A 72,089-nucleotide genomic window follows, 5' to 3' on the forward strand; every position below is an offset into this window, starting at 1 on the left:
CATTTTGGGCCCATTGCTAAATTTCCAGCTCGCCTATATTTTGGGTCTGCTGGGGCCAAGCAATAATTAATATAAATTAGGTATATGTTCCTTAGTGGCCTACACATATCTTTGTGGGTCCCACCAGATGGGAGGACTGGATTGCACACACAAAACAGGTGGACCATGCTGTTGGACTGGAAGTTCAGCAATAGTCTAATGGGATGTAACCGAAACAGCAGGCTGAGGAGGGGGAACCGGTGGGGAAACTGGGGCAACTGGATGTACGGGCGCTACAGGCTCAACAGGTGCTATAGGAGGAACATGCTGAATCGGGACCTCGGAAATCGGATCCTCTACGATGGGCTCGAGTAGAACGGGTATCTCGGTGCCTCGTCCATGGGCACCACGACCACGAGCGCCACGACCACGGGTTCCACGAAGATGTATCATGATATGAGGAGGTAGTACTTTTAGCAGGGAATGAAACGCCAGATTGCTAGTTTTGTGGCTAAGTTTGACATATGCCAGCATGTCAAGGCTGATCACCAGAGACCCCCTAGTCCCTTGCAGCCATTGAGCATTCTAGAGTGGAAGTGGGAGCACGTATCGATAGACTTCATCGCATCTTTGCCGAGGACTTAGCGTGGTCACGATACCATCTGGGTTCTCGTCGATTGTCTGACGAAGTCGGCTCATTTCATCCTGGTGCGTGCTTCTTGGTCTAAGGAACGGTTTGCAAAGGTGTTCGTTGAGGAGATAGTAAGACTGCACGGCATCCCAGTTTCGATCGTTTTAGACCGAGACTACAGATTTACGTCTCAGTTTTGGAGGAGTTTTCAGTAGGCGATGGGGGTCACTTTGCGTCTCAGCACTGTTTATCACCCACAGATGGATGGGCAGACTGAAAGGGTCAACCAGATCCTTAAGGATATGCTTAAAGCTTATGTGATTAACTTTGTGGGTAGTTAGGATGAGCATTTGTGCCCCGCCGAGTTCGCATACAACAATAACTATCAGGCGACTATCGGCATGACTCCTTTTGAGGCACTTTATGGTAGACCGTGCAGATCTCCTAGTTGTTGGACCGAGGTTGGAGAGCATCATCTCTTAGGTCTCGAGCTTGTGCAGCAGACGTTGGAGGCTATTGATGTTATCAAGTAGAAGATGCACACAGCTCAGAGCCGGTAGAAGAGTTTTGCTGATCGTCGGCATCAACCCCTTGAGTTCACAATCGGAGACATGGTATATCTCAAGGTCTCACCTATGAAGGGCGTGGTTCACTTTGGTGTGAAGGGCAAGCTTGCTCCGAGATTCATTAGACCTTTTGAGATTACCAAGCGCGTGGGCGCTGTAGCCTATAGGCTTGCCTTACCTCCTGAGATGTTCACGATCCACGAAGTGTTCCATGTTTCTATGTTATGGAAATGTGAGTCGAAAACTATTCCTATGATTGATTGGCAGCCACTTGAGGTCCATGAGGATGCTTCCTACATTGAGCAGCCGATTCATATGCTTGATCATGTAATATGTGCATCCTATGGCAATGAAATCTCCTTATATGTGTGTAATGAAGGGAAGTGTCTCAATGAGGTAGAGACCTTTCTATTGTGGCCGATTACTTCTTCCTTTCTTACTGAGAGTGTTGATCATGAGTGTGTGGCCCACCTTGTGGACCAACAAGATCCCAACCATCCATAGAGAGGAGACGTTTTCACAGTCCCTCCCATTGAACGTGTGGCCCCTAAATGCATAAAAAGGGGTGCATGCAAGCTTGTTTTTGGTGATGAGATGGTTTGGATATTTGTGGGGCCCACTTGGGTGGACCATACCATGATTTCCAGGGGTTAAATCCCCATTTAATGTATGTTTACAATTTATTTTTGTGAAGCATATGTTGTTGTCTAGTCTGTCTAGACAGATTTTGGACCATTTTGGGGCTTGATTTTTGATCTTTTAGTAGAAAATTTGATGTCATATAATACATGATTCTTGAAGACCTCTGTCCCACTTATAAACCTACCAAATTTCAACCCCACCTGACCCTGATTGAGGTCCCAAAGGTGTGGCCCAAGTGAGGTAGTTAGTCTGAAATTTCTGCGCTATTCCAACAACATATTAGTATGGAATTACTTAAATATAAAATAATTTTTCCATTGGTGGGCCACATACATGGACCCTAGTTTGTAGTACACATATAAGGGGACACAAAAACTATTTTCTCCTGATTTTTAGAGGCCTCTAATCCACCCCATTGGAAGTTCAGATCAGGGCTGAAATCTGCACTAAACAGATTTTGGGGACAGTCTGTTTTCTTTAAATTAATTAAAATACTTCTGCTATTCTAAAAAATTTAAAATTTTACAGAGAAGTGTTCCACCCATGGTAGGACCTATTTGAAAATTTTTTGGGCCAACGGATTCCTGTGCACATCGTGGAAAGGGCTGAACCGTCCCACCAAGCTGGGATGCCCAGGTTAAATAGATTTTCTGGATAGTCTATTTTCTTTAAATTAATTAAAATACTCTTCTATTCTAAAAATTCTGAAATTTTACAGAGAGGTGTCCCACCCATAGTAGGACTTACTTACTAAGTTTCGGGGCTAATGGACCCCTATGCATTTAGTGGCCAGGGCTGGACTGGCCCACCAGGCTGAGATGTCCAGCCATGGCTGGGCCGTCCATCCCCCCCCCCCCCCCCCCCCCTCTTGTGGGCCCATATTGATGTATTTATTACCCCGCCATCCATCCATCCGTGGTCCACATGGGACGTGGCCCACCTCCCTAAGAATTTTCCATTTTTGGGACCTAATTTAATGTGTTTTTAGGCTCATTGCCCAGGCCTATAGGACCCTTCACCTTGGGACGTCCAGGCCCATTAGACTGTTGCTGGACTTCCAGTCTAACAGTATGGTCCACCTATTTTATGTGTGTAATCTAGTCCTCCCATCAGGTGGGACCCACAAAGATATGTGTAGGCCACCAGGGAACATATACCTAATTTATATTAATTATTGCTGGGCCCCAGCAGGCCCAAAATATAGGCGGGCTGGAAATTCAGCCATGGGCCTAAAATGGCTGCCCCTAGTAGTCTATTATGGGGTAGCATGACCCACCAGATTAAGGGTGGATTATACACACAAGATTGCCATTTTCTGAGGTGTTTTTGGGCTTCATTTATGTATGCTTGGAGGCCGACTTCCATTGGATTTTATTTTGGATCTATGTTCATAGTTTTGATTGGTCTTAGTAGGCCCATTTATCTTGGAATCTTCTAGTTAGGTCCCTTGACCTTTGGGCCTGTATCTCACCACTTATTGTGATGGGTTTGTGGGTCGTAATGTGCAAGTAGTTGGGCCCTTGGCTGCTCACCAAAATAACCTTGTACCTAGGCTAAGTTGTGAGGCCCAACTCACTTGGATAAAGCATAGAAATTGCCCACATGGTTGGATTACTGGGCTGCCCACTAGGCCCACCACAATATCTGGATTTGTGACCTTCATAGTTGGGCCCAAACCTTGCTTAAGGGCCCACCATATTGCCTATATGTTGGGCTTTGAGTATAGCCCACTTGGCCATGAATTTCCTTAGGCCTTGGGCCTTGTTTCATGCGTAGTAGAAGGCTGCCTTTTTGGGACCCAGTTGAGGTTAGATGTCCTCCTTGGTGGCCCTAAGATAGGCCCATAGGGTTGTTATAGGTGGTTGAAGGCCCACCTTGGACCCTTGCTAGGACTGCTTAATCCTCTTAAGACTTATGTCTAGTTTTCCTTAACTTGTGGGCTACCCCAAAGTATCGGGCCTCCACTAGAGGATTGCTCCTTATAGTACCTGTCTATATTTCTAGACCTAGTCTCTCCTTGTGAGGGAGTGTATTCCATGTCATCATCACCGTGTAGTGCACCCTTTTCTCCCTGATGACCCATATGCATCATTTCCATGATTAGTAGAGGGATGGAGTTTCCGCTCTGGTGCATATTGTGCGCTTGGAGCTAGTACATGATTGTTATGCGTGACTCATGCATCTGGCATCACATCTCATGGATATTGTTGCCCTCGCTTCATCAGGGCCCTACCTCTACAGGGGTATTCGTGGATGGTCATATGTGGACACCGAAAATGTTACTTAAGCATATGGGTGCATAGGTTGCCCATGGGTAAAATTCTCAAAACTTCTATGGTACCAAGGATCTGCCCTAACGCTATGACCGGGTGGAACCATGATCGCACGAGGGCCTTACACTTTTAGACTGTGGCTCCCACTGTCGTGTAGTCGGTTGGGATGGGGTGTGGCCTTACCCGCCTGTGAGGGAGGGCATTGCTAGGCTGAGTTTGACCAACTCATGAATAGGTCCGCTACCGTCGAGCCTTGCTGGAATTAGCTGTCCGCAGGAAGGTAGTGAGGTCTCCTACGCTTGTTTGACTGTGCGGATCTGTAGAGCGACAGTCATCCTGCAGTGTACTAGACCCCGGTAAATTCCTTATGAGGGAACTGTACTGATATGTGGATTGGATATGAGGAGTGGCATCACTTCACATTGCATTCGCATCGGCTGAATAAGCCTTGCATTATATAGCCTTGGTATGACTTCTTGCATTTATGGCAGCCTTGGTTAGGCTTGTGGCATTAACACTGATCATATTTTCCTTTTGTATCTCCTATTATTCTTCTGTGCACCATTGTCACAAACTTTCACCACCATCTAAGCTTTTTATAAGCTTATGCACAATTGATGCGTGTAGGAGATCCAAGGTTGGTGTCGTAGCAGCAGAGCTTGAATAAGAGTTGAGCCAAGGACCCCAGTGTTGCAGATCTTTTTCCTTCTTCTTTTGTCATTAGATGTATTTCCTTTCAGCCTTGTATCTAAAGTTCAAATTTATAATGGATTTTGTAATGTGCCCCTTTGTTATTTCTGAGATTTACTTGTTGTAATCTTGGGTATGCTCATATTGGAATGAATATGCGGTTATGGAAATCCTCCATGTAGGATCCCAGGATCAGAACTTACATTAGGAGCCGAGAATGGGGTACTATGGAGGCTGTTGCGGCCAAAACCGGCTATTAGGTTCCTTGTGAGTCCGGTTACCATGTCTAGGGTGTGATAGCATATTGCATTGCATCCTCAGCATATGACATTTAGTTTATTATGTCCTTGTACTTGAATGATTACATGTCAGCATTATCATTGCCTTTCCATCGTATGTCATATAGTAAAAAATGAAATTTGATTATCTTGTTCATGATAATTGACTATTTAAATGATTCATGGTTGCTTGTTGAGTCACATGCCTATTATTGATGTCATGTTCATGATAACCTATATAGTTATATGATATGCTTGATTGATAACCTACTCACCTATGATAACATGCCTATGGTTGTTTTGGATGTCTTTACGGGAACGCCCTGATAAGACGTGTTTTACTCCTATCACGCAGTAGACTCATGAGTTCTGGTTTGCTCTTTCGTATGACTTACACCTTTTAGGATGCATACAAAAGCTGTTGGAGTTTGCTATTGTTTCCTTCATTACTGTTGAGCTGGTGCACTATATCATGTGTGACATGTCGAATAAGTTCGTCTCTTCGATATGCGTTGATAACATGTACAAAATGTGTAACCGCCTAAATAGATTAATCGTTAAAAAAATCACATTGAAAAATCCTCATTGTAGGATCCCAGGATCAGAATCTGGCATATGGGTGTCGGGAGTTGAGAATGGGATACTACGGAGGCTGTTAGCGCCAGATTCAACAATCGAAAATTTTATAAGCCCGATTTTCGAGTTTGAGGCGTGACAGGAGTTGGTATCAGAGCAATAATCCTAGGGCAACCTGTGTGGACTCTGATGTTTGAAAACTCAGGAACACTTAGTTATCCCAGTACGTAAAACATATGAGTATAAATGTAGAACTCTCGTCCCTTGATTATCATTCTTACTTGTTTGATGTTCGATTGAGGTATTCTTGGTTATTGTGCCCTATCTAGATGCTATGAATTAATTGTGATTATACAATGTCTTTGGGATTCAGTTGTTCATTTGTTTAGCATGATTGAATGTGAACTTAGTTAGAAATTTCGAGGATGAAATTTTTTGTAAGGTGGGTAGGATGTGGGATCCCGATCTTTTATAACATCGCTCGTTTGCACACAGTGTAGGCAGGATCTTGTCCCACATTCGTGAATTCCTTAGGATTTGTATATTGCATTGCATCCTCAGTATATGACACTTGGTTTATTATATCTTTGTACTCGAACGATTACACGTTAGCCTTGCCATTGCCTTTCCATCGTATGTCATATAGTAGAAAATGAAATTTGATTATCTTGTTCATGATGATTGGCTATTTTAATGATTCATGGTCGCTTGTTGAGTGACATGCCTATTATTGATGTCATGTTCATGATAACCTGTATAGTTATACGACATGCTTGATTGATAACTTACTCACCTATGATAACATGATTAGTTGATAACATGCCAATGATTGTTTTGGATGTCTTTACGGGTGCACCTTGATAAGACGTGTTTTACTCTCGGCATGCAGTAGACTCACGAGCTGTGGTTTGCTCATATGTATCACTTACACTTTTCAGGATGCATACAAGAGCTGTTGGAGTTTGCTACTGTTTCCTTCATTATTGTTGAGCTCCCCATTTGTTTATAAACTGAATAAGGTACTAAGTTGACACTTGCATCCAAATCTAGCAAAGCATGCTCAATTTGGAAATTTTCAATAATACAAGAAATAGTGGGACTTTTCGGGTCTTTATATTTGGGTACAACCCTTTGTTGAATGATAGCGCTCACTTTCTCAGTAAGGAAGGCCTTTTTGTGCACATTTAATTTCCTCTTTACAGTGCATAAGTCCTTGAGATATTTAGCATATGATGGAATTTGTCTACTGGCATCAAGCAGAGGAATATTGACAGTAACCTTTTGGAGCACATCCAACACCTCTTGATATTTCATGGTGACAGTTGGATTTCAAAGTCTAAATGGGAACGGAACTGGAGGCTCATATGACTTAGTCTCTTTATCCTTTTGCTGTTGCGGCTCTTGAACCATAGCCAGTTCATCATTTTCTTGAGACAGTGGCTTATCCTCCGGTATTTCTACCGGTTGAATTATCTTGTTATCGACCTCTTTTCCACTTCTCAAGGTAATGATGGCCTTAGCTTGTTCATGATGTAGCTCACTTGGATTTGAGTCTCGAATGAAATGTGTGTTTTGAGGGTTTGGCACAGGTTGGGAAGGAACGGTGCCTTTTTCCCTAGCATTTAGTTGAGTCTCAATCCTAGCCACAGCTGTCTTTAAATCTTGATTTGATTGGATTAGAGACTGATTCATTTGAGCTTGAGAGTTCATGAATGCGGTCAATGCATCCTCCACAGATGATCGCTTTGGCGGGGGCACATATGGTGCATTGTTAGGTGCCCCAAAGAAATCGTTTTATGGAAGCATTTGAGGTGCATTGGGCGCATTAATTTGTGATTCATTCCTCTAACTAAGATTAGGATGGTTATGCCAATTTGGATTATACGTGTTTCCCATTGGTTGCATAACTGACCTTTAGTAATTATTCATAGCATTTGCTTGATCATGCTCATGCGTGATATTTTGTACAATTGAGATTATTGGACAATCCTTTGTGTCATGGTCTGTACCGCCACAAATGCTACAAAAATTACCTAAGGAAGTGTTTGCTTTAACTATATCAACCTTCCTGATTTCCAAGGCTTCGACCTTTCTAGCCAATGCAACGAATTTTGCATTGAGGTCGTCTTCCTCTCTTAGGACATACATTCCTGCTTTCTCTCTAGGAATGGGTCTCGTTTGGTCTGATTTAGGAAAGACATCCCATGTCTACGTATTCTCCGCTAACATATCTAGAAAATCCCAAGCCTCATTATGATCTTTGTCAAGAAAGGTTCCACCACACATCATCTCTATAAACTGACAGGTATCCATGGTGAGCCCCTTTCGGAAAGCATCAATCACGTGCCATGGTTCATAACCATGATGTGGACAAGTAATTAGAATGTCTTTGAAGTGCTCCCAATCTTGAAAAAATAGTTCATTCCCTTTTGGGAGAATGACATGATTTATTGTTTTAGTGCATTTGTTTTGTGCTCGGGAAAGAACTTTTTCAAAAACTCTCTACTTAAGGCTTGTTATGAAGTGATGGTATTAGGTCTTAGAAAGTTAAGCCATGCTTTGGCCCGATCCTTTAGAGAAAATGAGAATAACCTAAGCTTAAGTACATCCCTATTGCCATTATTTACTTGTAATGTTGCAATTACTTCCTCAAAGTCCTTGAGGTGCAAGTAGGGGATTTCAGAATCTAAGCCATGAAATTTAGGAATCAATTGAATCACACCTGAATTAAAATCAATGTTCCCTGTGTGAGCAGGGAACACTATGCAAGATGGTAAAGTTGATCTCTCATGGTGTAGATATTCACGTAAAGTCCGTGGTTGGTTTAACACATTCCTTTGAACTTCATTTTCATCCTCAAGAGGAAGATTAGGTTGATTTTCTCTATATTGATTTATAGTTGGATCTGGCAGATTTGGATTTGGATTATCAACTGGGTCTGTCATGAAATCCAAATGATGCTGAGTGCCTCTTCTAAGTGAATGATCAAGGTCTGGAACTAGTCCGCCTTCGGAGAAGAGTCGATTGTTTTGATCCCTACTCCAACGTGACATAAACCATCCACACCACACAATAAATACCACTAATTCAAATAACAAGTATGATACTTAAAATAAAAATAAAAACTTAACCAACAACCCAGGCGGCAGGGCCGACCATGAGGGTTCAGTCCATAAAGCAAAATAAATCAACAACCCAGGCAGCAGGGCCGATCATGAGAGTTCAGTCCACAAAGTAAAATAAATGAACAACCCAGGCGGCAGGGCCGACCATGAGGGTTTAATCCACAAAATAAATAAATAAATAAAAGTAAAACTAATGCAGAAATTAAACTATGTTAATCTGAAAAATAGATTCAGCGGATGATCTTTGTGATCAAACAGCAACTGTAGGACAACCATAGCACTTGGGTGATAAAATCCTAAGCAGGGCAACCTTATGTCATAGTTAGTGCTTGAAAGACCCAACTGAATTTATTTTCAAAGAAAAAGAAAAGAGAAAAAAAATCTACAGAAAATTTGGAGGGTTTAGAAGAGAACTTACCTTAAAAGAAAACTTACCTTAACTATCTTGCATAGATCTGATCTATCTCAGTCTCTCTCCGGCAACGGCGCTAAAAACTTGATTGCTTGCCTCCAAGTGCAGAGGTTCGTAAGTAGTATCCCGTGAATACAGGGTCGATCCCACAGGGAGATGAATTGTGAGAAGAAAAATATCAAATGGAAAACAAACTAATTAATAAGAATTAATCTGATGATTTGATTTTAGGATTTTTGAATGGATATAATTCAACTAAATAAAATAACACCCAAGCATCAAAGTTCCACACATAGGTTAATGTTCCAAAATCATGATGACTTGGATAACACAACTAGGATCTGAGCACTATGGTCAGCCTAATCGGAAAATAAAACAGTTTAAATATTTTAATAAATGATATAAAAGATTAGAAAATAACGAATTTACACCATTGACATATATTCTCAAGCGCCAGTGATTTTAAGTATTCAATATTTATAGGATAATGAATATTAAAGAAATATAACAGGTTGAGAACCTCTCCTATCTAGAAAATCTGATTGATCTAGGGTAAGCCTATCTATCAATGTGGATCTCATATGATGGAAACATATGGATCTTACAAGAGGATAAAAAATAAAACTTAAATAATAGATAACATGCATACACCATTCTTCTCATCATTAAAACAATCAATCATCATAATCTTAAAAAAATATTAAACCCATGTGCTTCCGTTCTAGCTTGGGCTAAAAGGAACTTAAAAAAACATAATTAAATTGTAGAAAGAAAAAGCAACAAGAAAGAAAGAAAAAAATGCAAATAGAAAAGATCTAAATTAAAAAAAAACAACTTATAAAGCTTTAATAAAACTAAAAACTCTTAAAAAACTCTAAATATTGCTCATAAATGCTTTTAATGATGTTTAAGAATGCCCTAGGAAGCCCTATTTATAAGTAGGAAACTCCAATTTTTGTACAAAGTTGAAAAATCCTAGAAACCACCTCAAATATACATATTTTTCCCAAATAGACTTCTCGCTGCATAGTTCGTTTAAAACAAACTTCCTGCTGCGCAGTTTTCCAAAATAGACTTTAGAGCTTTAGAATACACTTTTCAGGACGGTTTCAGGATTCTTCACTTCAAATCTTCAATTCTTTTCATTCCTTACTTGGTTTTCTTGGATCTTTAACATGTGAATTCTTCAATCTTGGTCTCCTAAGATCCATCTCTTGCTTTGGTGATTCTTGAGCATCAAATCCATGCTTTTTAGCACTATTTTTCAATCCAAGCTCTTAAATTCACCTTGCAACACATACATGAGTAAATTAGAACATTAAGCTGATTCATATTCATAAAACCAAGATGTAAATGGGAAAAATTATGCAATATTTGAGTCTCAACACTGGTGCACCATATCATGTGTGACATGTCGAATAGGTTCGTCTCTTCGATATGCGTTGATAACATGTACAAAATGTGTAACCACCTAAACAGATTAATCATTCAAAAAAACTTCACACTGAAAAATCCTCCTTGTAGGATCCCAGGATCGGAATCTAGCATATGGGTGTCGGGAGCCGATAATGGGATACTACGGAGGCTGTCAGTACTGGATTCGGCGATCAGGAATTTTGTGAGCCCGTATGACGCCCCGAATCTTCAAGACCCGAGTACATGACTCATTTTCCAAAAATCCGAGTGTTAACCTTAAAGGATGGTCAAAGTCAAGTATATATTTTTCTTTTATCAAAGTCAGAGTAAGCAGATGAGCATAGAATGGACAAGTAAGCATAAAGGAAAATTTTTAATTTCATGTAGAATATACAAGTGGTTGCCCATAATGACTTATACAAACCAATGTCTTCAAAATTAACAAATACAAGAATTACATGATACAATATACGAGAAATAATAGAATGCACGTAAATTTGAGCCGCTAGACCCCTCAGCTTCTCAAGGTAGACACAGTCATGCAACTCTGACACTTGAACCCGGCTCCTCATCAGCCCGAACCTGAAAATCACTTAAGCCACCTATGCTACCTGTATGGTTATATTTATTTGATGGATGAGTGGCCAACTCAGTTTGAACTCCCCTCAAGATTACACACTGCTGCATTAGGTAAGCATAGTTATAAAACAAAGCATACAAAACAATACATGATGCAGGTCTTATTAGATGCATGGATGCGTGAATGCAATCATTACCCCGGGGATACTTATCCATGCGGACAGTGGGCCGTCACCCATGGAATCATCAAACCTGGGAAGCATCATCCAGTTGGAACAATACGTACATAACGTACGATAACAATAGATGCTGGTCTATACTATGTATGCATGATTAGCTAATTCGTTATTAATCCAATTACAACCAGCCATTTTAATAAGCTCAAAGGTCACTATGGGGAGCTCAGAGCCTAGCGTAGGCCGACAGCTCGAGCATAGGTCCCATACCACCATCTCCGGCTCATGAGACTACCATTTTAGGATGTTTAATGGAAACCTGTCGACTAGTGGCCAATCATATTATAGTATATAGGGCTTACTATCGCATGGTTATATGGTACAAAACGTCGAACCCATATAGAGAAAATATGAAATAAAACCACGTAGGGCGAGTATCAAAATATGCCACATAGGGCGAATATCAAAAACATACGATAAAGACCATCTTTAAAAACCATTGGGCACAACAACCATGGATGGTAGGCCCGTATCAATGAACCATCTATACCACCACTCAATAACCACCAAGTCGAAGGTCCATTACGATCACAACTAGTCAAGTTACATCCCAAGTATGGGTGTACATTCATATGTAGGAATTTTTCACTAATATACCAGTTTAAGTTCCGCAAGCAATCCACAAATAATCCACAAGCATGAACAATTATACAGGATAATCATAAGGCATGTAATACAGCAATTCAATTTCCACCAGCTAATACATGTGATTATAAAGGGAGATATCAATTATGAATTTAAATAAAAACTATGACTTAAGCTAATGAGAAGATGGAAAGCTCAAGGGGAAGAATCATCACCTTATACTTTGAACTCCCTACCAGTGTTGCTTATACAATTAGATCTAAGTTCTACATACCACCTAGGGTTTTAGATCATCGCCTAGGGTTACCCTTAGGGTCTTAGTGTAGAATTTAGGGTTTACATACTAGGGTTTAATTCTAGGAGTAGAACTTATGATGTATGTGCAACTTAAATACAATATAATAGTAATATGGTTAGTTACAATTTAACTTTAATGATACAACTATTATTTGTGACCCTATTAATAATTAGTATTAAAATTGTAATAAAATAGTATAACCTATTATAAAGATAATATTTTCAAGTGATGGACACCATGCTAATATCACTAATGGTAGTTTCATTCATAATAACTAATATTATCGTAACATGTTAATAGTAATCATCATGATGATAATTAATATTATGATAATATTTAAGAATGGTATGTAAATTACACTATTCATTAATTTTAATTATAAATTATCCGTCAATGGCTAATCATATATAATATTAGCAATCCTAATAATAAAAGTGCAACAGTGATATTAATACAATGAGGCATGTCTAGTCTAGAAAGGAAACATTGACTCATTGAGTCGACTCAGTTAAGTTGGAAAGGTTACCTGATGACGATGCCTAGCACTAGGATCGGGACTGGGAGCCCCAATATCGTCGATTTGTTGACTGAGTACAATCTCCGAATAATATGGGATTCGGGTCAGATCGACTCAGTGAGTTGGCTCGGTTTGAAACTGAGTTGACTCGGTTCAACCAACCACCCTTCTCTCTTCCTTTCTTTTCTTCCTTTCTTTCATCTTCTTCTCTCTTCTACTTTTACCCCAATCACAAGCCCACACGTCCAATGAGGTTGCTGGAGTAAACCAGTCCCCACTTAGCTATCTGGTTGATAGACTCAATCAACCTTATTGAGTCAACTCGTTAGTTAAACTAAGCTAACAGATTTTGGTCTAGAGCTCATAGGACTAACTGATCTGGTGTAGCTAAACCAGCATGTACAACCTCCATTTGCTGCAACAATACAACTCGGTCTGACTACCCAAACCGACTAACTCAGTTACAATTCGACTGTGTGTGTGGCATGATGAACGGGTAGCAGCTCGTTCTCCACACACTCTCTCGTTCCTCCTCCTTCTCCCTATTTAAACAGGTCCAACAATGTCTGGACTCAGTCCCAGGTGTCAGGCCCAACTCAAAATCCAGCGAGTTGAGTCGAAATCCAGCGAGTTGAGCTGAAATGGTGCAACGGGCCACCTTCCTCTCTTCTCTCGCCGCACCTTCTCACCTTCCACTCCATTTCTCCCTGCCGAAGGTCCCACGGTACCACTGAACAATCTAGCTCACAGACGGCATGCTCAAATCGAGTCTGGCTCGGTTTGGGGCGGCGGGGAAGACGGTGGGCTCTCATGGTAGACTCCCAACCACAGCTTCTTTCTCAAATTCGACCGCATGGGATGGTTTATATGGGCTCTAAGAAGCTTATGAATAAGCTTTTTCAAAGCTTTAGGATAGTTTGGGTGGTGGGTTCAGGAGGAGGAGAAAATGGCTAGTTTTATGGTTACAGCTGAGAAAATGGAGGGGCTAGCTCCTGTTTCCTCAATCCACATGCCTTTTATACACGCCGTAATCCCTCAGGTAGTTGTCCAAATCAATAGCCAGTGGTCTGGATCTCCTCAGGCCAAAACCGACTTTAAAATAGTGGGCAGAATGGAGAACAGTTGTGGTTTTTAAAGCCCTAAACCACATCTAAAATGGACAGCCAAGATGTGCCTGAACGGAGGGCTAAGATGAGAAGTTTTCTCCTCACATGGATCGCCCTCGTGGCAACAGCAGGAGAAAGTTTCCATTTTTGGAAATGTGGTTGCACACCACCCTCCTTTTCCAACGTTTGTGCACCCACCATGTTGCTTCTACATGTGAGGCCTACTAGGTTTTGGTTAGAGGGGTCGTCCGAACTAGACGGATGGTTTAGATTTCCCATATGGCCGGTGTAGGTGGGCCACCAATTGACAAAACAGACGTCAGTCCGCTTGTTGACGAAAACGCAAAGAGAGAGAGAGAGAGAGAGAGAGAGAGAGAGAGAGGTTTTACCTTTTAATAGAAGGCTCGAGTCAGCTCTGTTTTGACCAGGCTGACGGTCTCGTGCACGTCAGGTGCTTTAGCACCGGTGTACATGCACCCCAATGTGGGGCCCACCGTAGTGTTTTTGGTGGATCTAACCTATTCATATAGCCATATGGGTCATATTAGGATATCTTGCCCAAGATGGGGTGGATCCAAAGCTTAGGTGGGTCATTTACTTAGATTTAGGGTCATACTTGGGGATTCTTGTCGGTCTAAGGGTCGGATCATCTCGAAGTTGGACGTTAGCGGTTAAAAGATCCCAATGGACCATTTGTAGGGCTTTCGTCATATATTACTAACTGATTCTAATATCAATATAACTTTTATTATTTCGTAATTACTTATAATTAAAATAATTAAAATCTCATACACATATATACATAAAATTTTTAGTGTTAACATACTGCTATATACAAGCTATTGGTCACATATTTATTAAGATATAATTCATAATATACAATATCATATTACACATATATATGAATTGAAAATTGTACAATGTCATATTTAAAATCACGTTGCTAAGTAATATACTATCCTATTACAATGTCTAAAGTCTTCTGTATACATATTTATAAAGATATTTAATACTACATTAATATTTAAAATTTCATTGTACATTGTAAAACTATTATTCATTATGTTTGTCTAATGTTATATTATTTTCGTAATATTTTATATACATTAACTATATACATATCGATACATTTTCATACATTCCTATATAATAAATAAATTATCAAAATACATTTATGTTTGTGTAATGTTCATAATATAATAAATAGAGAAAATATACTTATTAAACATTACTGGATGGTTTAATCCCTCTATCGAGGTGACCAAAGTCCTAACAATGGGTTGCGCTGATGATATGGTGGTTTGTCTCGAAGATTAACAGATGGATAACTTGATACATAGGTGCGGACTACTTTCAACGGTCAGATTTAAACTAGGATGAACGTGAATGTTTACTTAATCCTGACTTGTATTTATGTTAAGTTTGGTTATACGGTAATACCCGAGTACTGGAAAGTACGGGGTGTTACAGCCCGGTTTCTGAGTTTGGGGCGTGACAATAAATATCTTGCCATACTAGAAGAGTACAATGATACTAACTGGATATCAAATTCAACTGAGTCTAAGTTTACGAGTGGATATATTTTCACTTTAGGAGGGGCTGTAACATCATGAAAATATAAAAAATCTTATATATTTTGGCCTACTATATAATATAAGTCTATTACTCTAGTAATAGCTTGAGAGAAAGCAAAATGATTAAGGAATTTACTCATAACTATACCCTTGAGGAATAAACTTGTACAAGCTATAACCTTGCATTGTAATTGCCAAGTTGCAATTATAAATGCAAATAATCAAACCTATGATGGGAGATTCAAACATTTACATTTGAGACATAACTTAATCAAACAATTACTCAATGATTGAGAAATTGCATTTGATTTTGTAAAACTCAAGAACAACTTAGCCGGTCCATTAATTAAAGCTTTATCTAGAGGTTAGTAATGAGTACACCGAGGGAAATGGGTTTAAGACCAATCTTATAGCGACCCTAAAATTTTGTGGTATAAGTTTTTGTTATTTTTTATTTTGTATATACCTTTCACTTATCCATACATAAATCCATCCATCCATATGATAATCTATGCATTTATGTATTTAACCATACACCCATCCCTCTAGCCAATTACCTATTTATTTATCTAATGATCTATCTATTTACCTAATCATCATCTATCAATTCATCCATACATACATAATACACACACTTACTTCACATATGTACTCACACAATCACTTATATACTCACACTCATGTGCATCTCCTGTGCACGACATACATGTACATGTACAACACATACATAAACACCACACTAAGTGAAATCCCACATGCACATCACTTACATTTGTCACATGCACACACACCCACACTCCACATGCCCCTCACTCCCTTAAACTTCTCTCTATGCTCTCTCTCTCTCTCTCTCTCTCTCTCTCACCTAACACATCCCTAAATCTATTCATATTGTTTTTTTTTTTTTACTATGTATATAATGTAGTGCCCTAATTCACTCCCTTGGACCTTTCTCACTCCCTCTATAAATAAAGGGGCTCTCCCAACTCATTTCACTCGTGTCCAAGACAAGGGGAGGGGGGGAGGGAGAGAGAGAGAGAGAGAGAACCTTGCATAATTTTATCAAGTGAGTAACTCCACATGTTTATTCGTTACCCAATTTTTTTTTTTTTAAATTTATTGTTTATTCTGTAGATTAAACAATTTTTATATGAACTTTATTTTAATTATTTTATGCAAACGGGACCCTTGATTAGCAGTCCAAATCTTTCTAAAATATATTGTAAAATATATATCAAAATTTATTTATCCTACACCATGAAATGAACCCACAAATTAGACCAATCTAGATGGTCAAATTGACGTGCAAATCTATCCATTTTTTTTATTGTCTAATGGACCTACCAATTTGTCCATTTTGATTTGTAGACTGGACATTCCAATTTGTCCAATTTGGTTGCCATTAGGGCACACCAAACTTCCTAGATTTTAGACATGCTAATCTATCTAAAATTTATCATTTGATGGACTATAAAAAAAGCTTGTAAATCTGTTCTAATTTGGACCTTAAGATAACTTATGAATCTATCTAAATATAGACATATGAACTGTCCCAATTGAACCATCTCATAGGTCCATAAATCTAACCAAATTAGACACAATATTGGACTTGTGAATCTTACCAAAGTAGATAACCTGATGGACATGCAAATTGTGCCAATCTGATAGTCCAAATGCATAATAAGATTAATTTGTTTTCTATCCATCCAATTGTACTAGAGATGCATAGATTTGATTTCCGATTCATACATTAAAAGTGGATAGATTTTAAACCATCTAAATGCACAAATATTGGACAGTTTTGAATCTTATTTTATTTGTAAAAATTGACAGAATTGATAATCAATTTATGTATAAAATATGAATTGATTTCCACCATTTAATCACCCTAGATTTATGGATAAGTTAGTTCATTCTATCTCATCTAGAGAACTATAAATTTGGCCATACTTGTATAACTGAATTTATGGACTCATATAACCATCTGATTATAGCAAATATTTAATCAAATCGGGCTGTGTATTGTGGTCTAAAAATAGTATAAAGTTGGACGTGCTTAGAGTCCAAAAGAAAAAATGGTGCTTTGGTGGACGTATTTTGGAGCCTAAAGTATAGTCCAAACTGATCATTGAATTTTTACAAAAAGTCTTTTTGTTTGTTTAGTACACATTTTTGTGCAAATCCAGCCGTTGGATCATGTACAAAGTAGATACAAATTTGCCTATTAAATTTTGTACAAGTTATGTCTAGATATAATTGGTTGTAGTGTATAAAAATATGCCCAAACTTGACCGTACACGTATGCTAAATTCCTATGTGATCGTAACTTTATATGAAAAAATCAATATAAGAATAACCATATAGTCTAGTACACCTTAAATTGCGTGATTTAGACCGTATGCTTATACATGAAAATGGCATAAGAACTTCAATACCTGACTTATATTATTTTTCCTATTATCCATGTTCTCTCATATTCTTATTTACACATGACTTCTTTAATAGCAAATGATTGTAACATTTGAAAATTCTTAGTGTCATTTATGGTTTTGACGATTGAAAATGAGTTTGATTGTAAATTGCGAGATGATGATTTAAATAGAATTATGCATTAACACATGAGAATTATGAGTTGGATTGGAACACCACAAAAATAGGTGGGGTGATTGAGTCCACTGGGTTGAAAGTCCCTAATGCATAAATAGGTGTGACGATCGAGACCCTTGGGTTGTGAGTCTTAGAAGCCTAATTGATACTATTTGGAACCCCTATTAAGTGAAGACCGGGTGAGTGAGCATGTTTGATTTTAAAAGACCACCTATAAAGGCTGGGTGGAGTAGTAGTCTGACTAGCTAACGTACAAATCAGTCACCCATTGAGTGAAGGTTAGGTGTATGAGCATGTTGGAATGCAAAATGGCACCTATGTATGCCCGGTGGGTAATTGGGAGTGTTGGCCAACTAATGTAAATTAGATCTATTGTTTAAAAGAATCAACCGTACTGATTATTATGGTTACAATTTCTACATTGCATTATTTATTCATATGTAGAAATGCTTTGGATTTAATAATTTATCTCATGCATGTAATTTTTTAATGATCTTAGTTTTATAGAAGGGTCCGACCACCTTCATGGCTGATTTGCAAAATGGGTTCAAGTCTGACTAGCATGGCATGGTTGATTTGTAGAAAATGGGTCAAGATCTGTTTGCCTTACATGGTTGATTTGCCAAAGGGCCCACTACTGCTGGGCTAGGTGGAGTTGACTTAGGGGCCATGGTTGATTTGGGCCCCCATTGTCGAGGTCAAGTATGGAAGGCCATACACCATAGTTGATTTAGGTATTGGCTTTGGTGATTTTCAGAGGATAACTATATTGAGATGTTGAATATTTGACCCTAGAGGTGTGGCATACATGATTGAATTAGCATTTCATTGCATTATATCATATTTATAGACAATATATGGTATTGCATTGCATTTGGAAATCATTGTGCACTCTGATGTTGATAGGTTTCATGACGTGACATAGAAATACCACACGCATAAGAGATGTACTCACTGGGCTGTTTAGCTCATGCCTTATTCTCATTTTTTCAGAGTAAGGTAGGTAACAAGTGTAACATAGCAATGATTTTATATTATGTTGTTTAATGTATTTATGTATTTGTAACTTGTGTATTTGATGTAACTATAAATGACACATAATGGAATAGAAGTTTTTGGAGTTGCTCTTTTATCTCTCACTAATATCATAATAGAGGGAAACACCATCAACCGTACAAAAAATTCACCAAAATTTCTCCAATTGCATCCTAAGAGCAGAGTTAGGGGCCTAGGCTCGGTTTTCTAGGTATGACAAACGTGTTGTAACACATGTTTTTGAAAACTTGCGTAGGGATATATACTGATTGAGCTTTTTAGCCCACAAAAATTATGATTAATGACTTTTAGGAATGAACCATCCTTCAAGAAACTGAGGATTAGATTATTTGCATCTCTAAATTTAATTAGTTTTCTTAAATTTGTGGATGTTATATGTAATAAATTCGAGATATGATAGATTGTACTTAAATACGTTTGGTGACATTTAAATTTTAGAATTGAATTAATTGTATTTTCTTTTATTTAAATTTTAATTGGATGCTACTGATGATTGGTTTATGGAATTATGGGTGAAAACATAAAATTTATGAGTCGCACCCTCAAACATTGTATCAGGGTCTAGTGTAATTGGGTGTTGATCTTAGGGCGTGACATATATAAATTAACTCACAAAAGATGGGAACATTGTGAAATGTATAACTACAAGTACATTGTGAAATTGCGCAAGGTGGTGGTGGGCCACTCGGTTTATATGTGTAGAAGCTTGGTGGAGTTATAAAAGAAGGTTGTCCTGGGGGGGGTGATTAGGACCAAATAAAATTTTATGCCAATTAAATTCAATTGCCTACTTAAAATAATTTTCAATTAGAGCTAAGTAAAGTAATTTGGCACTAATGTTTTCAAGCAATTAGTGGGTCCAATCACATAGACTACAAATCATATTCCCATGAAGCAAATAGTTTATAAACATAATATTGTACATGTGTGTAGGATGTGTTAAGTATCAAATCCTAATATTCATCTAATCATGCATACATATAATTAATCAATTAATCGCATAAGTATAATTAAATAAGCGCTCAAATAGCAATTTAAAACAGAAGAATGTTTAGTGGTTTGGTTTCCCTACTCTACTCCCTGTAGACACACTCAACCCATAGGTGTACCAGATTTCACTATTGAAGGTCTCAAATCAGGTTCAATTCTAACATTTACAATCCTATACAAGGACCCTAGTGTACACTTTCGCTGGAGGCTCTCACAAGAGACTTGGTTTTTTATCAGCTAACCAACAATCTCAGTTATAGTCCAAGGACCTATGTTTACTCTTGCCAGAGGCTCCCACGGAGACTAACACGTATATACCCGTGTCTGATGAATTCGGTACTACACGAGCTTAGGTCCTACACAAGAATCTATCAAATTTTGGTCACAAATTCTTACCATCAATCCTACACAAGAAAAGAGAGTGGACTCACTCAATGATATTTATCGAATTGAGCCTCGTTGATGCGTTATCTTGGGTTGCATGATCGATGCTTTCCCGTGCTTCAATCAGCTCCCATTTTTCTCTCTCGATCAAAATGTCGATGATTTGCCAATGCTTCGTCAAGGCTTTGACTCCAAGATTAAACACCTTACATGTACTGCTCCGTTTAGGTGACCAAGGTGTTGAGAGGTTGGATGAATCTTCTACAACTAATGAAAGGTTGTAATTCTTAGGGGATTCACCTACATGGGTCTTCTAGAAGATTTATACAAAATGTATATCAATACGGTTGTGTCTAATCTTTAAAAAATTATGGAGATCAAGCTCATCTTCAAGGTGGAGATTGGAATCCTCATTAGAGTGTTAATCTCAAAGAAAATAACTTATAACTCGTTGGTTTAAAGGCTTAGGATGAGCGATATGAACATAGAATTACCTAGGCTTCTATTGCGCCAAAAACTCATCAAAATACCCAAGAACCAACCCTTTTATAAAAAGTGATTTGCAACTGCTATAAAATAACTAGTTAACAACTCTTTCAATATGATTGAAAGATCCTTCGATAAGATCAAACCCTTTATCAATTCTATTGAGAAAATTCATAATTATTTCTATATGGTTGCTGGGCTCATTCTTCGATCTAATCAAGTAGACCTTCGATTGAATCGAGTCCCATCAACAGCCTGTCAATAGGATCGAAGACCACTTGAAAACTATTATTTAGGGCATGCATATTTATAGCAGTTATGCTCCTCAACTAGCCTTACTTATAATGTTCTAATTAAGCTCTAAGGCTAAGGAATAATCAACAAGGTTTACATATTACACCATGATCATTTAGAGGTTCAAGGGGTTGTTTTGAGTCAAGGGTTAGGGTCACCGAGGTATCTCAGTTACCCATTCTTTGCTCCTTGATGCTTATGTCCATTTGTGCCTTTGGTCTTCAACTTCCAAAGGTTCAACCTATTACATGACACACCGACTCAAGTAATTGATAAACAAGATGCACAAATCAACGCACTAACACATTCTTGATGAACCCACCTATATGAGTGTGGAAATCAATCCGCTTCCTATGAGAATGGGTTGTTCTCTAAAGCGCTCGTGAAAACTCTAATAAAGTACATGGTCAAAAGTGCTAGCTTTAGTTGGACATAGACTTGTATTAGAATGTATACGTGTGATATATTAGCAAGTCATTTGATGAACTTTAGTTCAAGACTTTGACTTACAACTCTTCTAATAAAACCTAATATATTTATTAGAAAAAGTTCAAGCTTAGATATCTCAACTGATGTACATTATATTTACTATTTTATTCATTTTATATTTTTTAATGTAAGAGCTTGTTAGTTTTATTTTTAAATTACAAACAATATAAAATGTAAAGGGAGAGAAAATAAGGAGGTAGCCTTTTTTTGGTCTTTTTTAAGACCGTTGTTCTTGTCTTCTCATAGGAGAGCTTTAGTGCCATATCAAACTGTGACAAATTTTGAAAAGCTTTTATAAATAGTTAATCTGCTTAGATTTACGTAGTAAACCATAAAGAAGAGATTATGTGAGATCTCTAGCATACATCTATTTACCACATGTGCGCGCTTAGCCATGGTTGTGGGTGTGTATGATTATTATTTTTTACCTTCACAATATTTATGTTTTGAATTAAAATTTTAAAAATACAAATGCAAATTGCTTTTTTGAGTTTAAGGGGATTTACCATGTGTTTTTTTATGGGATTTGTTTGAATGATTCCATAGTTATTCAAATTTCTAAATCGTTCATTCCTCTCTCATATTTTAAAATTTCCCAGAATCTACCCTGGAACTGGAGAGCATATCTAGAAAATCAGAGAAAAAAAAAATCGTATTAAATATATAGTTATCATTTTTTCTTATGATTTTGCTTCCTTTAGGTAAAACAACTTTGGTAAGTCTATGTTTAAGCCTAAGGGTTTTGGTCATGTGCGTAAACTTGGATTAGAGCCATTCAATCAGTTTGAAGGTTCTTATAGCCATAAGACCGGTAAGCTGTGACCTAGTGCATCATATGGTGAGGGTGAAATTATCTTTAAGACAACAAGTAATGTGCCTCAGTTCTCCTACTTATGATATTATTGTTTTATGTAATGGGTTCCTTTCAATTACTATATTGATTAAAATTATTCGATTAAAAATTATCTATTTATCATGAATTTCTATGCAATCTCTTAAAATTTCAAATTTCATCATTTCCAATCCCAAGCTGATAGGGTATAGGCCTTGATGCCGGTTCTTTCAATACATGTCTTTTTCTAAGACTTATACGGGGATGTGATTGGATACCCGTCGGCTGCCCATTGGCTCTTTCCGTTGCTCATTGGCTCTTTAGACACTGGTTTCAAGTAGGTTTCAGGTTAGCTCCATATATCAAATAAGGACATTTACATGGTCTGATTCACCTGAGCGATTGGATTAGGCCATACAATTACGTCACTTTGACACGTGTGGTGTAAACGTACTCTCTAATGTGCGTCGGCTTATCAAACATCATTCCCTTGCTAGAATATTTAATGTGTAATATAACTAATTGGACCCCTCATAGACCCGACCCTGCTTGCTTTTAAATGGGCCCTGGAAACCTCACTAGACCCGATTTTTGACGGGTAGAAAAGGGTTGTCCCAAGCCTGACAGGGTATCTAAATGAGTCTGAGAATTGGACCTGGAACACTAAAATGGGATTGGTGTCCACAAGGCAACCATGGGTGGATGTACATGTTGAGATTTTGGTTTTTAAAATATTAATTTTTATTAATTTTATTTCCCCTCAAAACGAATTTGAGAAAATCAATGGAAACTTGTTTTTTTGTTTAGTCTCTCACATTGAATAGAGTTGGAGAATTTTTTTAATTATTTATAAGCCTTTGTGGAGTATTCATACTTGGAGAAACGGAGGTAGAGATACTTGATTTGCGTGTTACATGTACTTGGACAAGCCGCGAAAATATGAGAAGGAACTAGACGCTGAGTGGGTCTTAAAAAATCAGCCAGGCAACCAACAAAAGAAGAGTAGACGGATAAATGGACCCTATTGGTGCAGGGATGACCGGTTAACCAGCATTGTGGCCCAGTACGTTGGATCAGTAAAGGGCTTCATGGCCCAGTAGACGATTGGTAGGTAAGAGTGGTGGATCTGTAGTGGGTGCCGTCCATGTATGGTTCATGTTTGAAAATCACTAGAGAATCCTAGCTACCAAATATGAATGTTGATCGTTTTGACATTTTTTTTTTTTTTTTACAAGAACACAATTTGTAGGTCTCGGATGGTCGCTTCGTTGTAGTTCTCGGACATGGTCCTTCTATTCGCGACAGACCGTTCGTATGTACCTTCTCACTGGACCGAGAATCCAATCCATTAGCTTGGTCATCCATGGGCGGGCCATGAACGTGTCGTTTGGTAGCGCGTATAAGTTGAACGGTCAGATCTGTCCAGGTTCTGCTTACTCTCGGCAGAGTGAGCTTTCTTGCATGTCGGATCATGCAGATTGTTGTTTTGTTCTGTTTTTTTTATTTTTGTTTTCATTTCCAAAGTTAGCAAAGCGCTGCCCACCACCACGCAAGCAGACATGCTCATACATCACATGTGTGCTGAGATATGAGCTTTCTATCAGGTGGGCCACACTGATTTGATCTTCTGGCTAAAAATTCAGGCCATTTCACACCACGGGACCAGTGCAGGCAAACAGCTATAATAATCTTTTCTAGCAATGCATTTTACCAGTGGCCAGCCTGGGAAGTGAAATAGCCTGATTTTTTGAGCTAGAAGATCTAATCAATGTGACCCACCTGGCAAATCCAATCTGCCCTGTCTAGCTTGCCATTGGCCCTATTTTAGTTTGCATCAATCTGCTCAATTGGCACTAGTTTGGCCTTGTAGAGATCTCCTAACCAGGGTGAAAAAGGCACTGGTCCTGTAAGGAAAAGAGGATAAAGAAGTGTGTCCCATAGAGGTCCGCGATCCTAACCTTCCCCCAAGTGGGCCTTGTTATTAGATGATTTGCCGAAAAGATAATGCAAATAATTTTTATTTTTATTTTTAAAAAAAAACAAAACTGAGCGAGCCAAAGTAGACAAAACAAGTGGATACCCAAAAGTAAATAAATAGAAGTACCTAGTTTTTCTCAGGACAGCTTCTAATATCTTGGCCGACCTTTTGAGTGGGAGGCCTGACTTTCAGGTAGAGGCATTTACATCATTGAAATCTCAAGATGGACGGACAGGAACTCAAACCTTGTATGCAAGACGGTGCATGTCTCAGTGGTTGGGTCGGGCCATTCATAATCAGACTGGGCCAGCCCTAGCCCTACACCACCAATTGATCCAGATGCTGATTTCCACAGTACACTGACCGTTTGAAAGAGAAACATCTAAAACCATCGATTGGCCTGGCCCAGGCCGAATAGAATCAAAATTTTGAACGAAACCAGTTCAAAATCCAGGCATAAACCAAAACCTGAAGGCCAGCCCATTCAGAATCACAACTACACACATACGGGCAGCATACCCCAACTCCCTACCATCTTTCCTCCAGCTAATATGCCACTTGTGTTGGATGTACCATGAATACGGCAGGCCCCACCATGAAGATCAGCTGGGACAAAAATCAGACCATTTCACTCTGGTCTGACCCAACGTGCAGGTGTGGCCCACCTATTGATTGAATCCGCCCGATTTTATAGAAAAGGTCATCTTCTTGCTGGGTTGCGTTTTCCATGGTACTGAACAAGCAGCATTCTGGTGGGAAAGACTGTTCTGCACTGTTGCTTGTATGTGTCAGTTATCTTTCAGAATGACTGATCAGCTACGCTGTAGCCAACCATTTTCCCTTGAAAATATATGATAATTTGAAGAGCAAAGAGGAAAGAAGATTCTGAAGGCATGCAGAAAAAGAGTCATATAATACCACTGGTTGCAGGTAATCAGTTCTCTTTCGGAATCATTTGATATTGTAAACTACGGATGGCTTAGATTTAAACAGCACCTCTGGGACTGTTTTTGCTGCAAGCCATAATGCAAATGATTCCACGGCAAACACAAGTGCCCCACATGCCAATGTGGCATTCAAATGAGAGATCTGGGTCGTTCATCATGTAGGTCTGTCATCATTTTTTAGTATAGATCAGGAAAGCCCACTTGCCAGGTGTGCCACACAAGTTGAATGTGGATGTTGATATCGGTTATTACTTTCATAAAAGGCAACTTTGGGAACACTCAGGTCCATTTAACAAATGACCCAAATCTCACGTGTATGCCACATTGCACATGCAATGCACATGTTTGGATGTACTGCAGAAAATAGGATTCTTTGAATTTACTTATAAATCATCCAACGTATTCCACAATCAACACACTGAAGATGAATGTTGTAGCTATGCTGATAAAGCATGACCTATTCTGAGGAGTATGGATCAACAGAAAGGACCAGAATCTTCATGTCTCTGCACGATTACTCTTCGATGACGATTGAGTTGAATAAACAGATGCAGCCAGTAATAATGGTGGGGCCCATGAGAGACCAGGAGAGAGAGCAACAGGACCCACTCCATAAGACGCCATGAGGTAAGAGCATTGCTGCATCAAAACAAAGCCCATAGAAACGAGGAAGACTGAGATAAGAGTACAATAGTTTGAACTTGCGGGCCCCATGGTTCAGCAGTCCAGACTGTTGATCTCACAGGCCCCACTGCGGAGGGAACATGACTCCAAAATCTCCCAGATTGGAAAATCCTAGCCTTCCAAAGTTTAGCCCATTAAATTGATGTGGACCATTTGTATTTCTTCTCTCAACCATCCATTTGCAGTAAGTATTGACCCATCAAGGAGATATTTGAGCCATGGTCCATCCCCAGTCTGCCACATCAGATCAACCACTTGTACCAAGTAAGGACCATGGATACATATCAACTGTTAGAGAAATCAGACAGCATTTTACCCTGAAATGCATGTAGGCAACAACGAAACACACCAACAAAAGCACCGTCCTTGTCCAACCTTTGCATATCCTACATGGGGGTGTATTTATGCTCTTGCTAGACTTCGATGGAGTACCATCAGTATGCTCTGAATCCATCTTTGAAGATATCGGCTCCTTTGAGCAACTTGATTTCCTGTTGGAGTGCATGAAAAATGCCGACCTTTCCACAACCAAGCAATAAATTAGAAGAAACGAAGGACTAACAATGAGATACATGAAAGGAAGGGTGATCCCTATTATGTCGGGTGTGCCAAGCCCATCTTTCCTAATCGGAATGTCTGCAAATTGAACCGTCCATCCATTCATAGACATGCTGGTGATTGGGCCATTCTCTGATGTTGCACGTCCGAAAAACCACGGAAATCTGAATAAATAAAAAAGATAGAGTACCATGGCCCACCACAACTTTGTATCTCGAGAGCCCTCTATCAAGAACCAGAGTGGCCAGAAGAAGTACCGTCTCTGACCAATCGGCAAAGATACAGAAACTGACATTGCCCACTTCTGATATGATGCATTCCGTGCCATGAAATGGTTGAGTAGTTTCGGAAGCAAAAGCAGCACAATGAGGAAGGCTGCATTGCTCCAGAGCAGAACAGAATAAAGGGTCTCCCATCTTATATGAAGTACCAAATACGCCAACCATGTCATTGGCAAACGAGCGAGTTTACCATCAACCGAAAATGGCCTTGGAGAACTTGCAGTCTCCTTCCCATAATGATCAAATACCAGTACCTGCAGCCGGAAACGAGATGCAGATGCATCCATGTATTTGCCAGTGTCCCATTTGGCACGGAACAAGGGTCCATTGTCAGCAGGACTAGTGGCATGAAGTTGTAGTTCTTCCACTAACATGAAATCCTTTGATGAATCAAATACTTTAGCAGTCACGTTGATGATGGGTTTGGAAGAGAAGACAAGAACACTGATATCTTTTCTCAAGATACAACAATCTGAATTGATTCTATTCATACTTCTTGAATCAATGGGATGTGTGATGAGGATGGTGGTTTGGAAATCATCCTGTTTGGGCTCATGCCTGGCAAGAAGTTCGATATCCACAAAAGAAACTTGCCCCCCATCTATACCAAGAATCCTCATCAATCTGGACTCCTTCCAGTCTCCTAGTTCCCACTCCCAAAACTGTTGTAATTTCTTTGGCTGTTTGGAATCAGATGGCAATTCAATTGAATGAAGCTTCCAAAGATGTTTGCTGAACTTGGCATGAAGATGACCGCAGAGATATGCAGAGACTGACTGCCTTCCAAACATACTTTCGTAGCGCTTTCCCATTTCTGAAGAAGCAGTAAAGGACATTGGAAAATGTCCAAAGACAACCTTTGTGACTTGTGCATCAGGATCTCTATCCCAGTATTCAAGCTCTGATTCGACGGTTTCAATCCTTTCATCAGTTACATGGCCGAACAAATTTGAGGGCCCACGGAGTCCAATGTCCATCGAATCATCTATGCCCAGAAAGATGTATTTCCAGTCTCTTCCCTACAAAACCTTCAAAGCAAGCGTCAGCTCAAAATTTGTCAGCGTGCATAAAAAATTAGTTCATTTTCATTAGTGCAACGCAATTACAAAACATACACATTCGACCACATAGCATTTCTCCTCATAATAATAATTTTAAAAAACCATTCCTAGGCATAAATTTTTTTCCAGAGTTGACATTGAAACTCCAGAAAGAAAACTATTTCTGGAGATGGTCAGTTATCATGTCTATTCAATCATAGGATCACAAAGAACTAACACTTGGAAACTGGGATTAAGAATTTTAGGTAGTGTTTGTGAGTACCGCCAAATTGTGGTTGGTGGGTCTTCCAAAGAGCACTTAAGTTTCTTCGTGTTTAGGGTGGTGAGGAAAATGGAATGGCATTAAGCAGTATAGCATTTTCTTCCATTCTCTATCTCAATGTGAACTAAGAACAGGAAGGTCCTGTACACAACTCAACCACTTGGCAGCAGTGCATATGTTGGCATTAGACTCTTAATTTTTCAAATGGATGCTCGAATCAGATTCCTTGTATAAATCAATGCAATAGCAAGATCAGCCAACCTGGTACAAATCACTGCATCATTTGTTGTGTTAAGTCCACACTCATCATCATCATCATCATCATCAGCATCATATATATATAACAAAAGAAATGAGATTTCCTAAGCCACACGCATGTAAGAGACCGTTTACACGCCATGCACGTGCCGAAGGTGGCAAATGTTTTTACGATCTAATCCATCCATTAGGAGGGGCCAACCGTTTAAATGCTCCTGTATGTCCCAAACCCTATGCAAAACCTAGATACAAAAGGACCTAGGTCCAGCAAGACTCAAACCCGGGTGTGAGTACTATAGTACCACAACCAAACCCAGCCTTTTGACAGACCTAATATCAATGACACATGCAGTTGATGGATGTTGTTGTCCACCACTTGTTGAGGCAATGTTTTATTATCTAGTAACCATGTAATTGTGTTTAAATTACATAATGCCAAGTAATTTTATATATGGTTCAGATTTTGTGTCCAAGAATCAGAAGGGATTCATACAGAGGGCAGTAAGCATGATGTTGTACATTACATGAACTTCCTCCTTCAGTCAGAACAAGTAGAAACAAGATCCTTGCAGTAGCAGATGAAAAATAAGATGAAAATGGCACGAAGAAAGTTACCACAAGAGATACACTTTGGATGGTGCCAAGCCTGTTTAGCTCTGAGCTAATACTGTAATTCGAGAAGAAATCCAGCTTGTCACCAACATACGGAACTCCATATTTATCATGATTCCCTCTTATGTCAAAGAATGATTTCTTGTCCATGCCACTTCCTCTGATGACTGCATCCATTGTCTCCTTATACTGGATCCATTCCAATTCATCTTGCCTCGTGGTTGTCCTTTCCTTGTTTTTAGCATCTACCTTCACCAAGAGCCAATGAGAAATTCTAAGTAATTGATATTATTTTACAAGAGCAATGCAAAATCCTATACATTCCAATGCACTGCAGTACAGTTAATTGGATATGTAACATTATCCAGAGTCCAGACTATTTAAGAAAATAATGAGTCGATTAGATAAAAATTAAGCAGAAGACTTTAGGTAACTACCTGGTCAAGACAATTGGTAGAATTTCAACAAGATGCAATCAAAGCAAAGGTTGAAAATCGGGTTTGATGCAAATGGGTCTGGGATATTCCAAAACAGTGATTGAGGTTCACCAAGCACTAAGTCATAAAGTCAACCTATATACCACCAAGGATCTGCTGCGAGTACTAAATTGAACCCGATGATAATATAGCATATTGATGGACAAACCATTTAGACACAACAAAGGATAACAGCAAAGAAAATAAAAAAGGCAATTGTAGTGTACCAACCTGACATCAGAGGTTCCATCGCCCCTTTGAGATAGCATACTCATTTCATCCTTTATGTGGTGTATTATTATTATTATTATTATTTTGCCAATAAATTTCCTTTGCCCCTTGTGGCTTGTTTCTTTATTTGCCACCAACTTCCTATAAAAAGGAGCATCACCAGACTCTGCTTAGGTTGATCCTCTCATTCTAGAACTGCTATTCACAATGCAGTGACTGCCATACTCGTTGCCTGTTCATCATCTCGGACTTTGAATTTTTCCTTCAGATCTTTTATCGTATTCTTCTATATAAGGTCTCAATATGTGCGCTCATAACTTATAGACAAACTGAATTGTCAATTTATTTGCTTGCTCTTCACTCTCCAATCCCAAGAACATTCCCGTAGTTTTGTGGCATCTCTGACGAATTATCAGTGTATTCAATCACATATTTATTAATGTTTTAATTCATGGTAGGAAAAGAAAAAAGAAGAAAAGACAAATAGCAGGGAGAGATTCTCTCCTTCAGACCCTTATCATAGCTCCTTTAGCCAATTGATTATCTGATTGGACAAATGGCATAATCAACAAATTTTGGTATCACTTTTTCTTGAACGAAGTAACAATCTACTTCAATGCTTATGGTCCTCTCAGGGAAGCCTGGATAATTACAATGTGCATGGTAGCTCGATGTTCCAAGCATCAATAGTATTGGTGATAAATCGGTATTGTAGGGTCAGTGCTATATCATATCCTAGAATACAGAAAATCCCATGCCTTGGGGATAATATCATCAATGCATGTGATATATCATGCTATTCAATTTATCACGATACATCAGCCAACTCCATGTCATACAAGTCCCTTGTACCAATCAATACTTGACATTGCAAGCATGGTAAGAGAACAACGTAAATGCGCCCCCCCCCCCCCCAAAAAAAAAGAAAAAAAAAAAAAAAAGTTTTTTGGTGAAGTTAATATGTTCCTAGGTGTGTTTTAACCACACAAGTTCTTTCACTTCAAAATACTAGATTGGTGGAGAAATCGTGAACAGAGAGGATTTTAGGGATTTTAGGCAAAAACCCAAAGGTCCGAATTTTAGTTTCTTAAATTTGTTTTTTGCCTCAATGGATTACTAAAGAAAACAAGTTGAAATGGTATTATGCATGACTTTCAACTTTCAAGTATTAAAATTGATCTTAAGAGAAAAAAAAAAAAAAAAAAAAAATCAATTTTGAAGGTGAAAACAAAGATTGACAAAATATGAATGTTTGTTTTCACTCTTCAAAATTGTTATATAATTCTAGAATGTGTGTGTGTGGTTTTACTAGCTTCCCCACCTTCACAGGATGTTGGCAATGTCCCCAAACCTTTTAAAGGGCACATGTGATGAACTGTTCATTCATTTATACAACTAGGAGCAAGCCATGGTGCAAGAATCATGCCAACTGGATGATTCTAACCCTTTGAATGGGGCCAATTTGTTACAACCGTTTGTTGTTCACAAGCCATATATCACATGGTTAGAATCATCAAATCAAATTGTTACTTTGGAATCATAAAAAACTCAAAGTTGGATCTATCTGATAGATGTTTCAAGATCATGATTGGACCTATTTTGTTTCTCCGGTCAATCTTGACTGCCCATTTTCATGCTATTGATCGGAAGCTTAGGTTCACCAGATTGGCATGAATTTTGCAACATAGCTTGCTCCCAATTGTATGAATGAACGAACGGATAGGATTGACAATCGGTCACCCCGCGTGATATGTGTGTGTGTGTGTGTGCGTGTGCGTGTGTGTGTGCGTGTGTGTGTGTGTGTGTGTGTATATATATATATATATATATATATATATATATATATATAGAGAGAGAGAGAGAGAGAGAGAGAGAGAGAGAGAGAGTCTCAAGTCTAACTTGTTGGATTATAAGTTATGGTCCACCCAACAGATAACTTCCAACCTTTCATGTGTTTGCAACATCCAACCTGTCCAATAGGTTGAACCAATCATTGCGATCACCTTCTGTAAATATCAGCCACATCTACTCTAGGTGGATCACACTTATATTTTTCTATTTATCAATGGCTAGAGATTGTTTTCACTAGGCAATCCTCATGGTGGGGCCAACCTATTGGAAGGGTTGGATTTAACATGAACATGATAGGTTGGAAGTTATTTTCTGGGTGAACCATAAATTATGGTCCAATCCTCTCTCTCTCTCTCTCTCTCTCTCTCTCTCTCTCCACACACACGCACGCACACACATATAGCTGCACACACATGTTGATGAACTTAGGCCGATCTACAGATTGACCATAATCTTTCATTTTTGGAATGATTAAACATAATTAAAAGTGTAAATTTAAAAAGAATACTTTAATAGAGATGTATTGTGGGCGACCCCTTACATATTTCTATTAAATAATCAAACATTATTATTTGAAAAAATGGTTCATTAACAAATCATTTTATTAATTACAAATAATTTTTTATTATTATTTAAAAATCTTTTTTGTGAGGAAATAACTACATATGCATTAAATTAAAAGGAGCATAGGGAATTCCCATTTTAACAATATTCTTATTGGTTATTATATAATAAACACAATGGAAAGCCCAGTATATATTCGTCGGATATCTCATTGTGTTTGTTGGATTTCTCATCGAAAATCGGACCAATGCCAAGATCTAGATCTCCTTAAAATTTGTCTAGCATGTCTTTAAAATTGAAGAGGCACACTTTGCAAATTGTCCCACCCATACTGCTCTTGATATAGAGCGCAGGTTTAGAAGGGGTTGAAAATGTAAAACTCTTCAACTTGCATTTGTACTTTCGCAATTTCATAATGCTGACCAATGGATGGATCTGCCTCAAATGAACCTACGATGCTTCATCTATGATTTTATGATGGCATTGTGTTAGCAGCCAACAGGAACTCCTGCTCAAATACCACTTGATGTGGCTCCCAATCAATGCAACCCAATCAGCGTTACCAAGCAACATGATCAGAGTACGCAGAGGGAGATCTGGCTGGAGACACATTGTTCTCTCCAACTTGAGCTGAAAGAATGGTGAGAACCACGGCGATAATCACTAAAGGCCTTAGCCACCCTTGCACACAATTGAGAAAGAAAATAAGCAATACCAAACTGTCAACCCCTCGGACATGTGAGGGCGTTCTATTGAGATTTCAAACTCCAACTAACTACAATAGAAAGTTGAAAGCTAACTAAGATTAACTATTAGGAAAAGACCTATTCTAACTAATAGAAAAAAGAAAAGAAAAGAAAAGAAACAAGAAGCTAAAAGTGGCTTTCAAACAAGACAGATATCCATGCCATTTTCACACCCTTTGGTACTCCAAAAGTGGCTGCAAGATATGTGTTGGAAATATTAAGAGAAGTAAATTCTATCAAAATAACTAAAAACTAAGATGACATCTAAGAAAACCATTAGTTCTGTGTCTCAACTAAAGGACCCTTCATGTAGGAGTTAGGACACATGATGATGGCCCACTCTTCACGTGATTAAAGATCACAGTCCTCTAGGGTAAAAAAAGATGAACAATGCTCAATGTGCTCAAATTTTGGACCTTCGAAGGTCATGATGATGGACTTCTTGATGATCAATGGTAAAAAAACATTTGGTTCCGAATGCTGGCTGCATAAGATATGGTGAATAACAGTACTGATCCCTAATGGAGAATGGGCACCACCAATCTGTCTGACCAACAATTACGTAGCACCGTGCCTTTGTCATATATGTGCCTTAACCTAAACTCCCAAATCTTGTGCCCCGTTGTAGTTGCAACATGGTCCTAAAATCAGAAATCCTTAACCTCTAGTTAACAAACATTTGTTAAGCATGTCCCCTAACTAATTTTCATGTTAACCATACTTTTGATGACCATAAATCAGGTCGGTATGATCATACTTTTAGTGTGATTTCTATGTCTGGCCCATCCATATAGACCTACAATTTGCAAGGTCTGGACCAAGATCCTTGCATACTATGTGTATCATCTGCATGCAAGAATGGATGATCATAGATCAAATTATCAATTGCTTTTTGTTAGTCTGACACCACACATCACTTTATGCAAGGGGTGAGGGTAAGGTGATAGCAGATCACCATATTTTAAGTTGTGGTGTCCCATCCACTGTACATGTGGGGTACATGTATGGGCATCTATATTGACCAAACCACGAGTTTCATTTGTGGATAGATTATCCCGAAATTTGCACCAACCAAACAATCTTACCCATCTGATTTGTCCACTTGAATCGTCCTGCTGGTCATTTTATTTCTAGCCATCCATTTCATTGCCACCAATTAAATGGTTAGAATTGTTCAGTCAGTGTGGCTTCAAAACTCTTGTAAGGTGTGGTTTCGGATCCAGCTACCAATTTCTTCTTGTAAGGTGTCATTTGACAGCCTTGAAAGCTCTTGTTTGGCAGACAAAAGTCGAGAATTGGCCACTTTCAAAGTAGTTGGAGAGTGGTTTGCGAATTCCCTAGAATAGAAACCACCCTCCCGACGGTCATATTTTTAAAAATGTCTGGTTACTGTTCAAATTGTCTTTGGGGGATTGACTTGATTGATTATTTAGACTGGATCTGTGGACTAATGACCAATCTGATGGGATCAATCGGTTACATTATATTTTGGGGCTAAGAGGATCAATTGTTGGTCACTATATTTCTAGGATTTATTTGTTTTAGTTAGTTGTTGGGGTCTGATTAAGTATTTAATAAATTTTCCTCTTTTCTGTATTTTTATCACTATTTTGGTGACTACTTTTGGGGTAACAAATGATGCCAAATAATATGAAATTGGGCTATTAAACGAGCCCAAGATCATGCAATTCTGATTCCATTTGAGTGAGTTATGTATGACCCATTTATATAAGGCCCGTATGGTTGTGAAGGGATTCATGGGCATTTTGGTCATTTTCTGTTATTAGGGCTTATATACTTGGTTAAGTCTATATAAAGCTATGTTACAGAGGTTAATGCATTATTATGATGATTTGAATAAAACTTCTTTGTGGTTTCTTTATATTGGAAGAGGATTTGGAGGGAGGGTTTTGTGATCTCTAGCACTCGGCTAGAGGATTGTTAGGGTCTTCTCTACAATCTTGTTTATCTATCGTTGATCCTTTGCATCCTCTTTGAGGTTTACATTAGGGTTGTACTCAGGTCTTTTAATAGCAAATTCAACTTTATAAAAAAAAAAAAAAGAAGAAGAAAAAGACAGAGACAGTTGGGAGTGGAATTTGATAGCCTTGAATTTGCAAACCACCTTCTGCCCAAGAATTCAAATGGTGGCCTTTTGTTCAATCCTCACATTTTAAGCCCCCAAAATCAGAAAACTGCCAAAAGAATTGGATCCAATTCCAGATACCCAAAACTCCAAGTTGCCAAATAACCCCTCAAGCTCCCCACATATGCCCCAGTCCATCTTTACTACCTGCTCCAAGGTGTTTGATAAACAAGGACAGAGAGAAGAAACGTAGATTACCAGTTAGATCGCCGGTGATGAGGACAATCGAAGGGCGGATGACACGCAATGCAGGAACGAGCAGCCTCTTCAAATCATCGGCGCGATCAGGGTGGTAAGAGCTGACGTGAAGATCGGATATTTGGATGGCCCATGCCACGTCGCCATCGAAGTGGAAGAATTCCCGAGAAACGGAAGTATCTTCTTTGAGAATTCCAGAAGAAGAAGAGGAGAAGGAGAGGAGATGAAAGAGAAGAAGCGCTGCCGCTGCTGTTGCCATTTTTCTTCCGAAAGCGCTGACATGTTTGGGAGAAAAATGGAATTCTTACTGATATAATAAAACGTTTGGATTGGAATCTGGAATCCATTCGGTTCAATTTATTCTTTCTCCACTCGCATCTGGTTCCAGGAAGACCGATGGTCGACGACACGCCAAATGGACTTTTGGCCTCAATGATCTTGACCGTAGCTGGTCCCGACCATATAGCGGGCCCCATCACCAAGGACTCATTTTCAAAAGTCACACCTGCATATAATCCTAGCCATTACTTCTTTTTTTTTGTTAAGCTTTGCATCAGACTGACGGTTGTTAGCGTCTATTATTTTCTGGCGTTGATTTGAAGGTCCCTGATCAGATGGATAGGATCCTCTGGTGCATGTGCATTGCCATTTCGCACTTTCACTGGATAATGATCCTGAATTAGCGGCTTAATTCAAAATGAACAGGTACGGCTCAATTCAAAATGAACAGTATGACCCCAAGCCCCGCATACTTGCCCAATATGTAAATAGTATAAGTTGATATTTAGGGAGTAGGATTTATCCTCTAATCATGATTACATCTTTGCCTCCGGTATAAAAGTACTTTTCGTACATATAGATTAGAAACTCCTTTTCAGTGTAAATAAAAGAGGAACGAGAGAGAGTGATTCTCACAGTTGGTCGTAGAGGACAGCTGTGAAGGACCTTCTCCAATCAGGAACTAAATCCAACTTACAACCTTAGACCTAAATTACAACTAAGATTACCAACTACTTTATTAGCATTATGGATTACAGTATGGAATATAAAAAGTGAGCAAAAAGTAAAAAGATTACACCATGGAATGTAATTGATTTGGCAGGAAAATACAGTGATTATATTAAGAAATGTAAAATGACAAGTAAATGATAATTGAAAGATAATGTTTTGGTTTGATTGGGTTGGTGTGAGACCAAATTTTCTTGCTGAATTTTTCTATTGTTTATAGCCTTACTCTGGCCATTTAGATCATTCCCACATTTTGATGATTATTATAATCGTTCAATACTACATGGCCTTCTTTACTCTTGCTCTTGTCATCTGTCTTGTAACCGCTTCTACATGATTGTTCTTCAATTGACCGCTTAAGCAATATCATGGCGTTGCTCAATGTATTCCAGTTGTACTATCGTAAGATCATCTTCATATATCCCTGCAAATCTCCAAATACACCATGCAAATCCATCCAAATCGCACGTAGCTCATTCTGATTGACTTTCATAGGAATTGGTGACAATAAGCATGAACATTGCCCCCATGTCGCTTCACCTTTGGAAAAAGGTAAAAGTGATGTGTCACCCCTCATTAATGCAGTAGTCCTCCCATATACATGACAACGTTATGGAAATCATATATGGATGATACATCTCTACACATCAGCCATAACCACCCTTTTTCGAAATAAGAGCTAAACTCGTTGCGACACGTGTATTTGCATCGTACAAAGCAAAATTTTAATGATGCCTTAAAAAATGCTACATCGCCTTAGCCAATATAAGCATCGTTTCGACATTCTTTCATCTCACGCTTCTTTCTTCCTCAGAACATTCTAATTCCCTTTTCATTCTTATACTCTAACAATGGTTGCCTCATCGTCTTCTTCCCCGTCTTTTCATTAGGATGATTTGGTTACTGTACTAGATGCTCACTTTGAAAAATATTTCAATGATAGTCTTCAAATCACCTATCAGAGACTAATATTGTGTGGGACCAACATTCTCCCCTGCGATCGATGTTGATGAAGTTAGTATGATGGATCCCCTGTTCCCCATATGTCCAGGCGAGACTTTACTGATTTAGTTTGAATCCATCCCTGAACCCACCAACGCTCTGAAAAATCCTCAATCTTGGCTGAGACTACTACTAGAATGGGATGTTTGGTTTGCTCACGTCTTATCTCAATATGAGGTGACATGGAGGAATTCTGGCATTTACGAATGCATTAAACTCTCTGTCCACGATTATCTATCAAATCCTGCCTTTTTCACGGCAGTTTCGACATTTTGGAGCCCATCCACCTACACATTCTTATTTGGATGCAGCCCTATGAGTTCAACGATTTTGAACGTTACAGCTCTGACCCAACTTCTTCCTTTTGGGGAACCCGTCTTCTCAGGTTTCACTTAGAAAGAATCCAAACGTTTCACAAATAAGGCTGGCAAGACCTATTCTCATTTCATGTAGACGTACCAAAAATGTGGATGCCTGGTCGATTATGAAGAACATTCGGCCTTCCTATTACTCTCGATTTGCCGACATTTACTTTGCGTGAATGCTCTGCAAATCACAAATGAGTGCAATCAACTGGCCGAGGTGCTCGCACAGGGTCGAAAACTCGCTTTGACAACTTTTGTACTCGACCACCTATATAGAGGTATTTTCGAGATCACCACTAAAGGTTTGTACCTTGGAGGAGGACCACTATGGCTTCTTCAGATGTGGGTCTATAAGTATTTCCATCATTCCCTTCTACATGCTCCCCTTTATTCCGATGTTGTTTATTTTTTGTATAGCGAACGTGTCATCCATTCTCCCTAGGAGATCCATACATTTTCCGTTTATATGGACTCCTTATTCTTTTATCTAAATATAGGTAAACAAAATCGGTCATTTACTCCCTTTCATGATAAAGAATTTGGCCTAGCTTGGTTCACTGACTAATACAAGAATGAAGACGATCAAGAGGCGTCTTAGATCCATCTTGATTGGGAGAGTTACCTGATCTGTAGGGATCTCCTCTATGGAGGCACAATTGACGCTGGTAAGAATACCAAATGTAAGGCTCGTATCCTAATGTACCGTTCCGTTGGCTTCCGCGGTTCTTCCGGTAGAATTCCGGCAACCCTCGACCTGTATTCGACGTTTGCACGTGAACCTAAGCCGAGTCTTGTATACCGAAGTCAGCTCGACCCGAAATTTATACATTTGCGATCGCGCCTTCATCGCGGTTCCAACGCCACGACTCGCGCACCGAACTGATACTCAGGCCAGCAGATGTGAGCCTGCGTTCATTTCGAAGAAACGCCGTGCGTTGTGAATATCGAGAGAATCTCTACGATATGTCCCATCAATCAATGTTAAATACAAGCCTTACCCCAAGTACAACAACCCATCCCTACCCTTTTCAAAAGTCAACTCTCTCTCTCCCCTCACCATTCCTCTTTTTCTCCATTTTTAACCACAACCATACCTCCCATCACCCTTTCCTTAAAACCACCACATCACCCCATCCCTTAAGCCACTACTTCTCTTTCTCTCTCATTTCATCTCTTCACTTCCCAAGCAACACACCATCCCACATCCAAGCTCTCCCCCTCCCAAACAACAAGTGTGGCCCACTTTCCCTACACTCTCATCTCACATCTCAACCGTTCATTCATCATCTACCACCATCAAACTTGAAGGGAAGGAGCTAAGGAAGCTAGGGGAGCAAGGAGAAGGCCTAGAGGTGGGTGATCCACCGTTATTTTTTATTTTAGGGCCCATTTGTTGGTGGGACCCATTTTGATGTATGTGATTTAATCAAGAGGGGCCCATAGTGGCAGGTCCCTCTATCTCACCGTATCTCTCCCTCTATCACCGTCTCTCTCTCTCTCTCTCTCTCTCTTTCTCTATCTCTCTTTTGTATGATGTCTTGTGGCCACCACAGTGCAAGACGATCTTGACCGTCTGATCGTGAGGCCCACCTTGCAACGGGTCCATTGGACGACCAAGATGAAGGAAAAACACAAGTATCAGATCGATCCAAATCAGGTGGGCCACGTTCATGTGGGACCCACCTTGACTAATGTGGGCCACGTACATGTGGGGCCCCCAATGATGTTGAGTATATCCATGCCGTCCAGCGTCTCTGGATGCTGGACGTGAGGTAGGGGTGGCTAACATGGAGTGCGTGTACTGACTTGGGGGAGTATTAACAAGCTAACAAAAATAATAATATAATATTTATATTGCATTTTTAGGGTGGGCTACTCATATAAGCCCCACCTTGATGTATAAGTTTAATCCATGTCGTCCATTCCGTTGAGCCGGAAAATGAAGCCAATTTGATTATCTGGCAGGCCATAGTATAGAAAATAGTGATTCTTATCATTAAAACACACTTTGAAGTCTTTTATACGCCAAAATACCTTACATATTGGGCTCATTTAGCCTGTAATGAGCCTTAGGATCCAATGGCTGGAGTGGATCTACCCGATGTGGGCACCACGTAGGAAAATCTGCAGAAATACAGATTTTTTTTTTTTTTTTTTAAAAAAGAACGAAAGAGGCAGCAGCAGCAGCTGCTGCCACTGCCAGTCAGAGGACGTTAGCAGCGTCCTGCTGCCTGATGCTGGAGGCAGCTGTGGGCCCCACTATGATGTGTGTATAACATCCACACCGTTCATTTGTTGGCCCCCCTCCCTGTCTGTGGGCCACCCAAAAATCAGCCATATTCAAAGCTCAGGTGGCCCACGTCTTAGAAAATAGTAGGGAATGGACGTCTGCCATTGAAACTCTTCTAGGCGTCCAGAAGTTTTGGATCATTAAGAAATTTGTGTTCCTCCTCATCTAGGGTCCATGTGACCTTACCAACGGGTTGGATTGCAAATAAGCATTATCGTAAGCCCCATGTGGGACCCACAATGATGTATGTGTTTTATTCACACCGTCCAGGAACCTAAAAATAATAATAATAATAAAAAAATATGTGTTTTATCATTGCCATCCAGCCATTTGGCTGGGTTGTTGGACGGTCAGTGGACCCCACCATGATGTATGCGTTACATTCAAACTGTTCAACCATTATTTTGAAATATAATTTAAGGCTTGAGACAAAAATAAGACAGATCTATTTATCACGTGGACCACGATGCACGGTGAGGATTGAATGACTACTATTGAAATCCTTTGGGACCCTATATCAGATTGGATGGGAAATAAATGTTATGGCGGGCCTTAGGAATTCTAATGGTGGAAATTTGAGTGTGGCCCATTTGTTATACACAGGGCCCATTGACGTAGCCCATTTGATATACATGTGGCCCGTGCGGTGTGGCCCACTTACCATATTTATGGCCCATTATTGAGGCCCACCTTGATTTGTAAGAGGCTCGTTGTTAAGGCCTGCCTTAATAGATATGAAGCCCACTGTGATGTATGCAAGGCTCATGTGATTAGGCCCAACTTGACGTATTTGTGGCTTGCCCACTGAGGCCCACTTTGATATATATATACGGGGCCCATGCTATGTAGCCCATTTAATGTATCTGAGGTCCATGGGTTGAGGCCCAATAGGATGTACATAAGGCTCATTGCAATGTGTGATTCTACCATGGTTTATGTAATGATGTTCATGGCAGGTCGTGCCTTGGGAGCAATGATGGTTTGACGTCCACATTGTAGGATGATGTTGGTTAAATGTCCGCATTGTCACTCTCCCTAAGGCCCATTGATAGGGTCATACTTGTAGTGTGTGGGCAGTCTAGGTCCATCTTCGTTATGATCAGAGCCCATCACCATATGACATGTTTAGTATAGATCCATGATTCATGATCATAGGCATCATATGTATGCTTGATATGAGGAGTGACTGATCATAGCATATGCCTTCAGGCAGATTGTTTATGGGCTCCCTGATAGGCGGAGTTACCCTTTATGAGCGCGCGGTACGCACAAGATTGATGCATGACTGGTAGTGTGATTCATGCACTTTGCATTTGTATGACATGATTTCTATACGCCCTAGCAACATCAGGGTTATGACCTCCACAGACACATTGTGGATAGCAGGATCAGATACCGGAAATATTGTTACTAAGCATCGAGACGCCATAGATGTCCCTGGGTAAAAATTCTTAAACCCGATGGTATTAGAGGATGACTCCAACGTCGAGACCGAGTGGATATATGGGCTCATGAGGGCCGAATACTAAGAGGCCGCGTCTCCCACTGTGTCGTGGTCGGTTGAAAAGGGGTGTGGCCTTACTAGGTTGAGTTTGACTAGCTCGTGAATGGGTCCGCTATCGATGTGTCGGGTAGGTATTGACAGACTATTGGCCAGGTGGATATTGAGGTTTCTTACTCTCACTTGGACTGTGCGGCTAGGAGAGTGGCAGTTCCATTTGGAGCGTATTAAACCCCGGTGATTATCCAGAATGAGAACTGTACTGATATATGATGAGGATTGACATGCTTGAACTGCATCTCGCATTGCATGCTCTTGACATGGCCGATAACATTCATATCTTGCACCATATAGCCTCGGTACGGCTGATTTCATTCATGTACTCATCAGCAGATTCCACATTTCTCTGACCTTGCATTCTGAGCACGCTTATACTGCGCACACACTTACACCATCCTCGAAGCTTTCTATAAGCTTATGCACGATTGATGCGTGCAGGTGATGCCAGGACGCGACCGTAGCTTTGTCGCAGTTGGAGCGTGCGGTCGAGCTTTTGGAGTTTCTGTTATTATCATTATCTTGTATTTCTCTTTCATACGCATTGTACTCAAAAGTTTTTGATCGTAGTGGATTTTGTAATGGTGTTCTTGTGGTTACTGTTCGTGAGTTATGCTTATGGTTATGCTTGTACAGAATCAAAATCATATTTGAAATCCTCCTTATAGGATCCCAGGATCGATACCTGGTGTATGGGTGCTGAGAGCCGAGAATAGGGTACTATAGAGGTTGTCGGAGTCGGATTCGGTGATCGAAAATTTTGTGAGCCCGGTCTCTGAGTTTGGGGCGTGATAGAAATTGGTATCAGAGCATAACTTGGAAATAACCGAGAACAACATCATATGTTTGTTATGAGTTTAGGACGATTAGGTTCCGAGTGCGTAACCTTCTAATTGAGTTCCGTAACGTAGGATTCTCAAGGTTGATAGGCGTCCATATTCTTCTTATAGGACATGCCGCGTAGTAGAGTGACCCGATCGACTCCCGCTCCACCACCTGAGGCTCCAGCATTACCACCTGCAGTTCCCGTTCCACCGCCAGAGATCCCGGCTCCCTTGCCTGAGGATGATATTCCTCCACCTGAGACTGGTCCGGATCCGACCGTACTTGTGAGTGCCTCTCAGTTACAACAGATGTTACAGGCTGTGATGGCCGCACTTCAGGGACAGGGCAGGCACCCAGTTGTTTCGCCAGCCCAAGCAGATCAGGAGCGCCCGAGCGTCCTTCTTCATGAGTTCAAACAACTCGATCTTCCGCGTTTCCAGGGTGACCCAGATCCGACTGTAGCTGAGAGGTGGCGTTCCGATGTGGAGAAGATTTTGACACTGTGGCGTGTACGATCGAGCAGCGAGTCCAATTGGCAGTGTTTCTTCTCTAGGGAGATGCCAAGCACTGGTGGAGCTCCATTACCCGTATTGTAGAGCTTGATTATGTCTGGACATAGGAAGACTTTATTGACCGATTCGAGGAGCAGTACTTCCCTGACCACATTCGACGTCAGAGAGCACTGGAGTTCTAGACTTTAGTGCAGGGGGACATGACGGTGGAGCAGTACGCGGCCCGTTTTGTGGCATTATCGAGGTTCATGCCGTATTTAGTTGATGATGAGGGGCAGAAGGCCCGCCGTTTTGAGAACGGCTTGCGTTACGGTCTTCGAGGCCGTGTGATTGAGCACAAGCTCCTGACTTTTCTAGCAGTAGTATGGAGGGCCCAGATTTATGAGACTGAGTGGGCTGGCTCACAGAGCGACATAGATCAGAGGAGGGGTCGGAATCGGAAGAGGCAGACCCCCTCTAGTAGCTCCCAGCAGCATCGACGGCCACAGTGGTACTGAGCCACCCACCTGCTAGGGCACCAACAACACCTTCAGCGCTACCCCAGCAGCCATTTTCAGAGACTTATTTTGGATGTGGTGGGACAGGGCACCGTTTGTCTAAGTGCCCCCGCCCTCATCTACAGCCACCGAGAGCACCATAGCAGCCTTCACAGAAGCAGCCGAGAGCACCATAGTAGCCTTCACAGCAGCAGCCGAGAGCACCACAGCAGCTCCCACAGCAGTAGCGACCCTATCAGCAGCGACCACAGCCACCTCAGCCACCGAGACCCCAACGGCAGTAGAGACAGTAGTACAGGGCGCTACAGAGGCAACAATAGCACCAGACCTCAGAGGGGACAGGCACCTCCTCAGCCAGCTCAGGCTAGGTTCTACGCAGCTCAGCAGGATCCGCAGTCATCTGAAGGAGTTATTGAGGGTATTCTTTCCGTCTCTGCATGTATCGTACGTGTACTATTTAATTTCGGTGCATCGAATTCATTCATGTCTGAGGATTTTTATCATTCGAATGGATTACCGACAGAGTCTACTCGCAAGGGGTTGACCATATCGACACCCTTAGGGAATATGACAGTGTTGGGACGTTTCTGTTCATCTTGCCCTGTTCTAGTTGGTGATATCTTTTTACCCGCTGACTTATTTCTGCTGCCAATGATAGATTTCAACGTTATCTTGTGCATGGATTGGCTTGCCAAGTACCACGCCATGTTGGATTGTTCCGCGAGGACCGTCACATTCTCTATACCCGGCTTGCCACAGTTCTAGTTCATTGTCGAGCCCAGATGAGAGTCGTTGTCTTGCCTCATGTCCTACGTAGTTGAGGAGCCCGTTGCCTCGTGTATCGATCAGTTGTTGGTGGTCTGCGATTTTTTTGATGTGTTGTAGGAGATTCTGGATTACTACCGCGTCGGCATATTGAGTTCCAGATCAATCTTGTGCCCGGTACTGCGCCTATATCGAAGGTCCCATACTGTATGGCACCGATAGAGTTACGTAAGCTGCAACGACAGTTGAACGAGTTGCGTGAGTTGGGATTCATTTGTCCGAGCAGTTCTCCGTGGGGAGCGCCGGTACTCTTTGTCAGGAAGAAGGATGGCTCGTTGAGGCTCTGTGTGGATTACCGCGAGCTCAACCGGGTCACAATCAAGAACAAGTACCTGCTTCCAAGGATAAATGATTTGTTTGATCAGCTGCAGGGTGCATAGTTCTTTTTGAAGATTGACCTGCGTTCCAGTTATCATCAAATTTGGGTTCGAGAGGAGGACATCCCGAAGACGGCTTTCAGGACGCGTTACGGTAATTTTGAGTTTCAGGTCAGGTCCTTTGGACTGACCAATGTACCCACGGTCTTCATGCAGTTGATGAATGAGGTCTTCCGTCCATATCTCGATCAGTTTGTTGTGGTTTTTATTGACGACATTCTGATATATTCGATGACCCGTGAGGACCATATGTAGCATCTGGAGATCGCTTTGCAGACCCTCTATGCCCACTAGCTGTATGCGAAGCTGGAGAAGTACGAGTTTTGGCAGGAAGAGGTAAGATCCCTCGGTCACGTGGTGACGAGGGAGGGTGTCGCATAGACCCCTCGAAGGTTGAGGCAGTACGTCAGTGAGATCAGCCCACGACTGCATCTGAGATCCGCAGTTTTCTTGGTTTAGCTGGATACTATCGGCGTTTCATTGAGGGCTTCTCCCATATTGCAGCCCCGTTGACCAGGTTGACTCGGAAGGGCGTAGAGTTTATTTGGAGTGACGCTTGTGAGTAAGCATTTATAGAGCTGAAGGATCACCTCACGTCCACTCCTGTCCTCACTCTTCCCTCTGGGAGTGATGAATTTGTTGTATTTACTGATGCTTCGCGTATTGAATTGGGTGCTGTCTTGATGCAGCACAGCAGACCTGTAGCCTTTGTGTCCCGTCAGCTCAAGGTCCATGAGCTGAACTACCCCATGCGTGACTTAGAGCTGACAGCAGTCGTCTTCGCACTGAAGGTGTGGAGGCACTATCTCTATGGGGTCAGGTTCGAGCTCTTCTTTGACCACAAGAGCTTAAAGTATCTATTCTCTCAGTTCGAGCTGAACATGAGGCAGAGACGCTAGATGGAGCTTCTGAAGGACTATAATTTTGACCTCAAGTACCACCCAGGCAAAGCGAATATGGTGGAGGATGCCCTCAGTCGTCAGCCACGAGACCTGGTGGCACATATAATGATTCAGGAGTGGAGGATGCTCGAGGATATAGCAAAGTATGACTTCGATTTCGGTCTGCAGTCTTTTATCGTTCAGCTATCTAGCCTGTCGATTCAACCCTCTCTTGTAGCAAGGGTGATTGAGGCTCAGCAGACAGATGAGGCGTTACAGAATTATCGAGCAAAGGCAACATCTGAGAGTCAGACAGATTGACAGATTGGTACTAATGGTGGACTTCGCTTCAGAGGTCAATTATGTGTCCCAGATATTCCTGAGCTGCGTAGAGATCTTATGACTGAGGCACATCGATCGCGATTTTCTATCCACCCTGGCTCGATGAAGATGTACCGTGATATGAGGCGACAGTATTTTTGGGTGGGGATGAAGTACTAGATTGCCAGTTTTGTGGTCGAGTGTGACACATGCCAGCGTGTCAAGGCCGATCATCAGAGACCCCCTGGTCTATTGCAGCCGTTGAGTGTCCTGACGTGGAAATGGGAGCACGTATCTACTGATTTTATCATGGGTTTGCCAAGGACTCAGCGCGGTCCTAACACCATTTGGGTTGTCGTGAACCATCTGACGAAGTTCCTTGTGATTCGTGCGATTTGGCCTTTGGACCGGCTTGCGAGATTATTCATTAAGGAGATTGTGAGACTACATGGCGTTCTAGTCTCGATCGTTTCTAACCAAGACCCGAGGTTCACGTCTCAGTTCTGGAGGAGCTTTCAGAGAGCGATAGGCATTGATTTGCAGCTCAGCACGGCGTATCACCCGCAGACCGATGGCCAGACTGAGAGGGTCAATCAGATCCTTAAGGACATGCTTCGGGCCTACGTGATCGATTTTGGGGGTAGATGGGATGAGCATCTGCGATTGTTTAAGTTCGCATACAACATCAGCTATTAGGCAACCATTGACATGGCTCCTTTTGAGGCATTGTATAGTAGACAGTGTAGATCTCATAGTTGTTGGACCGAGGTTGGAGAGCGGCGTCTCCTAGGTCACGAGCTTGTGCAGTAGACATCAGAGGTTATCGATATCATTAGGCAGAGGATGCGCACAGCTCAGAGCCGGCAGAAGAGTTTTGCTGATCGCCGGCATCGTCCCTTGGAGTTTGATGTAGGGGGCCACGTGTATCTCAAGGTCTCGCCCATGAAGGGCGTTGTTTGATTTGGAGCGAAGGGCAAGCTTGCCTCGAGATTCATAGGACCTTTCGAGACTACTAAGCGCATTGGCGCTGTGGCCTATTGGCTTGCCTTACCATCTCAGTTGTCTGGCGTCCACAACGTCTTGCATGTCTCTATGCTGAGGAAGTGTGGGTCAGACGTAGTTCCTGTTATTGATTGGCAGCCGTTGGAGGTTTGTGAGGACGCTTCTTACATTGAGCAGCCAGTCCGTATTCTTGATCGGAAGGAGCAGGTCCTCTGGACCAAGGTCATTCCTTTGGTGAAGGTTCAGTGGGGTCACCATTCCGTTGATGAGGCGTCTTGAGACTGCGAGGCCGAGATTCGAGAGTGCTATCCCCATATCTTTGATGATTGATTATATGTTGTATCTTGTATACTGTCTTCGATTTTATATGAAGATGCCTTGTTTCCTCTTCTATTATGAGTTATGTCTAGTTGCGATAATTGTGTAAATTTTGAGGACGAAAATTTTATTTAGAGGGGAGAGTTGTAAGGCTTGCATCCTAGTCCGTACCATTCTATTGCTTCCGCGGTCCTTCCGGTCAAATTTCGGCAACCCTCGACCTGTATCCGACGTTTGCGCGCGAACCTAAGCCGAGTCATGCATACCGAAGTCGGCTCAACCAGAAATTTATACCTTAGCGATCGCACCGTCGTCGCGGTTCCAATGCCGCGACTCGCACACCGAACCGATACCCAGGCGAGGAGTTGTGGACTTACGTTCATTCCGAAGAAACGCTGCACATTACGAATATCGAGAGAATTCCTATAATATGTCCCATCAATCAATGTCAAGTACAAGCCTTACCCCAAGTACAACAACCCATCCTTACCCTTTTCAAAAGTCAACTCTTTCTCCCCCTCACCATTCCTCTTTTTCCCCATTTTCAACCACAACTATACCTCCCATCACCCTTTCCTTATAACCACCACATCACCCCATCCCTTAAGCCACTACTTCTCTTTATCTCTCTCATTTCATCTCTTCACTTCCCAAGCAACACACCATCCCACGTCCAAGCTCTCCCCCTCCCAAACAACAAGTGTGGCCCACTTTCCCTACCCTCTCATCTCACATCTCAACCGTTGATTCATCATCTACCACCATCAAACTTGAAGGGAAGGAGCTAAGGAAGCTAGGGGAGCAAGGAGAAGGCCTAGAGGTGGGTGATCCATCGTTATTTCTTATTTTAGGGCCCATTTGTTGGTGGGACCCATTTTGATGTATGCGCTTTAATTAAGAGGGGCCCATAGTGGCGGGGTCCCTCTATCTCACTGTATCTCTCCCTCTATCACCGTCTCTCTCTCTCTATCTCTCTTTTGTATGATGTCTTGTGGCCACCATGGTACAAGACGATCTTGACCGTCCGATCGTGAGGCCCACCTTGCAACGGGTCCATTGGACGGCCAAGATGAAGGAAAAACACAAGTATCAGATCGATCCAAATCAGGTGGGCCACGTTCATGTGGGACCCACCTTGACTAAAATGTGGGCCACGTACATGTGGGGCCCACCATGATGCTGAGTATATCCCTGCCATCCAGCGTCTCTGGATGCTGGACGTGAGGCAGGGGTGGCTAACATGGAGTGCGTGTACTGACTTGGGTGAGTACTAACAAGCTAACAACAATAATAATATAATATTTATATTGTACTTTTGGGGTAGGCTACTCATATAGGCCCCACCTTGATGTAGAAGTTTAATCCATGCCGTCCATTCCATTCCTCAACTCATTTTAGGCATTGAGTTGGAAAATGAAGCCAATATGATTATCTGGCAGGCCATAGCATAGAAAATAGTAGTTCTTACCATTAAAACGCACTTTGAAGTCTTTTATACATCAAAATACCTTAGATATTGGGCTCATTTAGCCTGTAATGAGCCTTAGGATCCAATGGCTGGAGTGGATCTACCCGATGCAGGCCCCACCTAGGAAAATTTGTAGTAATACAGATTTTTTAAAAAAACAAAGAAAGAGGCAGCAGCAGCTGCTGCCGTCGCTGCCAGTCAGAGGATGCCAGCAGCAGCGTCCTGCTGCCTAACGCTGGAGGCAGCCTTGGGCCTCATTGTGATGTGTGTATAACATCCACGCCATTCATTTGTTGGCCCCCTTCCCTGGCTGTGGGCCACCCAAAAATCAGCCATATTCAAAGCTCAAGTGGCCCACGTCTCAGAAAACAGTAGGGAATGGACGTTTGCCATTGAAACTCTTCTGGCATCCGGAAGTTTTGGATCATTATGAAATTTGTGTTCCTCTTCATCTAGGGTCCGTGTGACCTTACCAAAGGGTTGGATTGCAAATAAGCATTATGGCAAGCCCCACGTGGGACCCACAGTGTGTATGTGTTTTATTCACACCATCCACTGACCGTGGACGGTGGAACCCAAAATAAATAAATAAAAAAATAATAAATATGTGTTTTATCACTGTCATCCAGCCATTTGGTTGGGCTGTTGGACGGTCAGTGGACCCCACCATGATGTATGCGTTGCATCCAAACTATCTAACAATTTATTTTGAAATATAATTTAAGGCTTGAGACAAAAATAAGACAGATCTATTTATCACGTGGACCACGATGCACGATGAGGATTGAACGGCTACTATTGAAATCCTTTGGGACCCTATGATCAGATTGGATGGGAAATAAATGTTATGGCGGGCCTTGGGAATTCTAATGGTGGAAATCCTTATCACCACTTATATTTGAGTGTGGCCCATTTGTTATACACGGGGCCCATTGATGTAGCCCATTTGATATACATGTGGCCCGTGTGGTGTGGCCCACTTACCATATTTATGGCCCATTGTTGAGGCCCACCTTGATTTGTAAGAGGCCCATTGTTGAGGCCTGCCTTAATAGATATGAGGCCCATGTTATGAGGCCCACTGTGATGTATGCAAGGCCCATGTGATTAGGCCTAACTTGACGTATTTGTGGCCTACCCACTGAGGCCCACTTTGATATATATATGGGGCCCATGCTATGCGGTCCATTTGATGTATTTGAGGTCCATGGGTTGAGGCCCAATAGGATGTACATAAGGCTCATTGCAATGTGTGATTCCACCATGGTTTATGTAATGATGTTCATGGCAGGTCGTCCCTTGAGAGCAATAATGGTTTGACGTCCACATTGTAGGATAATGTTGGTTAAATGTCCGCATTGTCACTCTCCCTAGGGCCCATTGATAGGCCCATACTTATAGTGTGTAGGCAGTCTAAGTCTATCTTCGTTATGATCAGAGCCCATCACCATATGACATGTTTAGTATAGATCCATGATTCATGATCATATGCATCATATGTATGCTTGATATGAGGAGTGACTGATCATAGCATATGCCTTCGGGCAGATTGTTTATGGGCTCCCCGATAGGCGGAGTTACCCTTCATGAGTGCGTGGTACGCGCAAGATTGATGCATGACTGATAGTGTAATTCATGTACTTTGCATTTGTATGAAATGATTTCTATACGCCCTAGCGACATCAGGGTTATGACCTCCACAAACACATCGTGGATGCAGGATCAGATACCGAAAATATTGTTACTAAGCATCGGGGCGCCATAGATGTCCCTTGGTGAAAATCCCTAATCCCGATGGTACCAGAGGAAGACTCCAACGTCGAGACCGAGTGGATATATGAGTGCATGAGGGCTGAATACCAGGATGCTGCGTTGTGTCGTGGTCGGTTGGAAAGGGGTGTGGCCTTACTCGCCCGAGAGTAGGGGGTAATACTAGGCTGAGTTTGACCAGCTCGTGAATGGGTCTGCTATCGACGTGCCGGGTAGGTATTGATAGACTAATGGCCAAGCGGATAGTGAGGTTTCTTACTCTCACTTGGACTGTGCGGCTAGGAGAGCGGCAGTGCCATTTGGAGTGTATTAAACCCCAATGATTATCCAGAATGAGAACTATACTGATATATGATGAGGATTGGCATGCTTGAATTGCATCTCGCATTGCATGGTCTTGACATGGCCGATAGCATTCATATCTTACACCACATAGCCTTGGTACGGCTGATTTCATTCATGTACTCATCAGCATGATTCCGCATTTCTCTGACCTTGTATTCTGAGCACGCTTATATTGCGCACACACTTACACCATTCTCTAAGCTTTCTATAAGCTTATGTACGATTGATGCATGCAGGTGACGCCAGGACGCAGCCGTAGCCTTGTCGCAGTTGGAGCGTGCAGTTGAGCTTTTGGAGTTTCTGTTATTATTATTATCTTGTATTTTCCTTTCATACGCATTGTACTCAAAAGTTTTTTATCATAATGGATTTTGTGATGGTGTTCTTGTGGTTATTGTTCATGGGTTATGCTTATGTTTATGTTTGTACAGAATCAAAATCATGTTTGAAATCCTCCTTGTAGGATCCCAAGATCGGAACCTGGTGTATGGGTGCCGGGAGCTGAGAATGGGGTACTATGGAGGCTATCAGCGCTGGATTCAGCGATCAAAAATTTTGTGAGCCCGGTCTTTGAGTTTGGGGCATGACACCAAAGCTATAATCAAGCAGTATTGTCTAAACCTGCTCTCCCGTTAGTTTGGTCGAGTCCAATGCATTTCTCTTCCATTCACTCAGACGACCTGTAATCGACATCCCTTCACTCAACCGATCATTGATCAAATCGATCTCTATCATTCTCTCAACTCTAATTTTCAATCGGGCAATTTGACTCTCGATCTTCCATTCTATCCGAACCAGCCTCAAGTAATGGACACTTTCACTAGTTGGTGGGAGGATCATTATAAAAAAAATTGATCAATAAGTCTTCTTAAACTACTATATCCCAACTTTCTTCTTCTATAGAGCTTTGAGGAAAGAAAATAGCAGCACCTCAATCGGCCATGACTCCCAGCCGAAAACCAAATCAGTCGAAGATTAAATCGGCCATTATCTCCTCCTCGGAAGCTTCACCGACCAACACGACTCCTCAACCAAAGCGTCAAAAAGCTATGGTGAAGGCACTTGCCATCTCTATATTTCCACCAGCTCAACCACCTCCATCAACTCCGAAGAGGATCCTTGATGTAGGAACTACTCTCGGCTCGCCTCATAAGCCTCCTACCTTAGTCTTTAAGTGCTCTGACCCACCTCCTCCACTGACCATATCAAATTGGCCGCTGCCAACCTCATCTAAGGGATGACGGTATTTAGATACTTCTTCGGCCGATGCGATGTCTTTATTTGAAAAATACTTCAAAATCAAATATTGGCCAGTGCTCTTCGTCGAAGACTATTCTAAAGAAATTAAGGAAGGTTTGAAACGTTACCAAGAAGCTCATTATAATAAATGCTGGAATAAATGGTGGTAAGATAGGGAAAGATTAAATAATCATGATCTTCTGTTTAATGAAAAATATCTTACTCCTTATCACACTAGTCCGCCACCATTTCCCACTCCTACATGAGCAATGACGATGGTTATAAAAACTCTCAAACTATGGACAAACAATTTGTCACCTGCGCTATCCATTCTGATTTATGTGGATTTTATTTTCACTTGTACAATTGCTCCCAGTCTTTTATCTCTTTTTTTTTCCCCACTAACTCTGTCTTTCTTTGTACTTACTCGAGAGAAATTGGCCGTAGAGAAACAAATTGCTGTAGCGCAACCATGGGCTGATCCTGGACTAATCCAGACCAAGTCTGACCTGGTCACAAGTACCGAGTCGGGTCAGGTGAAGTGGGTATTAACGGGCTGAAATCACAACTCAAAACCTAGGTGCACTTGCCAGATTAGCTGCATGGCATCTCATATTGAAAATGTCAAATATGAAGTTTTTTAATATATATGTACCAGTCAATTTTCCAATCGAGTTGAATTACCGGGTGATCCGAACTTGACTCGTTTTGAGTCCCGTTCGTATCAAGTCCGGCTGAACTAGTCAAATGAGTCGAGTTTGCCAAGTCAAGTCATCCTATGCTCAGCTCTACCAGATACACTTTGCAAAACCAAGGCCCAGATCGATTGATTTATTTATTTGGATTAAAATCCAGCCCCATAACTGATTCCGGGATCTTAAATCTAATGAGCCAGCCCATCTTTTCTCATCGGGTGAGCCACAATATTAATGTGCTGCTTATACACGTGCATTGACTTCGAAAAATGCTAAATGGTCACAGAGAGAGATTAAAGTCGTCAGTCGAGGAAATGTACACGCTTTCCATGCTTTGTTGGGATGGGCTTCAATGGCCCAATTCTTATTTGGGCTTCAAAATAGCCCAGATACGGCCCATTTAGGTCACAGGCCTTTAATATCAGGCCCAAACTATCCATTAAAGTCAATAAATGGGAACATTCATGGGCTCAATCTAGGTTTCAGAGAATATTTTGCCGAACCTTGGTCAAACACTCATTTACTGATCGGGCCAGAAAATCAGGCCCATATTACACATCCGAGCCCAATCCGTAGTGGGTTCAAACCTGAAATCTGATGGCCTGGACCCACTCTTTCTATTATACTTTCAATGGTTTTAGATATGAGTTTTCAGTCTCTGATCGCTTGAGCAATGGCGTTATGACAAGGGGTGACTATGGGTCCAATTCAGGTGAGGTCAGGATCAACCTAGCATGATCACAGCCTATTTACTAAATGGGCCCAGAGTCGGGCCCAAGTCCAACAAGTCATCAACATGATATCACTAGGCCTGATCCATAAGAACATTTCTCAGCCCAAGCCGGGCCCATATGAGAAAAAATGTACCAGGATTGAACACAGGACGTTATGGCTGGCTCTAGGCATCCCACCAAAAAGCTCAAGTCCTGTCAGATCAGGCCCACTTGATAATTTCTGTTTACTTATAAGTCAAATTGTATAAAGAAAAACTTCGATACTCTGGCAGAGTGTGGCAGATGATACACAGACACTCGTGTATTGCACACACGTATATGTGCAACTCAAATTAAGCCGTCCAGTGGGTGGGCCTCTTGTTATATTGGTAATTTAACAAACAGAATTTCAAAATCAGATATTGTAATTATTTAGTTAATGTTATTTTAGGTTTATAACCTATCTACGGAGGGGCTCTATGGTGTGGACAGTTTAATTTGAATTGCATATACACCATGTGTACAAATGCAAGTGCCTGAGTATCATCTTTGATACTCAGGCAGAATATCAAATTACTTATAATAAGTATATAGGTGGAGTGGGTTACGGACCACCTTTTCTGACCTGAGACCAAACCAAAATCACATCAACTTAACCCAAGTGGGGTTGGCTAGCCTGGCCAATGAGACTGATTCTGGGCAAGGTCTGCTGGTATTGCTGTCATAAGTTGGCAACGGCCAATGTTATTCATCCTCTTCACATGTGGCACTGATTTACAGCTATCCAAACCGTCCAAATTGTGTGTCTCATTGTGGATGGGCTATATCTCTAAATGCAATCTTAAATATCCAATTAATTTCTATAAAATGGATTGTGAAGAATAAAATAATGAGTGGTCCGAATTTGAAGGGAGAAATCAGATTGGTACTTTATTTTCTTAGTGAAATTTTTAGGTTTTGCCTGATCCATGGTTGGGTCAGGAATTTGGACAGTTCGGATTGCCATAAAACTATTCCATGCGAACAGTTGAAGAATCTACATTATTTATTTTATTAAGTTGTACAAAACTAATTATTCTAGTCCTTGACACGACACAAAGACATCTTGTGAGGAAAACTGATCAGTTACAGGCGCCTGCACCACTCCAGGTGGTCCGGAGTGGTTGTAGCATTGGATGCAATAACTAGGGGAGATTAAAAAAGAAAAATATAGATATTTGGTGCATACCATACCATGGCTGAAATATTCTGTATCACAAGGATTGGGGCAGGATTCCGAAGCTCATCGATTCTCATTTTTAAGAGAACAGGTCAGATAACAATGAGGTCTTGGCATCGATTCCCAAGTAGGGTGTGGCTAACAGCGGGGTGTGTACTAACAATATTGTCTGTACTAACAAGCCAATCCCAAAAAAAATAAAAAAATAAAAAAAAGGAGAAGAAGAAGAAGAAGAAGAAGAAGAAGAAGAAGTAGAACAAGAAGAGAGGAGAGAACTGGTCAGATGCGTGCAAAGGGCTATAATTTGTGGCACGGTACCATCTTTCTGGCTAACATGTCATTTGGGCAAAACATCAATATCAAGCCTGACCTTGCATATGAACTGGCGTCAGGTTGCGAGGACCGTCAGGTTTACAAGATATTGAACTAAAAGTTCAGGTTTAAAAAATATTGAACCAAAAGTTCAACCTAATACTAAGGTGAAAAATGCTTGAACACATTATAATTTTTAATGGCTGTAATTTTATAATCGGTTATCGGATTCATGCATATATAATATATCGTTGGAAAGCTCTTGATAAGCCTATGGCGTGACAATTGAAAAAATGCCATATTCTAAGTCAAAATCACATTTTAGTTTAAAAATTACTAATTTTAGTATGTTCTAATTTTCTAAATATATTTTTAGGGTTTCAAGAGATCAATTATGGTTTGAAGTCTTTTTTTATCCATATAAGAGTTGTTTACAAGTTTGGGTAAGAATGGGATTTTTTTTTTTTTTTTTTCAAGAAAGTTTAGGATTTCCTTTCCTTATATGACACCGTGAAGTTTCTCTTATTTTATTAAATGAATATCAATTTTATTTTTTCTTTTTGACATTTTTCTCTACTTGTGGATTTAAGGATTATCTAAGGAGGAAGATAGTGATCCCTAATCTTTTATCCATGCACCTGCTATGCCAAAATGAGGTTAGTGTTGATAGATGTCTTAAATTTATAATTTAACAGTTTGTCGATGACAGGTTAGATGTCATCGAGTAGGCTTTGATGCCATCGAAGTCGGCTCGATGTCATTGAGATTTTCTGAAATAAATCGAATTGGTTGTTGGACACTTTTGGTGCCATTTTTGATGCCATCGAAGGCTGTTCGATGCCATCGAAGTAAGTTTCGATGTCATTGAAGGTTGTCCGATGCCATCGGTAAAATCTGAATTTTCATGTTTGGTCGTTGGAACATTTTAATGTTATTCTGATGACATCAAAGTGAGTTCAATAACATCGAAGGTTTAGTTTGATGACATTGAAGTCCCATCGAAGGTGTCATCGAGTGTATCATAGAGTTATGCAAATTTGCGAATTTGTGGGATTTGTTTTCAAATTCGATTGGGATTCTTTCAAAGGCTATATATTTGGGTGTAATCAAGATTGTGAGGTAATTTAAGGCTTTCTAATTCATTCCCAGGGTTTCAAGGGCTTGTAAGGGAGATTCGAGGCTTGTTCAAATCAGGTATTTTCTATCTCTTGTAATTTTCTGCTTTCATAGTGCTTACTATTGCTTTGTGCCGTAGTTTTTTCTCGTAAGGGTTTTTCCATGTTAAATTTGGTGTGTTTGCGTTATGCTTGCTTGGTGTGATTGGATTACTCTACTTGATTCATCTCTGTGTGCTTCCGCGGTCCCTTAACAAGTAGTATCAGAGATAACGCTGGGGAATAGGCTTGAATCTGAAAGTGAGTAACAATGATTGCCAATCCTAAGTTCAATGTTTAGAAATACTCCGTGAAAAATAATTTTGAATTATGAAGGTCAAGACGATTGGCCTATTAGTTCAGCAAGGATTGGATGAGGTCCTTAAAAAGCGATCTGAATCTATGGATGATGATGAATGAAAGAAATTGGATAAGAAATCAAAATCCTCATTCCAATTGTGTTTAACGGATGAGGTTTTCTACAATGTCATGAGGGAGAAAACCGTAATAGATTTATGGGTGAAGTTACAGGACATCTATATAAAGAAGTTCCTTGAAAATCGCCTATGCTTGTGTCACGCCCCGAACTTGGAAACCGGGCTCACAAAATTTTCGATCGCCGAATCCGGCGTCGACATCCTCTGTAGAACCCCATTCTCGGATCCCGACACCCATTCACTAGATTCTGATCCTGGGATACTATAAGGAGGATTTATAATCATTAGTCTGATTCATAATGAGCATAACCAAAAGCATAACCCATGAATAATAACTACAAGAACACCACCACAAAATCCACTATGATAAAAAACTTTTGAGTACAATGCGTCTGAAAGGGAAAATACAATGTAACGAAAGAAACAAAACTCCAGAAGCTCGGTTGCACGCCCCAACTACGGTGAGAGTATGGCTGCGACTGCGTTCTGGCGTCATCTGCACACATCAATCGTGCATAAGCTTATAGAAAGCTTAGAGGGTGGTGTAAGTATGTGCGCAATATAAGCGTGCTCAAAATGCAAGGTCAGAGTAATGCGGAATCATGGTGATGGGTACATGAATGCAATCAGCCGTACCAAGGCTATGCGGTGTAAGATATGAATGCCATTGGCCATAACACGGCCATGCGATGCGAGATGTAACTCAAGCATGCCAATCCTCAACATGTATCAGTACAATTCTCATTCTGGATAATCACCGGGGTTTAGTACACTCCAAGAGGCACTGCCACTCTCCAAGCCGCACAATCCAAATGAGTGTAAGAAACCTCACTATCCGCCTGACCAATAGTCTGCCAATACCTATCCGGCACGTCAATAGCGGACCCATTCACGAGCTGGTCAAACTCAGCCTAGTATTGCCCCCTATCCTTGGGCGAGTAAGGCCACACTCCTTTCCAACCGACCACGACACAGTGGGAGACGCGGCCTCCTGGTATTCGACCCTCGTGCGCTCATATATCCACTCGGTCTCGACGTTGGAGTCATCCTCTGGTACCATCGGGTTTAGGAATTTTCACCCAGGGACATCTATGGCGCCCGTATGCTAGAACCAAACATTTTCGGTATCCAACCCAGCCACCCACGATGTGTCTGTGGAGGCTATGGCCCTGATGCTGCTAGGGTATACAATAATCATGATCACACAAATGCAAGTGCATGAATCACCCTACCAAACATGCAACAATCCTGCGCGTATCGAGCACTCATGTGGGGCGACTCCGCCTATCAGGGAGCCCATAACGATCTGCCTGAAGGCGTATGCTATGATCAGTCACTTCTCATATCAGGCATACATATGGTGTGTATGATCATGAATCATGGATCTATGCTATACATGTTATGTGGTGATGGGTTCTGATCAAAATGAATATGGGCCTAGACGGACTATATGCTACAGGTATGGGCCTGTTAATGGGCCTTAGGGAGAGAGTGACAATGCGGACATTTAACCAACATCATCCTCACAATGTGGACATCAAACCATCATTGCTCCCAAGGTATAGCCCACTATAAAATCAATATATATATCATAGTGGAATCACACTACAATGGGCCTTATGTACGTCCTATTGGGCCTTGACCCATGAGCCTCCAGTACATCAAATGGGCCTCATAATATGGGCCTTAAATTATCTCAAAAACGGTTGGACAGTTGGATGAAACACATGCATCATGATGGAGCCCACACTAATGGAGGGTGTGGATTACAATACATACATAGGTGGGTTATAAGTAGGACTCACCATAATGTTTATTCTCCACCCAGCCTAGGGCCCAATATAATGTTTATTTTCCACCCAACTTAGGGCCCAACATAATGTTTATTTTCCACCCAACTGTTCATAAAACCACGTGGACCAAGGTAGGGCCCACTGTAATATTTATTTGCCACACCACCCGTTCAAAGGGTCACGTGGACCTGGGGTAGGGCCCACTGGACTGGGGCCCACTGCAATGTTTACTTTCCACCCAAGCTGTTTATAAGGTCACACGGCCAGGGGGGCCCACGGTGATATTTATTTGCATCCAACCTATTTAAAAGGTCACGTGGACCTGGGAAAATGGGCCCACCAAATGTGGTTCCCAAATCCAGCCCACTCATTATGTGGGTCCCACTTGGCTAAAGGTTCAGACCAAGTTTCAGTGGCATTCAAATTTCAGGTAGGCCCCACTAAGTATTTTTATATGTTTAGGTAGGTCTTCACACGATTTTAGATGGTGTGGCCCACCTGAGTTCCGTATACGGCTGATTTTTGGGATGGATGGCTGGTCCATGGGGACCCATCAAATGCACAATGCTGATGGGCGAAATGCATCAAGGTGAGGCCCACAGCTGGGGCCGTGAGCCCCAGCCCGTCCGCTGCCAGCGCCTGTTGTTAGTAGCAGCATCAGCAGCGCTGCTGTTGAGTTTGTTTTTTTTTTTTTTTTTGAAAAAAATCATTTTTCTGCGGTTTTTCACAGACGGGGCTCACATCAGCAAGTTCCACACCAGTCATTGGATTCCTTGGTCTAAGATCGACCAAAAGAGTCCAATATGCGCCCCATTTTGGGCGAATAGAAGCTTCAAGGTGTGTTTTAATGGTATACCCTACTATTCCCTATGGTATGGCCTGCCTGAGAATCGGATTAGCCTCAAATTTCTGCTCAACGCCTAAAAACACGTGGCGAATAGAATGGACGGCGTGGATCGGATTCATATATCAAGGTGGGGCCTGCATGAGCAGTCTACCCCAAAAGCTATACTTTTTTTTTTTTTTTACACACACCCATGCCTGTTTACACTTCACTGCTAGCCAAGCCTGTACTCACGTCCAGCGTCCTTGGTGCAAACATAGGCATCATGGTAAGCCCCACATGTTACGTGGCCCACCTGCATATATATAAATATATAACATATATCTTATATTATATATATACAATATATATTATTATATATATATATATATTATAATATTTATAAAGGAAGGTGTGTTGGGTCCATCTAAACAGTGGATGGTGTGGATCATCACCTACAATAGGATGGGCCACACCGTCTGATGTAGATGGACGGGTAGATATAACACATATTGGTGGAATCCACACCATCACAAAGAAAGAGAGAGAGAGAGAAAAATACGGTGAGATAGAGGAACCTCGCCACTATGGGCCCTCTTGATTAAATCTCATACATCCAAATGGGTCCCACCAATAAGTGGGCCCTAAAATTTAAAATAATGGTAAATCACCCACCTTATCTTCCTTCTTCTTGGTCTCTTAGACTCCAATGCTCCTTAGCTTCTCTTTTGATGGAGGTTGATGGGAGATTGATGGTGTGGATGAGAGATGAGAGGGTGGGCCACACTTGTGGTTTGGGAGAGAGCTTGGATATTGGAGCTCTCATGAGATTTTGAAAAATTGCTAGAGAATGAGAGGGAGAGATAGAAATAATGGATGAAAGGATGGGTGGAGTGGTGGTTGTAAGAAAGGGTGATGAGAGGTATGGCTTAGTTTGAAATTGGTGGGAAAGAGAGATGGTTGTGGTTGAAAATGAGAAAAAGAGGAATGGTGAGGTGAAAAGAGAGTAGACTTTTAAAAAAGTAGGGATGGATTATAGTACTTGGGGTAAGGGATGCATTTATGGTTGATTGATGGGACTAATTGTAGAGATTCCCTCAAAATTCGCAACGCGCGGTGTTTCTTCGGAATAAACACAGATCGACATCTTCTAGCTTGGGTATCGGTTCGGTGCGCGAGTCACGGCGTTGGAACCGCGGCGACGACGCGGTCGCTATGATACAAGTTTCGGGTCGAGCCGACGTCGGTGTGCGGGACCTGGCTTAAGATCGCGCGCAAACGTCGGATATGGTGCGAAGGTTGCCGAAATTTGACCGAAAGGACCGCGGAAGCTAACGGAGCGGTACGGACTAGGACACGGGTCTTACAGCTTGAATATGTAGTTGTTTAACTTTAAGATGGTAGAGGGAGGTGATGTTGAAACCCACATCATCAATTTTAACAAGATGATTTGCAAATTGTTAGATATGGAGGAAGTGATTAAGGATGATGATCAGAGTTGTATCTTATTAAATTCTCTCCCAGCTTCGTATGAGTCTTTTAAGGACACATTGTGCACCAGTAACCTGTCCCTTAGTGTCATTACCATCATTTCAACATTTCAGGGAAAGGCAATGAGAAAGAAAAATAATAGCATAGGAGCCTCTACCTATGCATTATTTATGAGAGGTCGAAATTCTGAGTGGGACACATGATCTTCTCGAGATTAAGATCCAAATCCAAGAGCAAGGGCAAGGGAAAGTTAAAGTGCTAGAATTATAGGATGTTAGGGCATATGAAGAAGGATTGCACAAATCTTAAAATGAAGAAAGAGAACACAGAAGCTTCTTCCATGGAGGCCAACACTGCCATGTTTGATGAAAAAACAAGCAAAAGTAATGTGTTGTCAGTGTCTATGATTGGACACTTATACGATGATCATAAATATGAGTGGATTCTGGACATAGGGACTTAATATCACATGATTCCTCATTGGAGTTGGTTCGTCAGCTACATGGAATGCGATGATAGACATGCATTTATGGGCAATGATAATACCTGCAATGTTGTGGCTTTTGGATCGGTGCGCATAATTATGTTTGATAGGATGGACCGTACCTTGACTGAGGTGAGGCACTTTCCTAACATGAAGAAGAATCTAATATCTCTATGTGCACTCGAAGCTATTGGGTAAAGATTCACTGGTTTCAATGTTATCCTAAAGGTTTCAAAAGGGGAACTCGTGGTCATGAAAGAACAGAGGAGCAGGAACCTTTATAGGTTGATTGGAAGCACTTCAATAGGTGGAGCTGAAGCAACTGTAGCGAATTCCACGTTTGCATGTATGTGGCATGCACATCTGGTCCATATGAGCGAGCGGGGCATGGAGGTACTTTCTAATCGATGTTTAATTCCAGTCTTTAAAAGTATTGATTTTAATACATGTGAGCATTATATATATGGTAAACATTCAGTGTTATCTTTTAAGTCTAGTAAACATGTATGTAAAGGAATGCTTGATTATGTGCATTTTGACGTATGAGGGCAATCGCCCATGGGTTCTGTTGAAGGGTCGTCATGGTTCGTTATATTCATTGACGACTACTGTCGGAAAGTTTGGATTTATTTTATGAAATATAAATATGAGGTTTTCACCAATTTCAAATAATGGAAGGCCATGGTGGAAAAATAGATAGTGCGAAAGGTGAACGTTTTAAGGACTGCTAATGGTGGTGAATTTACTTATACTGAATTTAATCAATTTTTTAAGAATGAAGGGATCATAAGGCACAACATAGTGCGCCACACACCTGAGCAAAATGGTGTAGTTGAATGGATAAATCGGACTCTCTTGGAGAGGGTCCAATGCATGATTAGTAATGCCGCATTGAGCAAGGACCTATGGACTGAAGCCGTTAACACGACTTGATATTTGGTAAATCGGTCCCTTTCTATGGCTATTGAATATAAAATTCCAGAGGAAGTATGGAGTGGTCAGAAGGTAGACTACTCATGATTACGTATATTTGGTTGTGAGGCTTACTCTCATGTATAGTCAGTTGAGAGAGATAAGCTAGATTAAAGAGCCAAAAAGTACATCTTTGTTGGCTATAGTGTTAGTGTGAAATGTTACAAATTATATAACAAAGTCACACATAAAGTCATCACTAGCCGTGACGTCAAATTCGACAAGGCTCCCCATTCCACAATAATGATCCAGAGGAGCAAAAGGAACTAAAAAGTTTGGTCATGGACGTTCAGGTTGACACATGTGATACTCAAGCTGAGACAAATGCATAGACATAGGTACAAGAAGTGGTGGAGCAGGCACATGTGAGAAGGAATCTATTGTGAGATCGCAAGTTACCGGTAAAATATAGGGATAACTTTAATATCGCATATGCCTCATTATAGATGAGGGAGATCCGTCTACTCTTTAAGAGGCTCTTGATGAGTGTTGGGACTCAAATATTGCATATTTTTCTCCACTTATATCTTGATTTTATAAACATGATAATGCTTAATGGTATATTTTATATATGTTTATAATATTGTATATACTATATATAAAATATATATGTTATATTATATAAAACATGTGATGGTTGGCCTTCATGTGGACCCCCCACCATGAGGCAGGTGCTACATCCAATCTGTCCATCCATTTAAAAAAGGTTATTTTATGGCATGGGCTTAGAGAATGGACCAGATCTATAGTCCAAGTGGACCCCACCTTGGCATGTTGTAAGGCCCATTAGATGTATTTATGGCCCATGGGTTAAGACCCATTAAGATGTATTGGGGCCTATGGGCTGAGGCCCATTTGATGTACATATAAGGCCCAATTGGTGTGGCCCATTTGATGCACATAAGACCCATGAGATTAGGCCCATTTGATGCATTCTAAGGCCCACGAGTTATGGCCCATTGCAATGCACATCAGGCCCATTGGTGCGGCCCATTGATGTGGCCCACTTGATGAATATGAGGCCCATATGATACGGCCCATTTGATGTATTGAAGGCCCAATGGGATATACCTAAGGTCCATTGCAATGTGCAATCCTAACATGATTTATGTAATGATGTTTACGACGGGCTATGCCTTGGGAGCAATGGCAGTTTGACGTCCCCATTGCAAGTATAATGTTGGTTAAATGTCCGCATTATGACTTCCCCTAGGGCCCATTGTTAGGCTCGTACGTGTAATGTGTAGGCCGTCTAGGCCCATCTTCGTTATGAACATTATCCATCCCATATAACATGTTTAGTTCCATGATTCAAGATCATATGCATCATACGTATGCTTGATATGAGAAATGACTGATCATCGCATATGCCTTCGGGCAGATTATTTATGGGCTCCCGGATAGGGGGTGCTGCCCTACATGAGCACACGATACGCGCAGGATTGCTGTATGACTGGATAGTGTGATTCATGCATTCGCATTGTGTGATATGGTTACTGTACGCCCTAGCGACATCAGGGCCGTAGCCTCCACAGATGTATCGTGGTTAGAAGGATTGGATACCGAAAATATTATTCTACATGGGGTGCTTTAGATATCCCTGGGTGAAAGTCCCAAAACCCTTATGGTACCAAGAGGTTGCTCCAACGTCTAGACCGAGTGGGTGCATGAGCGTCGAGTGCCGATTACCAGACGGTTGCGCTTTTCACTGTGTCGTGGTCGGTTGGAAGGGGGTGCGACCTTACCCGCCTGAGAGTAGGGAGCAATGCTAGGCTGAGTCTGACCAGCTCGAGGAATGGGTCCGCTATTGACGAGCCGAGCCTGATATTGGCAGGCGGATAGTGAGGTCTTTTCCACTCACCTTATTGCGCGCGATGGGGCGGCAATCTGGTTTGGAGTGTACTAGACCCCGGTGATATTCCAGATTTTGAGCTGTATCAATATGTGGATTTAGATGAGGATTTGTATGCTTGAGTTGCATTTCGCATTGCATGACCTTGGTATGGTCGACATCATTCTTTGCACCGCATGACCTTGGTACGGCTAATGGTATTCTTGACATTCATCAGCATGTTCCGCATACCTCTGATACTGCATAACTGCATTACCACCTTGAGCATACACTTTCACCACCCTCTAAGCTTTCTATAAGCTTATGCACGACCATTGCGTGCAGGTGACGTTGGATCACAGCAGCGCTGAGGCTTGAGCACATAGCAGATCATTTTGGAGCTTTTGGTCTATCATCATTTTATTTCCCTTTATGCTCATTGTAATTGTAAAGTTTTTGATCATAGTGAAAATGTGATGGAGTTTTTGGTTGTTGTTTGTGGGTTATGCCTTTGGTTATGCTTATTACGAATCAAACTGATGTTAAAAAAAAAATCCTCCTCGTTGCATCCCAGGATCGGAACCTAGCGAATGGGCGCTGGGAGCCGAGAATGGGGCTCTACGAAGACTGTCGGTACTGGATTGGGCGATTGGGAATTTTGTGAGCTCGGTTTCCGAGTTTGGGGCGTGACAATGTTTGTGTTGCAAGGTGAGTTTAAGAGCTTAGATTGAAAAGAATGTTAAAAGCATGGATTTGATGCTCAAGAATCACCAAGGCGAAGAATAGACATTTGGATACCAAGATTGAAGATTTCAAGACCCCAAGAGTCAAGAAAACCAAGTGAAAAATGAAGGAAGTACAGAAATTCATAGGATCTGAGCTTAGATGACATCGAAGAATTATGGAAAAATTGAGTTTGGTTGCTGGACAAATTGGATATAGTTTTTGATGACATCGAAACCAGTTCGATGACATAAAAGATAGTCTTAGATGACATTGAAAGCAGTTCGATGTCATCGAAGGGTTTACAAGAAGCCTACGTGGAGTGAGAAAATTTGAGGCGGTATCCAGATTTTTCAAGTCAGTTTGAAGGAGGGAGTTCCTCACTTATAAATAGGGCTTCTCAAGGTATTCCTAAGCATCATTCAAAGCATTTAAGGGCAAGATCTAAGGTTTTTAGATCTTTACAAGTTCTTTTTAGATCTTTATCAATTTATTTTCTTACTTTTTTATTACTTTTCTATTTTACAATTTAGTTATGTTTTTCTAGTTCCTTCTAACCCATGTTAGAAGGGAGGCGCATTGGTTTAATGATTTTACAAATTATGATGATTGATTGTTTTTAATAATGAGATGAATGGTGTATGTATATTATCAATTATCTAGGTTTAGGTTTTTGATCCTCAAGTGAGATCCATATGTTTCCATCATGTGAGATCCATATTGATGCATAGGCTTAACCTGGATCAATTAGATTTCTTAGATGGGAGATGTTCTCAACCTGCTACATTATTTAATTCATTATCTCATGGATATTAAATGCTTAAAATTACTGACGCTTGAGAATATATGTTAATGGTACTAATCCATGATTCTCTAATATTTTATATCATTTATTAAAAATATTAAAAATATTTTATTTTCCAATTAGGTCGACCATAGTACTTGAATCCTAATTGTGTTATCAAGTCATCATAATTTATTGATCATTAACCTATGTGTGGAACTTTGAAGCTTGTGTGTTGTTTTAATTCAATGGAATTCCATACCTTCAAAACTTTCAAAATCGTTTTATCTGTTTACTTTCCATTACTTAGTTAGTTTTGCATTTGATTTTCTCTCTTATAAATCATTTCTTTGTGGGATCAACCTTGTATTCATAGGATATTACTTACGAAACTCTACACTTGAAGGTAAACAAACAATGAGTCTGATGCAGAAAAGTGGAAGGGGGCAATGGATGATGAGATGGATTCCTTATACAAGAACGAGACATGAGAGCCGGTGGAACTTCTGGTGGGTTGAAAAATGATTGGGTGTAAGTGGATCTTTAAGAAGAAAAAGATAGATACAAAGCAAGGTTGGTAGCGAAGGGTTATGCTTAGAGAGAAGGAATCGACTTCATAGAGATATTCGCACCGGTTGTAAAGCAAGTATCTATTAAATCGTGTTGGCACTGGTTGCCCAATACAATCTCAAGTTGGAACGGATGGACATAAAGACTATATTTCTACATGGGGAATTGGAAGAGAAGATCTACATGAAGCAATCAGAGGGCTACGAAGTTAAAGGGGTAGAGAATAAGGTTTGTAGGTTAATGAGGTCGTTTTACGACATGAAATAGTCACCTAGGCAGTAGTATAAAAAATTTAATTCTTTCATGTTGAGTTAGAAATTTACTAGGAGTAAATATGATTACTGTGTCTATTACAAGACACTAAGTGATGGCAAGTTCATCATCCTAATATTGTATGTTGATGACATTTTGATCGCTAGTAATAATATATCTGAAATCGATATACTGAAGACTTAGTTATCAGGGACATTTAAGATGAAAGATCTGGGGGCTGCAAATAAGGTTCTCGACATAGATATTCATAAAGACAGAAAGAGGAGCAAGCTTCAGTTATCACAGGCAGAATACCTTCAGAACGTATTGATTAAGTATGGGATGGACAAAGAAAATCCGGTTAGCATTCCCCACGCGGCCCACTTCAAGCTTTCCTCAGAATAATGTATTAAATCAAATGAGGAAAAACAGAATGTCTCGTGTGCCTTATTCGAATGCTTTAGGCAGTTTAATGTAGTCATGATTTGTACGAGATCAAATATTTCATAGGCACTTGGTGTTATGAGCAGATACATGTCAAACCCCAACAAGTAACATTGGGAAGCGGTGAAATGGCTACTTCGATACATTCGAGCTACGAAAGACTACATCTTAACTTTTGAGATAATAGGGGTTAAGTTAGTTGGGTTTGTGGATTCAGATTACGCGGGTAATATGAATTTCAGAAAGTCGAATTTAGGTTACTCGTTTGTACTAGCGGGTGGAGCAATCGATTGGATATCAAAACTTCAGTCAATGGTGTCTCTTTCCACAACCAAAATAGAGTATATGACAGTGAAAGAAGCATTCAAAGAAGGTGTTTAGTCGAGATGTATGATAAATCAGCTGGGGCTTTAGCAGGAGGCTATGCCGGTTAATCGTGACAGTGAAATCGTTATCAATTTAGCTAAGAATTCTGTTTATCACTCTCGTACTAAACACATTTATGTTTGTCATCATTTTATTCAACAGGTACTTGAGGAATGATGCGTGAGTCTAGAGAAGATTCACACGAGCGTGAATTCGACAGACATGCTCACTAAGGTGTTCCTGTAGAGAAGTTAAGGTTTGTATAACTTCTCTGGCCTTGGCGAAGCAGTAAAGGATGGAGTGTGCAAGAGAAGCGATGACGAAGCTATGATGCATGGCATGATTAGAGAAAGAGGAAAAGAACCTTTGAGGGATGACGATTGAAGACATGGTGGAGATTATTGATAGATGTCTTAAATATGTAATTCAATAGTCTATCGATTACAAGTTCGATGTCGTTGAGTAGGCTTCGATGCCATCAAAGTCGGCTCGATGTCATTGAGATTTTTTGGAATAAATTGAATTGCTTACTGGACACTTTTGGTGCCCTTTTTTGATGCCATCCAAGGCTGTTCGAAGTAAGTTTCGATGTCATCAAAGGTTGTCCAATGCCATTGGTAAAATCTGGATTTTCATGTTTGGTCACTGGAACATTTTGGTGTTATTCGATTCGATGACATCAAAGGTTTAGTTCGATGACATCGAAGTTCCATTGAAGGTGTCATTGAGCGTATCACAGAGTTACGCAGATTTACTAATTTACGGGATTTGTTTCCTAATCTAATTGGGATTCTTCCAAATGCTATATATTTGGGTGTAATCGGGATTGTGAGGTAATATAAGGCTTTCTAATTCGTTCTTAGTGTTTCAAGATCTTGTAAGGGACATTCAAGGCTTGTTCAAATAAGGTATTCTCTCTATCTCTTGTAATTTTTTGCTTTGATAGTGCTTACTGTCGCTTTGTGCCGTGGTTTTTTCCCACAAAGGTTTTTCCACGTTAAATTCAGTGTGTTTTCATTGTGTTTGCTTGGTGTGATTGGATTACTTGATTTATCTCCGTGTGCTTTTGTGGTCCCCCAATAGTTAGTACACTCATCATGTGCCTTGTATCATTTGAATTAATAGACTACCAATGATTTGAATCAACATACAGATGTGGCCACCTAGACTGTGGATTGACTGAATTTTCAAGGATGGTGACCATCTTAATGGAGCCTATCATTTCCATGGTACAAATTTCCTACATAGTTGCATGTTGGCAAGAATAATGGAATGGTGCCATAGGTTGTGGCACTGGTGCCTATTAGTGATCAATTCCCTTTCTTTAAAACATTTGATTGCTATTATGACTGTTAATGGGTAGGTGGACCTGTGGATACCCAATGGACCCATCCTGATTTTAATGGGTCTAAGTCTAAGTTTTTGGACCTGCTAATAAATTGGGTTGGGTTCGAGTTTGCTTGTAAGGGCTTGATTAATTTGAGTCTATAGTTGGGTCAGGTCCATTTACTTGTTGGTAAAGGTGAGTCCAATTAATTTTAGTGGTGATATTATATATATTATTTATAACAAGGTCTTCTAAGCTATGCCCATGTCAAAGTGCCTATTTATACACCATGCATTTGCTAAATTCGTATAGGATCTAATCCATCTATGTAAATGCTCTCATATTACCTACACCCAACAACAAACCTAGATCTGAAGATGTCATGGTACTCAGTGGGTACCCGAACCCCATCAGATCTAGGTCCGGGTCTTCAAGAATGTGTCGTAAACCTAGTAAGATGGGAACTTGTTATCATAAGTGCACTTGATAATGAGAAGTTAGGCTTTAGAGGTGTTAAGCTGCTGATAAACAAACAACCCAAATAAGAAGTTTTGACTGGATCTCGATCCTATTGATAAACTATCGATAGGACTCGATACAATCAAAGATGTTCTCAATACAATCGAAGAAACAATCCAGCAACCAAACTGTATATTTCTGGATTTTCTCGATCGGATTGAAGGTCAATTCGATCCTATCAAAGGACCTTCGATCGTATCCAAGGCTTGGTCAATCCTATCAACAATGTTGTTGAACCAGCCATTTTATAACCGTTGGAGACCTTTTCTCTATAAAATGACATTCGATCTTTGGGAAAATTCACGTGTTTTTGGTATTGTTAAAACCTAAATGTTTTCCCACTACATACCCCTCTTCTAGACTTTATACCAAAGACTTTTCATGTCTTTTTCCATGTGATTAACCACTCTAATCGGTATTCCAAGCTCCATTATGAAGATGAATATGAACTCTTTCTTTTCTAGAGATTAGACACCAATCATATAGAAAAATCCTTGTTTATATTCTCTATAACACCCATCTAGGTGAATAACTACTAGGAACCTATTCATATCATTTATTGTAGGAGTTTCAATCCAACTCTCATTGCCTTGGTCACCTCATTGGAGCATCAAATGAAAGGAGATTGATCATAAGAGTTGAAGCATCCACATCAATGATTGTGGGAGCATTTGAAAAGCTGATTAAAGCATGAGAGCACATCGATCAAGCATTTCAACTAAGGCATTATAACAGGGCTCAATCTGACAAGGTCGTCATTTATTAGGGTCAATTTCATACTCTTTTTTTTTTGTAGGATCGAGTATAGAGTTTGTGACCCAAAGTCGAATAGGTTCTTATGTAGGACTTAAGTTCTTTTATATGACTAAATTCATTGGACACGAGTGAGTATGTATTAGTCTCTGTGAGAGCCTCAAACGGAAGTAAACTTAGGTCCTTGGATTAGGACTGCTAGTGGTTGTTGGTTAGATAATAAAAAAACCAACTAAGTTTCTGTAGGAACCACTGACACGGGTGGAAACATGTTTCTCCAACACATGAGAGTATGTGTAGGTTCTTGTGAGGATTGTTACCGACATGGGGGTGTATGTGTTCCTTCGACATAGGAGTGTACATGTGTCAAGTCCTCGTGTAGGCCTCCGGTGGGAGTACTCTTATAAATATTAGATGTGAAATTGATTTAAAATCTCTAAGATAGTGAAATTCAATACACTGCATCTGTCGGGAATGGAATAAGCAAGTAGTTGAACCCCTATATATACTTGTGTTTGTAATTGTCATTTGTGCACATTTCTATTCATGCTTATGAGTTTAATTGCTTAAATTATATGAAGGCTTGAATAGATTGTATGCTAGGTGTCTAATTGATTGCACACACACAAGATATTTATCTCGCGTATAGACTAGTTGCTTATATTATTGCATCTATTATAGTCTATATGATTGGACCCACTTTGGCTTAGAAGCCTAAGTGTTATTTGCCTTATTGTTTTGAATTGGCAAATTAGTTAATTGGGCAAAGAATTTTTAAGTGGTTCTATTTAACCCCCCTTTAAGACTTATCCATAATTCTAAGCCCTGTTAAGCTTTCGCGTAGCATGATATTGTTTTAGACAACCAACATAATTTCAATTATCTCAAGTACCTATACTTTAGGACCCGACCTATTAATGCCTAATTTATTATCCATGGATCTTTTATTTATTTATTTATTTATTTATTTTATATTAACTAGGAAAATACAAATAATTATATTGACTAGGGGTATTTTTTAAAGTTAGATTACGCGCACACACACACACCAAACTGTCTTTATCAACTCATCTATCAAAGATGAGGCTATAGACTAGGGGTATGCTATGTGCAATTCATGTGGAGATAGGAGGGGATGGAGTGAGAAAAGGGAGATAGATTCAGAGGGGAGAAAAGAAGAAGGGAGAGGTGGAAAGAAAGGTGGGAATTACATTCAGATGAGTGCAATGCCATGCACACACACACACAGAGAAAAAGAGAGTAGTATTGAAATTGGTGCTTTCTATTTAGTGAAAAACAGGGGACTTCGATCGATCAACTTTAGCCTCGATCAATCAAGCAAATCTTAAAATTTTCAATTAACTCTCTGGATAGTTTTGGACATGATTGGTCGATCGAACATGAAGGCTTGATCGATCAAGATAAATGTGAAATATCTTGTTAGCTCTCTGTACACTTTTAAGTACATTCGATTGATCGAACATTGTGTTGTCAATAGATTAAAGGATGCTTGATCAATGTCAATTGATTGATGGTTAGATCGATGGTCCACGTAATTTCTACGTAAGTGCGTTGTTTTGTTTCTAATTCTGCATCTAGGGTTATATAAATGGATGTAACACGAGATTAGGGTATTTGAGAACTTGTTCTAAAGGAGAGCTAGGGTTTTGAGAAGGGTTTTTATTGAGTTTTTGCATCTGTAAGTTAATCTCCTCTCTTATAATTCATTTTCATAGTGGATTTTTTGTCGCTTTGTGCCATGGTTTTTTCCTACAAGGATTTTTTCACGTAAATTCATATGTTCTCTGTGGTTGCTTTGTTTTCTCTTAACTATTGTTGTGTGATTTAAATATGAAGTTGCTTCCACCTCCCCAACAAGTGGTATCAGAGCATACGTTGGGGATTAAGTTAGAACTCGAAACATGATGATGAAGGGATCGAACGTGAAGTATGAGACATGAAATTTCACTAGGAAAAAAAATTTTGAACTATGGAAGGTGAAAATGAGAGTCCATCTAGTTCAACAAGGGCAGCAGCACACACTCCTTAGGAAAGCGAAGTGTCCAAAATCTATGAATGAAGAGGAATGGGAAGAACTTTATCAGAGGGCAATTACCTCGATCTAATTATGTTTGACAGATGATGTCCTTATAATGTCCTTGATCAGACGACCAACATAGGGATATGGATGAAGATGGAGAGTTTAATCTCTCTCAAACCGTCAATATTTGAAGAGGCAACTCTTTAATCTAAAGAGGGTGGAGGGGTTGGATCTTGATGAGCACATTAATGCCTTTAACAAACTAATTTATAAACTAGCGAGCATGGAGGTGAAGATTAATGAAGGAGA

The 72,089-nt window shown here is 40.6% G+C and overlaps 1 protein-coding gene across 2 annotated transcripts; it reads right to left on the reverse strand.

Annotated features, from left to right (window-relative positions):
- Positions 1-25,901: 25,901 nt before the first annotated feature.
- Positions 25,902-35,825, reverse strand: LOC131251450 (putative metallophosphoesterase At3g03305). 2 transcript variants are annotated; one of them, XM_058252148.1, is made up of 4 exons: positions 35,475-35,825; positions 29,266-29,507; positions 26,547-28,088; positions 25,902-26,185 (listed from the first exon to the last, which is right to left on the reverse strand). In XM_058252148.1, the coding sequence occupies exons 1-4, from the start codon at positions 35,731-35,733 to the stop codon at positions 26,045-26,047; spliced, it is 2,184 nt and encodes a 727-aa protein (XP_058108131.1). In that variant the 5' UTR covers positions 35,734-35,825; the 3' UTR covers positions 25,902-26,044. The 2 variants fall into 2 exon arrangements, with proteins under 2 accessions (XP_058108131.1, XP_058108132.1); XM_058252149.1 differs by having other exon boundaries at positions 29,266-29,511; positions 35,475-35,611.
- Positions 35,826-72,089: the final 36,264 nt, after the last annotated feature.

This window comes from Magnolia sinica, chromosome 7 (genome assembly GCF_029962835.1).
Source record: "Magnolia sinica isolate HGM2019 chromosome 7, MsV1, whole genome shotgun sequence".
NCBI classification, from domain to species: Eukaryota; Viridiplantae; Streptophyta; class Magnoliopsida; order Magnoliales; family Magnoliaceae; genus Magnolia; species Magnolia sinica.

Excerpts from the sequence above, each read along its gene's own strand:
- LOC131251450 (XM_058252148.1), bottom strand. The coding sequence starts at position 35,733 with ATGGCAACAGCAGCGGCAGCGCTTCTTCTCTTTCATCTCCTCTCCTTC. Across the intron at positions 28,089-29,265 it reads TCCAAAGTGTATCTCTTGTG|GGAAGAGACTGGAAATACAT; the intron begins GTAACTTTCTTC and ends AAGGTTTTGTAG. Across the intron at positions 26,186-26,546 it reads TTGCCTACATGCATTTCAGG|CAATGCTCTTACCTCATGGC; the intron begins GTAAAATGCTGT and ends GTTTTGATGCAG.